Here is a 72,089-nt window from a genome sequence, read left to right on the forward strand (position 1 = left end):
AAATTCTCCTCTTTGGCTAGTGCAAATGAGCAATTTTCACTCTCTTTGTCTCATTTATAGATCTCTGTCAGTACATAGATGGACGTGCACTCTTTCCATCCTATGTTGATCATGGTCTTTTGCATCTTCCTTTTCTTGTCATTTGTGCATCCGATCTCCAATTTTCAGTCTGTTTGCTCCTATCATTTTCTATCATTGTCATTGTCTGGAACATTTTCATTATGTTTGTTCTTATCAATCAATTGGCCTCTTTTCTAGACATTTCCGGCCAATTCCTTAAGGGGGCATCCATATGTCATTGTCATTATCTGGGGCATTTTCATTATTTTTCTTTGAAACAACGCTTAGAATCGCATTGTCTCAAAGAGGGGTAAAATGTAGACATCTAAAAATGGTCAACGCTTGCGGAGTCATACTTTAACATTTGCGCATTGCCTTATTTTAGGGTTTTTTGTGTCGCATTAACATTTCTCCTATGATTCGCACTTGGTCTTTATCATTTGTGAGCATTGAGTCCTTCTTCCACATTCTTCATTTGTCTCGCTTTCGAATTTGGTCTTGTCAATAACAATCTTCAGTCATGATTTTGATTGATTTTATCCTATCGCATCAATGTGCATGCTCATTTGTCATATTTTGACATCGTCAATTCGATTTCATTTTGGACATTGTCAATCCTAATTAGGGTTTTGTCCTCTTATCAATCTTATCATCTTGCGATCGATTTGTCATCGATTGTTGTCGTTTTCAATCTTATCATCATGCGATCGATTTGTCATCGATCATTGTAATTTTTAATCTTGTCATCTTGCGATCGATTTGTCATCGATTGTGGTCATTTTCAATCTTGTCATTTTGCAATCTATTTTGTCATCGATCCTTGTCATCTTGTCAATTTTGTCATTTTACGATTCATTTGTCATCGATCATCATCTTTCTCAATCATGTTAATTTGGATCTGATGCTCTGCAAAAAGGATTAGAAAATTTGTTTGACGGCAACACACACAAGAGCACAAGAAACAAATGTTAGTGTTAGCAACAAAAGATTATCCTAAACAGGCATATCAAGAGAGATATTAAGCATGAAATAGAAAGCATATAAACATAGAATAAAATAGCTAATCAAGATGCTCATAGTTGTTCCTCCCTTGTTCCTCTCCTCTCCAAGTCCTAAATGAGTGTAGCTCTCAGCTTTTAGCACTAGCCATGGATGCCATATGGAGATTCAAGATAGTTGAATATGATAAGCAAATGCTATGCAAGTGTAGATAGTGATGCTATGAGAAAGCTCTATGCTAATGCCAATATAACAACAATACTCTAATGCTTCCTCTTTTTCTTGAGGAGAAGGGTTCTATTTATAGAAGAAATGGGGAAATGAAGGGTTAAGATTGAGCAATCTTAACAAGGGTTAGGATTGAAAGATATTCAATCCATGTGAGACTTTCAACCCAATCCCATGTTGACAAGTGTCGCCATGAGGAGGCTTGAGAGGAGAGATAAGGAGCATTAAATGCTTTAGGGGACATGATGGTTACCCTAGTCAAAGAAATAAATGCTTTGAAGAGACACATGGGTTACATGAGGGCTAAGTTAGGGTCAAAGTCCTTAACCATGGGTGCAAGTGGAATTAACCATTAATGGTCATGTAAGAGCCATAAGTGGTTTGGAAGACTTTAGAGGTTAATTTGTTGAACACACAAAGCATTAATTGCTTTTTGAAGACTTTGGAGTCTTTGAGAAGTGACTCCAATTTGCTTAGGAATGTGACAATATTTAGGGGATGGATTAGGTTAATTAGGAAGGGTTTAGAAGAATCTAGAAGGGGTTTAGGCATGCAAGTGGATTTTGTAGGAAAATGCAAGTGGGAGGAATTTTGGTATTTTCAATTAAAATAAAATCATTTATTTCAATTAAATGGTGTAATTTGCATTTGGATAAATATTCAAATTTATTTAAATGAGAAAAAGGAAGATAAAGCATTAAAATGCTTGAAGACTTTGAGGGAAACCATTAAAGGCTTGAAGACTTTAAGGAAAACCATTAAAGTCTTAAGAAGACTTTAAGGGAAGCCATTAAGTTTGAAGACTTTAAAGCCATCAAGTTTGAAGACTTTAAGGGAAACCATTAAAGGCTTAAGAAGACTATAGAAGGAAGCCATCAAGTTTGAAGACTTTAAAGCCATCAAGTTTGAAGACTTTAAGGGAAACCATTAAAGGTTTGAGAAGACTCTAGAAGGAAGCTATTAAGTTTGAAGACTTTAAAGCCATCAAGTTTGAAGACTTTAAGGGAAACCATCAAAGGTTTCAAGTGGGTGAGGATAAATAGGATTTTAAATAAATAATTTATTTAAAATAGTTGTGCAACTTGCTTTTGTAGAAAAATACAAGTGGGTGGAGGATAAAGGTGATTTAAATAAATTATCTATTTAAAATAATTATGCAACTTGCATTTGTAGGAAAATGCAAGTGGGTAGAGGATAAAGGTGATTTAAATAAATTATTTATTTAAAATAATTGTGCAACTTGCATTTGTAGGAAAATGCAAGTGGGTAGAGGATAAAGGTGATTTAAATAAATGTTAATTTATTTAAATGTGAGAGGTGGGATTTTGGGGGATTTAAATAAATATTAATTTATTTAAATGTGAGAGAAGATTTAATTAAATAAATATGATTTATTTATTTAATTAATGGTCTGAATTTGGTTAAGTGAATTAAATCAAATAAATTGAATAATTTATTTAATTAATAGGAGAAGAGGGTTAAGATGAATTAATTAAATATTAATTTAATTAATTATTAATTGATGGTTAAATAATCAAATAAATACTAAGTATTCATTTAATTAAGTGGATAGATTTATGTGACTACAGGATCAATTAGTCATTGTTCCTCATCAATTGGCGCATTTATCAACCAAATCATTTATCAGTGTTGGTCTTTTATCAAGTCAGAATCATGATCAAATCGATCCTTCAATCAAGACCTAATTGTCATCCTTGTATTTCTAATTCATCTTCTAGGGTTTCATGATTTATTCATTTAACCTTGTTTATCATTTCTCCCTCTAGGTTAAATAATTTATTTATTTATCCTAAGTCTTCTTGTCACAATTAAATGTTTATTTAATTGGCTAACTAATTCATCCCTCTTTGTGAATTAATTAGTAAATGAAAAATTGTTAATTAATTCACTTAATTCCTAATTTCCTCATTTTCTAAATTTCTTAATTCCTAATTTCCTCATTTTCTAAATTTCTTAATTCCTAATTTCATCAATTTTATAATTTCCTAATTTCTAATTCATCTAATTTCAATTTTCTCCTATATTTCTCCTAATTTCATGGGAATGACATAGCAAATTTGTCATAATTTGTCATAATTGTCAATCAATCAATTTTGACATAGAAATTTGTCATAATTTTGTCAAAATTATCAATCAATCAATTTTGCATAGAAAGTGCAAATTTGTCATAATTTGTCATGTTTGTCATTTTTGATTTGCAATTTCCATTCAAATCAAATTCATGCTAATCTTGTCTTTTCTCCAATTTGTCTATAAATTGGATGAATTTCTTCAATCAAAGCCCCTGGTCAAATCAATCACGCTTCTAGTATTCTTGCGCTACTGTCTTGACAATCTTGCTTTCACATTATGCTTATGCACTTGAAGGTGAGATCCACAAAACAAAGCTATTTGAAGGAGAAAGAAGGACAATGGAGCCACATGAAGAAGACATCTGCATTTGGTTTGCTTAGTTTTCAATCTTGAATGTCTTGTTTTCATGTTTTCATTGAATGTAATTAGGATTGGTCATTGCAATTGAGTTTTCGTGATTGAGCTAGGCTAATGTTTACATTGCTTTGATGATTTCCACATTTCCTATCTACAGGTATGAGTGTGTTCAAATATTGAAGAGCAAAAATAAGCAGATCCTTGTGTGAATCACACAGACATTATTTGAAGGTTGAAGGAAGGTTATGAAGGTTTTTTGACACTCATGCTTAGAGCTTAACTAGTACTGAATCCAGCATTGGAGATGCTATTTTGAGTAGTAAATTATCATTGGATTTAACCATCCAATTGTGTAGTCAGTGTGACTCCTATTTTTTGATTGAGCAGTGAGCTCTAGGTAGTTGGCGTTTTTGCATGTGTAGACCCCATTTGTATGCACAATAGTATCATTCGATTGTGGGTAAGGTTTCCCACCGTTGTTTTTCCCTTACCGGGTTTCCATGTCAAAATCTGTGTGTCATGTGTTGTGGATGTTGTTTCTCTTTATGTTTTATGCATTAAGTTAAATCGGTACTGCTATAATTGTTAATCTATTTTACTGACACTTAAGTTTGGTTTACCGGCATTAAGTTTATGTTGGAATAACTTGCATTTGGATTACAATTTATTGAAAACTGGTTCACAACTGATTCACCCCCCCCCCTCTCAGTTGTCCTTCCTGAGACCTAACAGGCACTCTAATTTCAACCCTTCCACTGAAACATTTAATAAGATTCTAACTTGGGTTAGGTTACCTAATCCCCCCCTTTAGTTATGGATTGATTCTAGTTTAGAGGAAGTGGGTAATTCCCTTGGAGATTTTTTGATGTTGGATGATGAATCCTTTGATTTTTTCCACTCCACCTTTGCTTGCATATTGGTTAATATGAATGTTTCAAAAGGGTTACCTGTTGATATTTTTCTTAAATCTTCTAAGGGTTCTTGGGTCCAATCTGTGGACTATGAAGGGATTCTCTTTCATTGCAAAAGGTGATTCAAAATTGGTCATGTGGTTGCACAATGTGGCTTTGAGAAAAAGGCTATGACGCCACTTGGTGGAAAGCCACTTCTCATTAGCATTACACGATTGAGAAGAAATATGATCAACCTAGGAGTTTTTCTGAGGTGGTTGCTAGGGAACCACCGATTCATGGGGCCTCCTCTCTGGTTTTCAATATGCTTGAGTCTCCTGCTAAAACCCCTAATATGGGAATGATTGGGCCTCAGGAGGTTAATTATGGAGTTATCCATCCGACTCTTAATTTTGGTGGCCTTTCTGATAGGGCCATGTCTGCAAGGAAGAATATAGTTGATTATTCTAGGACTGAGGTTGTTGGCTTTCAGTCACAAAATAATGGTGGGTTGGATTGGCATGACTTGGCATCGCAAGTTGAAGAGGGCTGGAATTTTGTTAAGGGAAAGAAATAAAATTTATCTAAGCCTCCTTTTGACATGACTCTCTACTCCTACAAGAGTAGCATGAAAATTAAATCTTGATGACTCTTCTTTGGGGGCTGGTTGTAGGCTGGCTACAAGCTATCCTTTTTATAGCTATGTGGCTGATTGCATGTTGTTCTTTTTGTTGGATTTTGTCCTAGGTTGTATGTGCCTTCATGTTCATTTTGTTTAGAAAAATTTCTTGTAGAGGGTTCCAGATCCTTTTTAAATTTGGCTATAAAGGGTTTCGAGTCCCTTCAAAACTTGTTTTTCCTTTAATAAAAAATGACATGTATGGAAAGTTCATTTCTAACACTAAAATCATAATAGATGGAAAGTGTAGGGAAACTCCTGGTAGAGTTTAGCCACTACAAGATTTCAAATGGTCTACCCACTTCCAAGTTCAACAATGGCATCACTAATATTGTACATTAGAGGAAGACTGAGGAGAAAACATGCCACGATAGGAGGGATAGATTATGTTTCCATATGCATTTCAGCTATGTATATGGGGACCTTACCAAACCTAGACAATGACCACATGTGCCTTGCATTGATTCAATAAGGTTGAATGTAGTTTGGAACACAAATTCATCAGTCAGTAACATTTAGTCTCATATGACACTTTTTTTTTTTTTTTCATATTTAGATGTCATTTGTCCAATCAGCCTACCCAGTTAGCGATACCTAACCCATTAACAGTGTCAACAATTTTGTGAGAAGGAGATACAACATCAATAGAGGCAGTTCATATAAGAACCTTTCAACAAAAAGTGTTATATTTGCTTTTTCCCTACTATTTGCAAATATATTCTTGTAGCTTTCAAATTTAAAGATGCCTCGATATATTTAGTTGTAATAAAAATAGAATTTTGACAAATTTACCATAATCTAAAGCTTATTCTACTCTTTTATATCATATAAAAGGGAAATTAGGATTATGGATACAGATTCAAAAAACTTCCTCTTGGGCAGGTAGAATGTAGTAAGTTTAGTTTTCTGAAAGTAATAGAAGATAATTGCAAAGTTTTATTATTTACAGTATTGTATACATAATTAAATGAAATGAATACAAATAAAAATTCAATTTGTCTCCTATTTTTTGTGTTTATCTTATATGAATTGATATGCTTAGGATATGTGAATTTGTCTTTGCAATTAATTGTGAATGTGTGATATGAATTACAAGCTTGTTCCAAGGGAAGAATTGAATTCTATAGCTATATTACAATAAGATAGATAGATTAAATTGTGATTATTAAGTAGAATTTGGAATTGTTGGAAGGACATTTGTGTAAGGCATAGGTGTTAGATAGTTGAATTTTGGGAGATCTATACAATTTGTAGGCACTAAATTCTTAGTGGTTTGACTCCATTATCGTGAGGAATTAACACTAGCCTTTCCATTTTCCAAAATTAGTTTTAGGATCAGAATATTTGCACAAACCTTTAGATTTTATGTTACGGGAGTACTATTAGCTTATATCTCAGTCCCAATTAGCAAATAAATGATATTGAACCAAGAGATGCAACCACATTTTAAGATGACTAATATTTCCTTGGTATATTTTCATTGGGATTAATCTACTTAGTTTTCAATATTGAAAATAAATTTCTTAGAGACCAATAATATTGTAGGTATACCCATTTAGGTCTATCAGAGCCTAAAAGTAGGAAATCATCCATTCCTTTGATTGAGATTTTGTTCATTGGTCATTGACCTGAGGATATGATGATTGAAATTAGCTATTTCATAGGAAATCCTTTGAGAATTAGTTGGAAACACCAACAGAATGGTGACTCTATTGGGGATCAATGCAAATATTTGTTATATTTGGTATCTAGTAGCTTGTTAAGGCATATAGAGTCAACATTTTTAAGTACTTTTGTTGTATTTTAAAGTGATAAATTATAAGAGAGAAAATTATGTTTGTTGTATTTTGATTCCCTTTTGAAAGGGTATTAACTCTATTCTTAAATATTCAAGCCAATGAATTTCAAGATTGAATGTTCTTATATGCATAATGATGAGGTGATTCATTGCATAAAACAAGTGAGTTTCTAACACATTAAATTTTTAGACTTACTACAAATTTTCACATGCACAGGAGGAGGTCTTGAAAGGAGAAACAACTAGTCAAGCCTTTGAACCAAGAAGGAATGCATAAGAGATGGGAGGCTAAAGAAAAAGGTACACATTTTGTGACTTACTCTACTATTGAAAATTATTCAAAGGCTTATTCATAATTTTTCTTATGTACCCCTATTGTAGAAGATTTTAAACATTCTCCTATTTGTGACAAAGGAAAATAGAAAGTAGACTCAAGTTATATTGAACCATGTCAATCCTCTATTTCATACTGAGTCTAATATTAGTGAGGAGCCTTCCCCTTTTAATCATTATTCTAGATCCTATATGTTTCCTTTGGCTTCTACCAGTGAGTTAGTAGGAATCATGTTTCCTCTTGGGGTGGATCCCAAAAGAGCTAAGAGGTTTCTGTCTAGAAGAAGGATTAGAGGAAGTGTAGGGCTCAATAGGATTATGAGGATTAAATGTTACAATAGAGAGAATATGCTCTTAGGAAACAATCAGTAATTTCTACAAGTGTTGGCCTATCAAATCTTTCACATTCTGTTTCACCGAATATATATCATCGAATATCTGCCCATTTTACTGAGGCCAATATGTGCACCATGTCTAGGAATATTGCTAGAGGTCCTATAGATCAATAATTGTAGGTAGAGATTGAGAAAATGAGAGCTCAAATTGATAGGTTGCAACTAATTAGATAGAGAGAAGTCATGGCTCAAGAACTACAAAGGTTAAAATCATAATCTATGCCACCTCCTATCTCTTATTGTAATATTTATAATGTAAGAAACTTGGGGTATCCTATTACATCATTTAAACCTTTTATTCCAATTGATTTAACTATAAGTGTATCTAATATACCTAGTTTTAGTCCAAGCGCAAGACAAATATAAGAGATGTTAAGTTCAGCCACTATATAATAGGTAACAACTTTTTCTCAGCTAGTTCAAGTTCCCACACCTAATGTTGGGTTGTAAAAAAATTTAGTGAGTTTAGCACCACAATTAACTATGTCATTAGGGATACCTAACACTTCTAGAAATACTCTAATAGTTCCTACAATTATTGCACATGTTGTTCCTAGCTAGGGAGGGATAGGATATTGGTAATTCATTTATAACCCGTTTGTGAGACAAATTTAGCCTCAATAATAAAACTACCAAAAAAATAATATGCCAATGGTAACCCACCTATTGAAGTCAATGTTCAACAACATACTTCACAACTCCATCAGTATGTCCAAGCTAATATGCCTCATAATGTTTTTGCACATCAAAATATGCCTCCACTACATGTGAAACAACAATACCAACAACATAATTGGATTCACAATAACCTTGTTAGAGGACCCATGCAAGTTGAGAGATATACAAAAAATTATTTCAATGGCATACAAGGTTATCCAAACCCAATTAATAATAAAATAAGAAATTTTTTGCCTAATTTTTTTAGAAATAATGCATTATCTAGTGAATATCATACAAGGGCTTTTGAAAATGTCATGGACAACTTTTAGATTAAGCATGAAGATATGTTCATGAAAATGTCAGGGATTGGTGTAAGAGCCTCCCTAATATGTCTATTAGTTCTTGGAATGAATTTAAAAGGTTTTAAAAAGAATAGTATGGTGACCATTCTAACTCACAATTCACTCTCCATGAGTTGACCAACATCTAAAAGGGACAAACGAAGTTAGTGGTAGAGTTCAATTCAAATTTCATGAAGCTTTACAATAAAACTCCTCTACATCTCAGACCTACTGAAGAAATATGTTTGTTCTTTTATAAAAAGGTTGTTGATCCTAAAAATAGATATAAGATGAGGTATAAAAACCCTCAAACATTGGTTGATGCATTTAAAATTTTGTTGGATATTGAAAACAATAGAAAGGGATCAAGGAATATGGGCAAGAGAGATGAGGTTATAATTCTTCAAAACCTTAATGGGCATCATGGTAAGTAGAAAATGGAGGATGATAAGATGGAAAAAGTATTGAGTGTTATCAAGGACCTGAACTATAAAGTGGCTAAGAATAAAAAGGGGTTGTTTCATTATAGACCAAATTTTCAAAAATATTATATACTGAGATTGCATGATATGTCGTATCATACTAATTGGAATGATGGAAAACCTGTGAACTTAACAAAAATTAGAAAGGATCATCTAGTAAATAGATATCCGATCCATTGAAAAGGCTCAGTGCTAACATGGTGGATGATAATCATTGGTGTGTGATTGTGAATTGCCCCAGTATTAATCATGATGCAAGGTAGCTCAAGATATTCAAGAAGAGGATGATTCTTGTCAAGGTCATGATTACACTCAGTATGAGGATAGACATACCATTGACACACTCTCTATGCAGCCTTATATGGTAAATGAATAATATGTGTCCTTTAAGGATGATACTATGTGTCACAATGTATATGACAAAAAGGCATTGGGGGAGTGTGCATCAACAACAAATATTCTCCAATGATAAGGATAGTCATGGGATGAGATTTGATATACATGTGATTAGTAATGAGGAAGGTGACATTAGCTTGAGAAGATCATGTGTGGACAAAATTAAGGCTTTTATGACTGTTGTTGTTGCTCAGGGAAGAAGCAATTATCACTTGAGGAATATAACTATAAATGCTAAGCAAGGTTAGCTAGATAATGTCTTTGTAAAAGAAAAAAAATTGTAAAATAGACCCCAACGAGAACTCAGAAAATTGGTGACAAAGTAAAAGGTTTCAAATACTATAAAGGATCATAATATGTTCCTAATAACTCTTAGAAGAGTGTCCAAGTGGGTGAAAAGTATTCTTCCCCCAAGCTTCTAGCTCCTCAACCAAACACTGACAAATAAATAATCTCCAAAGCAGAGGTGAGTGAAACAAACTTTCAACTTATCCCTAGCATGCCATATTTTGAATTGGTTCATACTCTATCTAATATTAAGGTATCAACTCCCTTGCTTGAAATGATGAAGATAGATGAATATAGAAATAGTGTTGTCTCATTGATTTGTAGTGTGTCAAATAAATCCTTGGCTGGTCATAAGGTAATAGTCTCTCATGAGGGACTTAATAAGCAAGTCAATGATATTGATTTAGAGGTTTATTTAGGAACTCTTGTGAATAATTATTCCCCCCAAGTAGATCCTTTTTATGTCACTTTGTTGATCAACAATAGATTGGTGATAAATTGTATGATTTATTGTAGGGAAGCAATTAATGCCAGTAGGTATAATAAGACAACTTGGTTGGTGGGTTGATACCCATTATGGGAAATGTTACACCATCGATAACAAGCTTGTCCCAGTTGTAGACATTATGAAAAACCTTGAGTTGAAAAGTTCCTCTCATCCTGAATCTACTTATAGAACTAATGTAACAATGGTAGATGTTGCACCTCAATATGGGATGTTACTCTCCAGGAAGTGGATTGTTGTTGTGAGTGGCAATATATAGTTAGATTTAACATATGTAACCATCCCAATAAATGGAAAAGAGGTCATGATATATGGGGCACCAAATTCTAAAGTAGTTTAATATGTGGATCATAATCAAGTGTTTAACTTCTATGATATTGATATAAAAACAATTAGAATTGAACCATCAAAACCAAGATTGTTGAATATTTATCCAATTATTGATGAAGTTTAGAAGGATTAGCAAGGCTTTTGGCAGATGTATTTTGATGGTGCTTGTAGAAAAGAAGGATTTGGAGCACATGTGATTTTTATTGCACCCAATGGTAAAACTTTCAAGTATTCCTTCTTATTGATATTTCAATGTACCAAAAATGTTGTAGAATATGAAGCATTGTTATTTCTTAACTTGGCTTTGAAACACGGTATAAAGATGATAACTATGTTTGGTGATTCTCAATTGGTTGTCACAAGTCAAAAACTTAGTATTCTTCCAAGAATAGAAGACCAAAACAATATAAGTATACTATGTGGGATATTTTAGAAATTTTTTGTGCATTTTCAATTGATTGGGTGGACCGATCAAAGAATATCATGGAAGATTTTTTGGCTAATATTGCTTTGAAAGAAATGGCATTACTTTGGTGAGGATTTCAAGAGTTGAGGTGAACACAAGGCCTATAGTTCCTGATATTATTTATAATTGGTAGGTCTTCAATGACAATGATGATTTATTGAAATTTCTCAAATTATGTATAGATTAATATGAAATTGAAGAGATTGAATTCAATACATTTGTATAGGTCATTGATGTAAAAGACAGAATTTTTGGGAATGAAGTTGTTCAATTGAAAACAAATAGGATCCTAAAAGGGCTTGTTTCTTTAGAAAGAGTTTCTGACAAAGATGATAGTCATGCCATGAAATTGGCCCCCGTTAACAAAGAGGATCTTGAAGAGGTGAATTTGAGGACTAAATCAGCTTCAAAGAAGGTGTATATTGATAATTTAAGGACAAGTTCTAAAATCATAACAATGTTGATTGCATTATTGAGAAAGTATAAACATGTTTTTGTATGGTCTTATGACTATCTAAAGGAACATAGGGAAGACTTTTTCTAAAATTAGATCCATTTGAAAGTGGGTGCTAATCCTTTTAGACATAAGCAAAGGCTAATTAATCCAACTTTGGCACCTAAGATGCAAGAAGGATTGATGAAGTTCAAGGATTGGGGAATAATAAATCCTATTATTAATTCTTCTTGGGTCTCAAATTTGGTGCTAGTAAGAAATAAGAATGGAGATACTAGGTTATGTGATGATTTTTAGGAATCTGAATGTTTCTTCTTTGAAGGATAATTATCCATCCCCAATATAGAAACAATGTTGCAAAGAGTCACTAGATGTGAGTTACTATGATCCATAATGGATGGTTTCTCAAAATATAATCAAGTAAAGGTCAAGGAGTTAGAACAATAAAACACAACATTCACTACCCCTTGGGAGACATTTTCTTATGTGAGAATGGCAATTGGGTTAACCAATGTCGGGGAAATGTTCCAAAGAGCCATGGATGTTACATTTTTAAATCTAATCAACATAATTATGGTGGTTTATGAAGATGACCTCACTACATTTTCCAAGAAGGATGAAGAGCATTGCATGCATCTAGAGAAGATATTTTCTAAGGCAATAGAGTACACAATTTCTTTCAACCCTAAAAAATGCAATTTCATTGTTATTGAAGGTAAATTGTTAGGACATATTTCTTCAAAATTGATGGTCTGAATTGACCTAGAAAGGATTACAATAATTGACAACATCTCGATTCCCAAAATAGTTGGTCATCAATGATTCTTTGGACAAATAACTTTTTTAGAAGGTTAATTTATAATTTAATTGAGATTATTAAACATATTTATAAGATTCTCAAGAAAGGAGCAAAGATTGACTGGATAGCTAAAACATTCATTGCTATCAAAAGAGCTATCGAAGAAACACCATTCTTAAATCCCCTAATTTTAGTAAGCCTTTGTAGATTTAATCCTTTGCATCTTTTCATGTAGTAGTGATTCTTCATAAGAATGATGAAGGTTTTGAATAGTCCATTGTTTTCTTTAGCAAATTCCATCAAGGTCTTGAGCTGAAATATGACATAATTAAGAAGAAGGCTTATGCACTTATGAAAGTTGTTAAGAATTTTAGGACTTATTTGGTTGGTGCTAAAGTCATTACCTATGTCCCCAATATAATTGTGAAAGACATTTTTGTTCAGAAAGAGACAACTAGAAAAATATATAGGTGGATCAATAAAATTCAAGAGTGTAACTTGGAGATTCAAATCACCAAGCTAGTTAGAGGACAAGGGCTAGCAAAACTGATGGGTGAAGCTAACTTGGATGTTGCTCAGGTGAATAATACCAAAGTCAATGAGGGAAAAGTATGCAGTATTGAAACTCCATGGTACATTAACATTGTATACTTCTTGAGAAATATGAAATACCCCAACCATATGATTGATCATTAAAAAAGAACTACAAAATTGTAGGCTTCAAGTTATGTAGTGATACAAGGAGATATTTATTGGAAATTTAAAGATGGCATATTACTTTTGTGCTTGGATGAGTATCAGATTGACAAGAGTTTAAGAGAAATGCATGAGGGAGTATGTGGAGGCCACTTTATTACTAAGACAACTACTCAAAAATCTTAAGAGGGAGGTATTTTTGGCCTAGAATGCTTAAAGATGCACATAAATTTGTTAAGAAATGTGATTCTTGTCAGAAAATCTCAAGAAAATTAAAATATGTAGGTGCGTTTCCATTGAGACCACTACAAATGGAGGCACCATTCTAGAAGTGAGATATAGACTTTATTGGAGAAATAACTAATAAATCAAGTGGTGGTCATAGAGGGATTCTAGTTGCCACCAATTATTTCATGAAATGGATAGAAGATATCCCAAACAAGTAGGCTAATAGCAAGGTGGTAATAGATTTCTTGATGAATAATATCATTACCAAGTTTGGAGTCCCAATCCAGTTGATTATGGAAAATGCAATTGTTTTAGATCAAAAGAATTTACTAATTTTTGCAGCCTATATGGCATTTGCATTTTCTATTCATCAACTTATAATCCACAAGTTAATGGCCAAGAAAAGTCAATTAAAAAAAATATTACAAATTATCAATAGAATGGTTGACAAGAATAAGAGTTCCTAAGATTCAAATCTTGAGTTAGCCTTGTGGACTGATAACCTAATTAATGGTAAGAAGGTGATAGGGAAATTTTGTTTTGAACTTGTGTATGAGGATATGTGCAAGACTACCAATCAACAATATGCTACCTATATATAAGTTTATCAAAGAAGAAGACTAGGATATACCTGGATGAATGAAAGAGAGAATGGAATACTGAGCCAAAATTGGATGAGATTATAATTCAAGCACCTCAAAGGAATGCAAAATTGTAGCAACAAAGCAAATATTTGTTTAATAAGAGAACCATGGATAGAAAATTCAATGTGGGAGACTTGGTATTAATGTGGAAATAAAAGGTCCAAGAGAAAGGAAAATATGGGAAGTTTGAGGCTCTCTGGTTTGGCCCATTTGTCATTATTGATAATAATGGAGAAAATTATTATGTCTTATATAACATAGATGATGAATTTCTTGAGATTCTTGTGCATGGGCTAGTTCTTCAAACACTTCTTTACTTGATTGTTCTTCCATGCATAGTAAGATCTTAATGTAATTTTTGTACATAGTGTGTGTGTGTGTTTGTTAGTTTATATCTGGTTTGCACCATGAAGTATTCTAAATTCTTAGCTTGATCTAAGTGATCAAGCATCCCCAACCAAAACCACTATTAGAACTATCAGATTTTGGTTTGACTTTGTCAGAAATTTTTACCCTAAGTGTGCATTCAATATGTTATATTCAAATTCTTTAGAACCTGATGATAAGAGGTTTTTCTTTTTCTCACAAGTATTCTATTTGTTCATTGACCACTCAATTAGGTTACCAATGTTTTAAGTTCATTTTATGACCCTTGTATGTTTTTGTCTTACTGACCCCTTCTAACTAGGTTGTTGTTCTTTATCGAAAAAATCCACCATGCACATATCGTAATTCTCCTAATTCTACTAGTGCATGACCCCTTGACCCTTCTTTTAACATCCACATGGTTGCAGAAGTCCAACCCCACTCCCCCATGATGATTATTGTGTTGGTCAATTTGAAACTATGGGCACATGGGGGGTGTTGTAATCTCACTCTATTTAGGCCCCATGACCCTAGACAGAGATCGATTGGTAAATCAGTTTATCTACGGGCACACAATGTTGGCAAAAGTATAGCAATCAATTTACCTCCTATCCTCATAGGGGTGAAGGTGATTACAAGTAATTGCTTGCAAGCTAGTGGGGTCTACAATATGTATATATCTCAACTATCATGTGTCCCCATGTGGATGGAAATTAAAGAGAACATTGCACACGAGTTGCCAAGGTGATAAAAGGTAGTTTAAGAGATTAAAAGTTTTTATTTGAAGCACAACAAGTGGGTTTGTTTAATATAGCTTGAAGTTGCGGGCATGTGGGGTACCTAAAAATGTTTAATGGGGTTTTATCAAGATTTCATGGAAATGACATCTAGGAAAATGAGGGCCACATAAGGAAAGTCAACCATGAAAATATTATATTTTGAGTTGTCTACTATGCCATCTTGTTATCAATCAATTGTTGAAATTCAAATCAATTTGTGACTACCCAATTCAAATTGCTCCTATGAATTCCATTATTGCAGACAAGATAGGAGCTGGCCTATAGTTCTTGATAAATAAATTTACAAAGATAGGCTTTTTGTAATCACTTTGCATTTGAAGATTTGATAAGATAGAGCTCTGCAATTATAAGGAAAAATTTGTGCAACCAGTGTGCTAGATTTTTCAGTGAACAAGTGTGATCTTTCCTATGAATTAGTGTGTTACAGCATTTAAATATTTATGGTCTTTTGTGCTTACAATTATTGAATCTAGAGAGAGATTGGTTAGAAGTCCTAGTTTATATTTTTCCAAAATTTTAAAGAAAGTAGGATCATCCAAAGGGAAAGTGGAGTCTAGGCCCGAGGAGCCCATGCTTAGTATGACTATGGCCATACAGGCACCACTAGTAGCTAGTCTAGAAGCATTTCAAATAAACCTAGGGCCCCTAGGAAAAATAAAAAACCTTTCCCTTGAAATAATTGACCTCAAAAGAGAATTAATTGCTAGCCATGCTCAAGTTTCTCCTACCAAACCATAGTCTGTATGAAAGAGAATGGTCCAACTATGTCTAGCTCTGTAGAAGTTATGCTACCAAAGCCTAAGGCTCCACAAAATAAAAAAGAATCAATTCCTAAGGAGGATAAAACTGCACCTAATGTAGTGGTTGATACTGGTGAGAAGGAAGCTAAAAGGATGCTTAACTAGGATATTTTAGATGTTCTTCTCCAATCAAGTTCAAACTAGAGGGAAGTGAGACATTTAGAGATGACTATGAGAATTCTGGGGAGTCCAACATTCCTATTTCAAGATGAAGTTTATTTTCTTATTTCTATCATAGAAAGGATGAACCAATTCCTATCTTCAACTCAGAGCTTTGATTTGGCCAAGTTGATTGTGCCAAATGTATTCATGGAGGCCGACTTGTGTTAGGACCCGGAAGGCAACTGAGAGGGGGGGGGGGTGAATTAGTTGTCAATGAATTTCAACACAAATAAAACTTAATCAAACTTGATACTTAATACCGGTAAACCAAACTTAATGCTTCCCAAAATAGAATGCCAAAATCCAAAAACCAACAATCTCCAGAATAGATCAATACTAGAAATCAAAATTAAAAGTGTAGAGAGTAAATATCTCTCCCTCAATGAATAATCACTCTCCCTAGGATAATGTTTCCTAAATACAATTTTTTTCCATAGATATCTCTCCCCCTTTGACATCAAATGCCAAAGCAAATAAAAATACCAGAACACACAACCAACTAATACAATCAATTAATATAACCAACTACTCCCCCTGAGAAGTAGCTCTCCTCCATTAAAGTCGGAAAAAGGTTTCTTTGTTAGTTTCTGTCAGTTTAATGCCAATCTTCAACTGTCTAAGTCTCTACCGGTGAGGGTATTACCCTAAGTTGCTCTATGAGATATTCAAAAGTTTCCTTAGGCAAAGGCTTAGTAAAGATATCTGCAATCTGCACTTTAGTATTCACATAAACCAATATTACTTCTTTTTCTTCAACATTCTCTTTCAGAAAGCTATATTCGATAGAAACATGTTTAGTCTTAGAGTGAAATACCAGATTCTTTCATATATCAATTGTTGCTGAATTATTACAATAAATGATATTAGGTTCCTTGCATTTTACCTTTACGTCCTTCAACATTTTCTTAATCCATAATACCTAAGTAAAATTAGTTGTTGTTGCAACATATTCTGATTCTGTTGTTGATAATGATGTACAACTCTGCTTCTCTCTCAACCATGAAATCAACCTACTACCAAGAAAGAATGCTCTGCCAGTGGTACTCTTTCTGTCATCTACATATCCTACCCAATTTGTGTTGGTGTATGCACATAAATCAAAAAAATTATCTTTAGGGTACCATAAGCCAAGATTTGTTGTGCCTTGTAGATATCGAAAAATCCATTTTACTGTTGATTCATGATTTTCTTTAAGATTACTTTAAAATATTGAGACAATACATACTGCACTTATTATATTAGGTCTCGTTTGTGTCAAATATAATAAACCTCCAATCATATATTTGTATCTTGTCGGATTAACAAGAGCTGAACCATCCTTCAATGTCAATTTATCAATTGTAGTCATAGGAGTACTTACCGCTTTGGAGTTTTCCATACCAAATTTCTTCAATAGTTCCTTCAAGTAATTTGTTTGACATATGAATATACCTTTATTAGTTTGTGAAATCTACAATCCAAAAAAGTATTTTATCTCCTGAATCATAGACATTTTAAATTCTTCCTGAATCTTATTAGCAAAGTCTTTACACAATCCATCTTCTCCTCCAAAAATGATATCATCAACAAAAACCTCAATAACCAAGATCTCATCATTAGTCACTTTGAAATATAAGTTGTTGTCTGCATTACCTTTAGTCTAACCAAGATACAAAATATATTTGTCCAATCTAGTATACCAAGCTCTAGGAGCTTCCTTCAATCCATACAAAGCTTTCCTTAACCTACAAACCAGATCTTTAACATTTGTCAATGAAAATCCATCAGGCTGTTCAATGTAAACTTCCTCTTAAGGATCACCATTCAGAAATGCACATTTTACATCCCTCTAATATACTTTATAGTTCTTATGAGTTGCAAATGCAAGAAATAATCTAACTGCCTCAATTCTAGCTACCGGTGCAAAGGTTTCATTATAATCAATTCCCTCTTTCTGTGAATATCCTTTACACACTAATCTTGCTTTGTTCCTGATTACCTTACCATCTTCATTAAGTTTATTTCTAAATACCCATTTAGTTCCAATTACATTTTTGTCTTTAGGCCAGGGAACTAATATCCATGTATTGTTCTTTTCAATTTGTTCTAGTTCATCTTCCATTACTTTAATCCAATGTTCATCTTGAAAAGCTTCAATAATAGATGCCAAATCAATTTGAGAAATTAATCATATCTCTTCATTTGCCAGTCTTCGTCTTGTCATAACACCTTGATAATTATTCCCAATTATCTGATTTGCTGAGTGGTTCAGTCTTACATACCTAGGTTTATTCACATATCGTTGTTCTTCAGTCATTGTGGAATGCTTTGATGATGTCGGTGTGACTAGACCCACACTCTGTACTGGTGCACTCTATATAGGTTCATTTAAGATCATCTCAACTGTCGGTTCAGAATCTACAGACCTTGAATTTCCTCTAAATTGTTCATCTATCTTCACATTAGCATTCTCAATGATTTTCAGTAATCTTTTATTAAAACATCTATATGCCTTTCTCTTAGATGAATAACCAAGAAATATTCCTTCATCACTTCTAGGATCAAATTTACCAATATACTCATCACTCCTAACATAACATTTTCTTCCAAATATTTTGAAGTATTTAAGAGTAGGAGTATTACCAAACCATAGTTCATAAGGGGTCTTACTGGTTTCACCTTTGATGTGAACTCTATTGAAAGTATAAACCGATGTATTCACTGCTTCTCTCCAATACACATGAGGTAGATTTGCTTCCAATGTCATGCTTCTAGCTGCTTCAAGAATAGTTTTGTTCTTTCTTTCCACAATTCCATTTTTCTGAGGTGTCCAGGGTGCTGATAGTTGTCTTCTGATTCCATTTACTCCACAAAATGTATTAAATTCCTTAGATGTAAATTCACCACCTTGATCAGATCTCAAACATTTGATTTTCTTATCGGTTTCATTCTCTACCATTGCCTTAAATAGTTTGAATTTTCCAAAATCTTTTGATTTCTCCCTAAGAAAAGTAACCCAACACATTCTAGAATAATCATCAATAATTAGCATAAAGTATCTATCTCCCTATAGACTTCTTGTTCTTGTCAGACCACATAAGTCAATATGAATTAATTCAAGAAAATTATTGGATTTCTCATAAATGCTCTTAAAAGTTGTTCTAACTTTCTTTCCCATTTGACATTCCTTACATATCGGATTATGAGGATTCACAATCTTAGGTAGATCCCTTACTTCCTTAGTTGAACTGATCATTCCAATGCAATCAAAATTTACATGACAAAGTCTCTTATGCCATAACCAACTTTCATCAATATGTGCAATCAAGCATGTCTTATCATTGTTGTTCAAATGAAAGATATTACCTTTAGTCTAATTACCGGTTGCAATCTTCAATCTGGTTTTATTCATGATTTTCCATTTACCATTCTTGAACTGTAACTGAAATCCCTTTTCAACTAATTGACCAACACTCAAAAGATTATGCTTCAAACCTTCAACATAATAAACATTGTCAGTATTGTTCTTACCATCCAAAGATATAGTACCTTTTCCTTTGATCAAACAAGCTTTATCATCGCCAAATATTACTAGACCTCCACTATATTCCTGAAAAGATAAGAATTTACTTTTATCACCAGTCATATGATGTGAGCATTCAGAATCTATGATCCATTCATCATTTTCTTCAATTTTAGTTGTCAGGGCTTGCTCTACAATGGAACAATAGGTGTCAATTGATCTTCTTTTATTGCAACAAAATCCCATCCATTGTCTATCGATTCTTCATCATTATCATCAGTAAGTCCTTCATCAACATAGTAACAAGATTTGTCTATGTTCTTCTTAAATTTGTATCTCTGATATTCAGGGTTAGGTTTATATGTTCTTTTAGCTTCCTCTCTCAATCTTGCATGTCTGTCAGGACATCTAGATGCCATGTGACCAACTTTATTGCAATTAAAACATTTAAATGGTGCTTTACCTTCATACTTACTTCCAACTGGACCTTTAGGCATTTTCCTTGCGAATAGTTCTTCATTTTCCTTTCTGATATCTTCAAGTTCTCTTGCATAAAGTGTTTTCCAATCAGATTTGTCAGATGATGATGATGATGCTATAGATTAGGATTCTTTGAAAGCTAAATCTAACTTAATTGTAGCAACAAGACTAGATTCCTCAAGCTCAAATGCTGAAAGTTTTCCAACCAAGGTGTCCCTAGATACTGATGTATTAGGCATTGTTCTTAACTCATTAATAGTAGTTACTTTCATTTTGTATGCCAGTGGAAATGCTCTTACAACTTTAGAAACAATTTCATCTTCACTTAAGGATCCTCCATAATATTGTATTCCTAAAACAATTTCATTTACTCTTTCCATAAAAGCAAAAATTCTTTCATCTTCTTCCATTTTCAAATTTTCATACCTAACCCAGAAACATTCCAGTTTTGCAATTTTGACAGTGGTATCTCCTTCATTCGATGTCTCCAATTTATCCCAAATAGCTTTAGTAGAAGATCGGTCTGATAATCCCATGATTTGCTGATCTGATAATGCGCTCAAAAGTGCTTCTCTTGCTTTGCAATCATTTTCTTGATCTTTACCCAATGTTGGTGGATTAGGTTGATTCGGTGTAGGAACAACATAGCCATTTTTTATAACTTCCCATATGTCTCTTCCAATGCAATTTAGATGTGTCTCCATTCTGATCTTCCATATACCATAGTTAGTTCCATCAAGTTTCGAATTGTCCTTCCTGAAAATGTTTGTTGCCATAGGATCTCCTCAAGCTATTAGGCTTCTGCAAAAAGAGGACTTTGCTCTGATACCAATTGTTAGGACCCCGAAGGCAACTGAGAGGGGGGGTGTGAATCAATTGTTAATGAATTTCAACCCAAATATAAATTAGTCAAACTTGATACTTAATACTGGTAAACCAAACTTAATGTTGGTTAACAGATTAATAGATAATATCAATACCAGTGAAACTTAATGCATGAAATAGAAAGAGAAACAACAACCATAACACATAACACGGAGATTTTAATGTGGAAACCCTATAAGGGGAAAATCCATGGTGGGAAACCTTACCCACAGTCAGATGATACTACTGCAAATAGTACATGTATACAAATGGGGTCTGCACATGCAGAAAGGCCAACCGCCTAGAGCACACTGCTCTACAATAGGATGGTTAAATATTAGAATAATGTACTGCTTAAAATAGCATCTCCAATGCTGGATTCAATATCAGTTAAGCTCTAATAATAAGCTTTAAACCTTTCTGGAACCTTCTCTATGGTTTTCTCATATGATCTTCAATATTCGCACATACCATGTTGCAATACCATAACCTTACATACCATATCCCATATCTCATCAATTGAGATTTTACATATATACAAAACCTAAGACCAAATGTGTAGGTCGGCTCACTAAGAATATTACAATAAAATAAATTACAGACAAGTTAAGATGCAATGCATCATGTCGGCTCAATACATTAACAACATATCCAATGAATAAATCATCTCCATAATGTGTCATGCTAATCTAGAATAGATAATGCATACCGGTCCATAACCTAGACCAATCTGTCGGTAACAACAAATATGTCAACCTAATTAGACCATTAACCAAAATACCAAAACCAATTATCCAAACCATGTCTTCGACATAATCAAGTGATCTCTAGATGATAACAAGTCATGCTCAGTGTTGGTGAACAATATAACCTATCGGTAGACAATATACCAGTGATTGTGCATAAGTCACTGAACTTGCTGGTGAACACAATGTGTCGGTTCAACATAACCAAAGATCTCCAAAAGGATAAGTGTTGACATAAATGACAAAAACTAATGCAACACATCCATAATACCAACAACTTGATTAGATTTTTAGTGAGAAATTATAATTATGCCTCATAGAATATGAGATGTGTTGATGGTACATTTTTGTCAACATAGAAAAAATGTCAATGATTGAGTGTTTTGTGTTAAGTAGGCCTACTTTGATAGAGATCAACCTTGATAGGTTTAAAGATGATCATGATAATTGAAAAAAAACTCTAAGAAGAGATAAAGTCCCTCTATTTAGGAAAAAGGATTGGAATAACATGAAGGTAGATCATATTTTTTTATTTTGAGAGAGTTCCCTTCATCTTGGGAAAATTTGAAAAGTATTTTGTTAACACATACTATGCCCTATGTTGGGTATTAGGGAAGGATGCAAAAAGTTTAATTCTCACTGATATGATGTTTATAGCCATGCAGATTAAACATAAATATGTCAAATTGGAATATGATTTTGCTTGATATATGCATGAAATGATTGACCAAGGGTTAGAGAGTGTATTGTGTGAAAATGGAATCAGGTAGAATTAGGACCTAAAACCACTTTCATACAAATAATGGAATACAAAATCACTTAAAGGAGTAATCATCTTTGACTTACTCTTGTGAAAGAGAGTCAAGGGACACTTTTAGGGTTTCTACTCATTCACTTCTATGAAAGGGAATATGCAAAATATGAGAGAATATGTAACTATGTAGAGAAGATGAATACAAATGACTAAAATAGAAAAATAATAGACTAATTAACAACAAAATTAATGCAAATAGAATAGATCTAAGAATGGAATTATGATGTGCACCTATAATTAAAAATTGAGATTGAACTGATAAAACTAGGGCATTAAATGCCCTAGTTTGAGAATCTATGAAAAGCAACAAACTAGAAATATGAATTCTGAGAATACTTTGTTCTGAGAATCTAGAGAAAAATGAGGAGGACTAGCACATGGAGCACCCTAATGCTAGAGGACAAGGGTACAAGGTGCCCTAGTCCCTACAAACTAGGTCTAATTTTTCATAATGGGTCTACACCTATTTATTGAGATCTTCCAGAAATTGTATGCTCTGACAAAAACTTTAATTGTACTTACAATCTAAAAAATGGTGGTGTTGTGGCTATATAAGGTTTTTCCTTAGTCAAATTTCTTGTTTTGGTGATTTCAACCTCCATAAATAGCGAATATTAAAATTGAAAATGTGTGTGTGCTCTTGAATCTTATGTATTTGTAAGATTTCTATGAGCTAAATGCAAACTAGAGTTCTAACCTATGTTTTTTTAGCAAATCCTAAATGCTTGTGATGAAATTAGTTAAAATCACAATGTAATGCAAATCTTAACCAATATTATAAATATGAAAACTAATATGATTTTTAAATCTGAAACACAATATAGATACATGAAAACAACATGAAATCATACCAAATCCTAAGGAAGAGGTACAAGCCAATCAATAGTCAGTGATTCCCTAATTACTCTTCAATATCTCTTAATTTTCCAAAATTGATGAAAATGTTGATAGACTTGATTGATGGATGAATTTATAGGTCTGAGACTTCATACAAAGTTGCAATTTCACCTCAAAAGGATCTCCTTTCAATTTTCTAGATTAGGATCCTCAAATGAGGGAAAGAAATGCCATATATATGAAACCCTAAATTTAAATTTGATAAAAAGCGGACTTAGAATTTGGTGAATTTTGACACCAATCAGGGTTTGAATAGGCTAAGACTACTAAATTAAGCTCCCAAAATTTGGGGAAAAAAGTTCAGCACCAAGTAATATACTACCTAGTCTGACCAACTTTTTTTATTTTCTAGGGATGTGAGATAACATGATTCTAATACTAAATCCAACTCGATGGCTCAAACCAAGATGTGTAGATGTGTGAAATATATCTTGAAGATTGAAATTAGGGTAAGATTAGGATTGAATTAGAATTAAGTAAAAGAGGCAGACTTACGATCAAGGGCCCAATTTTATGACATCTAAATTGATGGGAGAGGAATTAGGTTTTATTAAATTAATAATTAAATACCTAAAGAAGGCCTATAGTGAAAAATTCAGTGGGACACACTAAGATGGGTTCTAATCTATGCATGAAATTTGATAAGCTAATTAAGGATTACTATTTACAATGCTACACATAAGATAATAGAACATAACCAGTCAACCAATTTCAAGTATTACTCTCTATCATGTAACCTAATATTGTACCAACAAAAGTATGAATGGAGCGAGTTTCTAAAATTGAAATTATTTGATGATCAAGGGAAGGCATGGCCAATAGAAAGGTGGTGTTACATTTGGCACAAATAGTGTAACACATCTAATTATGTATCATTTCATAATTGTTTTGTTAAGAAGGTAGTTTTTTGGTGTGGAACTCTGCTACCAACATTACCAATATTAATTATATCATTATTTAGGCCCAAAGCGAAGAGGATTGATGAAGAAGGATAACAGAACTTTGCAGATTAGTTTTTCTTCTTTGAGTATATACTCATTAGAGTATACAGTTGTCCACAACCACCACATTTATTAACAATTAGTGTATCTCCTAGATTAACATAAATTCATGTGGTAGTTCATTTGCATGGACAAGACATATATGTGGGGTCGATAAAAAGGAACATATTTACCTGTGCATGCAAGGTATTATAATTTTTCTATTGGTGCTAAGGCTCATGAGCCTGTTCAAAATCATTTAATTAATAACAACCACTTGCAATATGCAAGGAGAAGAAACTATGATCCAGAGGGTTTAATGTATTGCTTGAAGAACAATATTATGGATAGAGGTTCTTACTTTCATGATCTATATAATATTGAGGACATAATAAGAAATTTATCTAGTACAAAGGAAGCAATACAACAAAGAAAGCAGGTAATTTTTTAAAAAATTGAAGAAGAAAAGAGAAAATTCGACCCAAGCTTCTTGGGACTTTATTCAGAGGAGAATAATGAGGTAAAAAGAATTGAGCTCATGATATTGAATTTTCAACATATATATATTGACAAGGTTTCCATTGAGAAGGTTGTTCAACACAAGTTTGTTGAAACATTGCCTCCTATTGAAGAAGCTAGAGAAATTGAAGAATCTAGTGGAGGTGATATATTAGATATTGGGAAAGGATCACAACATGAGCCTATCAAATAGAAAGAAATCACATAACATGTGCCTCCAAGGTTAGAAGACTTAATGGTTTCACATTCGAAGGTCATGTTAGGACAATAGCCATTGATAAAGCAACCTCCAAAAGAAAAATAAAAAATTACTCCTATTGTTTCTTATGAAATATCAAAGCAAGCAGGTGAAAAAAAAGAAGCTACTGATATACTATATGGGATGGAAGTTGATGAGGGGGTGGAATAGCCACTAAGGAATCCTCCCATGAAAGTGCAAAATAAATGACATAGATGACATGGTATATTTGGATGTAGCCATTCCCCATCACCAAGTTGATGATGAAAGCGTTAGTGTTGCCTCAAAATTTTTGTTTGATAATGTATACATAAAACTCCATAATTTAAATATCTATGGTTGAAAATGAAAGGGTTTCTTGAAGGAGTAGAGAAAAAGTAGTCAAAAACCCTTGATGAATTAAACTTAGACATGTTACACTAGAAGAAGGAAGGAAGCTTGTCAAAGAAAGTGGTATGCTATTGATTCCATCATGAAATCTACAAGACATATTTTTGCTTGATCAAATTTGATAGAAACAAGACCCACTCTTTGTAGAAAAATTCAATAATGAAAGGGGTGTAAGTGGTACTAGTTAACACCCCACTCTCAAAGAATTATCACAATGAGCCAAGGCCCTGAGAACAAATAAGCCACAATTTTTAATTGGTGTAGAAGAGACCACTAGAGATGATATAATTAGAAGGACATAAAAGGATACTAATTTGTATTGGAAGTTTCTATAGTCACAATGTACTCTACCATAATTACAAGGGATGTAGCTAAATAATAGCAAAAAACATTGGAGTGAATGATTGTAGAAAGAATAGAAATAAATGAGGCATACAATAGAATGTTTCAAGAGAATGTCAAGTTGACACATTCCCTTGGAGAGAAAACACTTTCTCCTCTTCTTCATGATGTGAGTCAACCTTCATCTTCAAAAGGGATTGTTTCTCCTCAGGAAATTACATAATTGAAAAAACAAATTGAAGATTTACATAAGAGATTAAGAGGAAAACAATGCTAGTTATAAGAGGCTAAGTTGATGGCCAAAGATAGGTCCCTTGATGTTATGAAGAGTACAATGTTACATTTGCTAAAAGATATTTTGAATAAGTTGGATGAGGTACATGGTTCATATTGTACCTATTTGCATGGTTTAAATCAGTGTAGAACTCCTTTGTTATTTATGAAGCCACCATTTGATGCATGGAAAACACAGTTTGCAACTCTCAAGGATTTAGCACTAGTCGTACAAAATTCTCCAACAACTCATCCCATTATGGTGAAAGAACATAAAATGTTTGTTATTATAACTAATGAAATCAAGTATGCAGAGGGAAAGGAGAAATAAATAAAATATATGATTGACACATTTCTATGGGCAACATTGGACTATCCCAGATCTGCTCAAGAGGAATGGTGAGATTAAAACTATTGATGAATGGAGAAAGAAAATTGGCAAATTGATTCCAACAGTGTTTCAAAAGATTGATAGTGTTGACCAATTATAAATCTCCACTTGTTATATTGTTATTGATAAGATGACAACAACTAACACCATGTATGGAAAGTTCATTTCTAACACTAAAAATACAATAGATGACAAGTGTAGGGAAACTCCTACTAGAGTTCAGCCTCTAGAAGATTTCAAATGGCCTACATACTTCTAAATTGCACAGTGGCATCAATAATACTATACTTTAGAGGAAGACTAAGGAGAAAAAACATCATGATAGGAGAGATAGATTATGTTTTCAAATGCATTTCAGCTATGTATACAAGGACCTTTCCAAATTTGAATAATGGTGATAGGTGCCTTGCAATGATGCAATAAGGTTGAATGTTGTTTGGAACACAAATTAATCAATCAGTAACATTTAGTCTCCTATATGACACTTTGTTTCTTTTAAATTTAGTTATCATGTTTGCAGTGAGCCTACCCAATCAACGAAATCCAATTCATTAGCTATGTGTCAAAAAAATTGTGATAAGGAGGTGCCACATCTGTATAGGTAGTCCATATAATCTTGAACCTTTCAATAAAAACATAGTTAGATTTTTTTCCTTCCTATTTTCAAATATATTCTTGTAGCTTTACAATGGGATAAGTGCACCAAGATGGTGTGCAAAAAAGTGAACACCCTCTCAAAAAAAATTCTAAAAACTACTAAGGCGAATAGGTTATTTTTAAATTTAAACAACTCATTCATGTTAAGGTTCGTATTACCGAACCTAAATCCAAACCAAAACACATTCGTGTTTTTGAAAATAAGAATGTGTACGGGTTTAAAAAAATAAAAAATGTGTACGTGTTATGTTTAGTAGGAAAAACATGTGCATGTTTTGCTTACATAAAGTTAGATTAGTAACATGGACTGATATGCAATTCATTTAGCATTCCCTTAGGATTTTTCAGTAGGATATATACATAAAATATAACATTTAAGTATAAGTTATATTTTCTCTTTGTCTTTTATCTTTATAACTTATACTTTGTTATATTTTATGTATATATTATCAAGATGTTTGAGAGTGGTTTCAGATCTCTAGGAGTCATAATGCAGATTCTAGATTTTAGGAGATCTTATAATTTTTCAAACAATCAAATTTCAGTAATCAATGGACATATCATCATTCACTTGCTATCTCTCTATCTCATGCTCTTTGTTTCCCCTAATCTCTAGAACTATGTTTTTTCCTATCTCTCTCCTTGTCTCTTCACTTCTCTCTATCTCACTATCTCCTCTCTCCCTAAGCTATAGATCTTATAAACTCTCAAACATAATAAAATTTTAGAAATCAATATGCTCTTATTATCATTCTCTCTCTCTCTCTCTCTCTCTCTCTCTCTCTCTCTCTCTCTGTCTCTCTCTCTCTCTCTCTCTCCTTCACTCTAAATATCACCTCCACTTCTATCTATCTAACCTCTCTATATCTCTTTCCTTCTCATTGCACCAATCTCTCTATCTATCTAGGTATTTAGATGAATAGTTTATGGGGGGAGTACAAAAAGGTAGGCAGATATAGATAACTAGAGAGAAATGAAAATAGAGAGAGGTAGAGATATAGGTAGGGAGGGAGAAAGATATAGGTTGAGAAAAAGGTAATAGAGAGAGAGTGGAGAGAGAGTGAGATTGATAGAAGTGGTAAGGGAAGGTTTGGGAGATAGAAGAAAAGACAAAAATAGAGGTCTTTTAGGGAGGGAGATATATATAGAGAGAAAGAGAGTGAGGAAGAGGGGAGATAGTGATAAGTTGAGAGGGGGAAAATAGATAGAGAGAGGTAGAGAGGGAAGGAGAGAGATAGAGATAGGTGACATATACAAAAGTGGAGGGGAGACTTGGAGTGAGGGAGAGAAGGAAAGGTATTTAAAGAGAGGTCAGGTAGATAGAGATAAGTAGCTAGAGAGAGAGTATAAAGATGGAAGGAGGTAGGGAGAGAGATAAAGGGAGAGCTCGAGAGAGAGTGAGGTGAGATAATAGTATAATGGAGGGAAGGAGGTAGAAAATTAGGGGAGATAAAAGTAGATATGGATGGAAAGAGAGGTAGGTAGAGAGAGGGAGAGGGGAGATAAAGAGAGCAGGAGGGAAGATACATACCCATAGAGAGAGAAGATATAAATACATAAAGGGAGAGGGGAGATAGAGAGTATAGATAGATGGGTACTTGATAGAAAGGTGGAGTAAATAATACCTCTCCTTCTCTCCCTTAATCCAACTCTCCCCTCCACTTTTATACATCTCACCTGTCTCTGTCTCCTTCTCTCTACACCTCTCTTTATCTAATTCCCCCTCTCAACTTATCACTATCTCCCCTCTTACTCTCTCTCTTCCTCTCTCTCTATTCATACATCTCTCCCTACTTCACTCCACCTATCTACTTACCCATCAGGACACCATATGACCTCTTTTAACATCCTAGTACACGATATGACCCTTCAGACACCATATGACCCTTTAGGACAATATGATGTCCTAAGGGGTCATATGGTGTGCTAAGGGATCATATGGTGTTCTAACACATGTGTGGCCCCTTAGGACCTCTTATGACCCTTTTTAACATCCTTGTATGTACCACATGATCCTTTAGGATAATATGATGTACTAAGGGGTCATATGGTGTCCTAAAGGGTCATATGGTGTTCTAACACGCGTGGCCCCTTAGGATCCCATATGACCCCTCAAGACACCATATTACTCTTTTTAACATACTGTTATATATGACATGACCCTTTAGGACATCATATTAGCCCTAAGGACATCATATGACATCCTAAGGGGTCATATGGTGTTATAACACATATGTGGCCCCTTAGGACCTCATATGATCCCTCAGGACACCATATGACTCTTTTTAACATCCTTGTATGTACCACATGACCATTTACAAAAATATGATGTCCTAAGGGGTCATATGGTGTTCTAACACGTGTGGCCCCTTAGGACACTATATTATCCCTAAGAACATCATATGACATCCTAAGGGGTCATATGGTGTTCTAACACATGTTTGGCCCCTTAGGACCCCATATGAACCCTAATGACATGATATGACCCCTTAGGACCATATGATGTCCTAATGGGTCATATGGTGTCCTAAGGGGTCATATGGTTTTCCAACATATAGTCCCCCCTTATGACCCCATATGACCCATAAAAACACCATATGACCCCTTAGGACACCATATGACCCCTAACAATACCATATGACCCCTTAGGACACTATATGACCCCTCAGGACACCATATGACACCTTAGAATATTATATGATCCCTTAGGACATCATATGACCCATTTTAACATCCTAGTACATGAAATGACCCCTTAACACACCTTATGACCACTTAGGACACCACATGACCCTTTAAAACAATATGATATCCTCAGGGGTCATATGGTGTTCTAACAAATGTGTGGCCCCTTAGGAGCCCATATGACCCCTAATGACACCATATGACCCCTAACGACACCATATGACCCATTAGGACCTCATATGACCCCATATGACCCATAAAAACACCATATGCCCCCTTTTAACATCATAGTACATGACATGACCCCTCAGGAAACCATATGACCCCTTAAAACATTATATCAACCCTTAGGATAATATGATGTCCTATATAAGGTTCTAACACATGTGTGGCCCCTCTATACACCATATGACACCTCAGAATACTATATGACCCCTCAAGAAACTATATGACGTCTTAGGACACCATATGACCCCTTAGGGTGACATATGACCCCTTATGATAATATGATGTCCTAAGGGGTCATATGGTGTATAGAGGGGTCATATGGTGTTATAACACACATGTGGACCCTTATGACCCCATATGACCCCTAAGGAAATCATATGACCCCTCAGGACACCATATGATCCCTAGCAACATAGTATGATCCCTTACGACACTATATGACCCCTCAAGACACCATATGACCCCTAATGACACCATATGACCCATAACAACATCATATCACCACTTTGCACATCCTAGTACACAAAATGACCCCTTAGGATAGCATATGGTCCCTTAGGATACCATATGACATCCTAAGGGGTCATATGGTGTCCTAAGGGATCATATGGTGTTCTAACACATGTGTGGCCACTTAGGACCCCATATGATCCCTAATGAAACCATATGACTCCTTGGGACACCATATGATCTCTAATGACACTAAATGACCCCTTAGGACACCATATGACCCCTAACAACATTATATGACTCCTCATGACACCATATCAACTCTTTTAAAATCCTAGTACACGACATGATCCCTTAGGATAGAATATGACCCCTTAGGATACCATATGACATCCTAAGGGGTATATGGTGTCCTAAGGGGTCATATGGTGTTATCACACACATGTGGCACCTTAGGACATCATATGACCCCTATCGACACCATATGACCCCTTAGGACTAGATGATGTCCTAATTGGTCATATGATGTCCTAAGGGGTCATATGGTGTCCTAAGGGGTCATATGATGTCTTAAGGGGTCATATGGTGTTCTAACACATGTGTGGCACCTTAGGACCACATATGACCCCTAATAACATAATACGACCCCTTAGGATACTATATAACCCCTTAGGACACCATATTAACCCTTAGGACAATATGATATCCTAAGGGGTCTTATGGTGTCCAAAGGGGTCATATGGTGTAATATCACATGTGTAGCCCCTTAGGACTCCATATAACCCCTAACAACACCATATGACCCCTTAGGACCCCATATGACCCCTAACGATACCATAGGACCCCTTAGGAGACCATATGATCCCTAATGACACCATATGACCCCTTAGGACACCATATGGCCCCTTTTAACATCCTAGTACATGGAAAACCCCCTAAGGACAACGTATGAGCCCTAAGGACACCACATGACATCCTAAGGAGTCATATGGTGTCCTTGAGGGTCATATGATGTTCTAACACATTTATGGCCCCTTCGGACCCCATGTGACCTCTAATGACACCATATGACCCCTCAAAACACCACATGACCCATTAGGACACCATATGACCCTTGATGACACCACATAACCACCAAAAAAACTATCTCCCCATATAACATCCTAGTACATGACATGACCCCTTAGGATACCATTTGATGTCTTAAGGGGTATATGGTGTCCTAAGGGGTCATATGGTGTTCTAACACACGTGTGGCCACTTAAGACCCCATATGACCTGTTAGAACACCATATGATGTCCTAATGGGCCATATGGATTCCTAAGGGGTCATATTATGTCCTAAGGGGTCATATGGTGCTCTAACACATGTGTGGCCCCTTAGGACTCCATATGACCCTTAACGACACAATATGACCCCTTAGGACACCATATGACCCCTTAGGAGGTCTTATGGTGTGCAAAGGAGTCATATGGAGTTCTAACACATGTGTGGCCCCTTAGGACTCCATATGACCAATAACAATACCATATGACCCCTTAGGACCCCATATGACCCCTAATGGCACCATATGACCCCTTATGACACCATATGGCCCTCAATGACACCATATGACCCCTTAAGACACCATACGACTCCTTTTAACATCCTAGTACATGACATGACCCCTTATGACACCATATGAGCCCTAAGGATACCATATGATGTCCTAAGGGGTCATATGGTGTTCTAAAGTATGTGTGGCCCCTTATGACCCCATATGACCCCTAATGACACCATATGAACCCTTAGGATACCATATGAACCCTTAGGACACCATATGACCCCTTAGGACACCATGTGATGTCCTAATGGATGATATGGTGTCCAAAGGGGTCATATATTTTCTGAAGGGGTAATATGGTGTTGTTAAGGGTCATATGGTGTCTTGAGGGGTCATATGGTGTTGTTAGGGGTTCAATGGGGTCCTAAGGGGCCACACATGTGTTAGAACACCATATGACCCCTTAGGGCATTATGATGTCCTAAGGGGTCATGTGGTGTCCTAAGGGGTCATATGGTGTCTAGAGGGGTTACATCATGTTGTTAGGGGTCATATGGGGTCTTAAGGGACCACACATGTGTTACAGCACCATATGACCCATTCAGACACCATATGACTCGTTAGGACATCATATTGTCCTAAGGGGTCATATGGTGTCATTAGGGATCATAAGGGGCCACACATATATTTGAAAACTATATGACCACTTAGGACACCACATGATCCATTAAGACATCGTATGGTGTCTTAAGGGGTCATATGGTGTCATTAGGGGTCATATGGGTGTCGGATATTATTGGAGATTACTTCTTATAGGATATTTTATTGTCATTGATGTCAACATATTCTTGTGATTTGGTCCAGTGATTACATATTGGGAAGATCTTATGATCCGATTTACAATTTAATTTTTGTTGTATTGGTGCTTCGTAGAGTTCAGTATTTTCTTTGGTATATTCTGGTGTGATCAGATCTTAAGCTAATTTTTTGGGATATTGCTTGGGATGGTGCTTGGGATGGTCTTGTGTATCTTTATTTTAGATGGATTGTGATTTAGTGCTCTACAAATCATCTTTCTTCGTGATAGTTCTTGATTGGTTGTGTTTTTGAGTTTTAGATGTTGATCAATGAAGATTTGATAAGTGGTGTTGGTGCAACTGTTTCTGATGAATCTAATGTGCTTGTTGTTTTTTCCTAGTTGTTTCCTATTTGTTATGGTGATCCCTATTGATCGTTGTGTGACTTATTGGTGGTTTTCATGAACCAATGATGATTTTCATGCTATGCAGTATTTCTGGTGGTGTAGCGTGTTGCAGTTGATCTTGGCGTGATTTCTAGTGGAATTGTGCATTTGGGAATTTGAATTAGGTCCATTTTATGCTATGCAAATCATTATATTGGTCTAGTGGTCAATCTTTGTATTGTGTGATGTAATTTTGTAATTGTGAGTTGAGGGTTTAGCTGACCTTGTTGTCAAGGTTGATGAACTGTATATATAGGTGATAAACTCATGTAATTTAGTGTAGGTGTTGTGTCTGCATTATCAGAGAGTGGTGTATGTGCAATCAAGTGATTCATCTTTTAGTATTGTAATTAATGAGAGATTGGTGTTAATGAGAAAACAAATGTGCTTAACCAAAACTGTAATTAGGCATTTAGAGATGATATTCTTTTAGTTCATTTCTTCTAGATTGTAGTCTAAATCTTGTTGTAAGTCGGCGAGACTTCCCTGAGGGTTGTAGCCTTCTGGGTCATTACATTTGAGCAGTGAGCTCTAGGCAATATTCTTGAATGCATGTGCATTCCCCATTTTATTATTCACATACTACTGCAGAGTATCATCTTATAGTGGGTAGGTTCCCACCGTGGTTTTCCCTTAACCAGGTTTTCCACATCAAAATATTGGTATTGTGTGTTGTTCTATTAACTTGCCTATCTTTATTATTATTGCAGTTTATCAGATCTATTTTTGTAGTTAAGTTTGTAGATCCGGTGAAAACTAATTCACCCCCCCTCTCAGTTTTCCTCATCTCTGTTGCTAACAATGGGGTTGTAAGGGGCCACACATGTGTTAGAACACCATATGATCCCTTAGGACACCATATGACCCCTTAGGATGTCATATGGTGTCTTTAGGGATCATATGGTGTCCTAAGGGGTCATGTCATGTACTAGGATTTTAAAAGGGGTCATATGATGTCCTGAGGGATCATATGGTGTTTTTAGGGATCATATGGCATCCTAAGGGGTCATATGGTGTCATTAGGGTTCATATGGGGTCCTAAGGGGTCATATGGGGTCCTTAGGGGTCATATGGTGTCAGGGGTCATATGGGGTCCTAAGGGGCCACACATATGTTAGAACATAATATGACTCCACTAGACACCATATGACCCCTTAGGACATCATATTATCCTAAGGGGTCATATGGTGTCTTAAGGGATCATTTGTTGTCCTAAGGGGTCATATGGTGTTGTTAGGGGTCATATGGGGTCCTAAGGGGCTACACATGTGTTTGAACACCATATGACCCCTTAGGATGCCATATGACCCATTAGGACATCATATGGTCCTAAGGGGTCATATGGTGTCCTAAAGGGTCATATTATGTCATTAGAGGTCATATGGGGTCCTAAATGGCCACACATGTGTTAGGACACCATATGACCCATTAGGACACCATATGAGCCTTTAATATGTCATATTGTGTCCTAAGGGGTCATATGCTATACTAAGGGGGTCATGTCATGTACTAGGATGTTAAAAGGGGTGATATAGTGTCTTGAGGGGTCATATAATGTCCTAAGGGGTCATATGGTGTCATTAGGGATCATAAGGTATCCTAAGGGGTCATATGGAGTTGTTAGGTGCCATATGGGGTCCTAATGGGCTAGACATACATGTTAGAGCACAACCATATGACCCCTTTATACACCATATGACCTTTTAGGACATTTTATTGTCGGAAGGGGTCATATGGTGTCCTAAGGGGTCATGTCATGTACTCAGATGTTAAAAGGAGTCATATTGTGTTGTAAGGGGTCATATAGTGTCCTAAGGGGTCATACGATGTCCTGATGCATGATATAGCGTCCTAAACCTGGTCATACAGTGTCTTAAGGGGCCACATATGTGTTAGAACATTATATGACCCCTTAGGACATCATATTGTCCTAAGGATTCATATTGTGTTTTAAGGGGTCATATGGTGTCCTAAGGGGTCATGTTGTGTACTAGTAGATGTTAAAAGGGGTCATATGGCATCTTGAGGGGTCATATGGTGTCTTAAGGGGTCATATGGTGTTGTTAGGGGTCATGGGTATCCTAAGGGGCTACACATGTGTTAGAACACCACATGACCCCTTAAGATACCATATGACCCTTTAGGACGTCATATTTTCTTATGGGGCCATATGGTGTCCTGAGGGGTAATATTTTATCGTAAGAGGTCATGTTGTGTACTAGGATACTAAAAGGGGTCATATAATATCCAAAAGGATCATATAGCATTGTTAGGGGTCATATGGGGTCATATGGGGTCCTAAGGGGTCATATGGTGTCATTAGGAGTCATATGGGGTCCTAAGGGACCACACAGAATACCATATGACCCCTTTGAACACCATGTGACCCCTTAGGGAATCATATTATCCTAAGGGGTCATATGGTGTCCTAAAGGGTCATATGGTGTCCTAAGGGGTTATGTTGTTTACTATAATGTTAAAAGGGATCATCTCATGTACTAGGATGTTAAAAGGGGTCATATGGTGTCATAAGAGGTGATATAGTGTCATAAGGGATCATATGGTGTCCAGAGGGGTCATATAGTGTCCTAAGAGGCCACATGGTCTTTTGAGGGGTCATATAGTGTTGCAAGGGGTCATATGGTGTTTTTAGGGGTCATATGGGGTTGTAAGGGGACATGCATGTGTTAGAACACCATATGACCCATTAGGACATCATATTGTCCTAAGGGCTCATATGTTGTCCTAAGGGGTCATGTCATGTACTAGGATGTTAAAAGGTGTCATATGGTGTTCTGAGGGGTCATATGGTTTCCTTAAGGGTCATATAGTGTTGTTAGGGGTCATAAGGGTAACTAAAGGGCCACACATGTGTTACAACACCATATGACCCCTTAAAACACCATATGATGCCTTAGAACATCATACTGTCCTACGGGGTCATATGGTATCCTAAGGGGTCATGTCATGTATTAGGATGTTTAAAGGGGTCATATGGGGTCCTGAGGGGTCATATGGTATCATTAGGGGTCATATGGGGTTCTAAAGGGTCATATGGCATCATTAGGGGTCATATGGGGTCCTAAAGGGTCATTCATGTGTTAGAACGCCATATGATCCCTTAGGACATTATATTTTCCTAAGGGGTCATACAATGTCATAAAGGGTCATATGGTGTTCTAAAGGGTCATGTCATGCACCGGGATGTTAAAAGGGGGAATATGGTGTCCTAAGGGGTAATGTCATGTTCTAGAATATTAAAAGGGGTCATATGGCATCCTAAGGGGTCATATAGTGTCCTAAGGGGTCATATGGTGTCCTGAGGGGTCATATAGTTTCCTAAGGGGTCATATGGTGTTTTGAGGGATCATATAGTGTCCTAAGGGGTCATATGGTGTAGTCGGGGGTCATATGAAGTCTTAAGGGGCCAAACATGTGTTAGAACACCATATGACCCCTTAGGACACATTATGACTCATTAGGACATTATATTGTCCTTAGGGGTCATATGGTGTCCTAAGGGGTCATGTTGTGTACTAGGATGTTAAAAGGGGTCATATTGTGTTCTAAGGGTTTATATGGTGTCCTAAGGGGTCATATGATATCGTTAGGGGTCCTATGGGGTCCTAAGAGGCCACACATGTGTTTGGACACCATATGACCCCTTAAGACACCATAAGAACCATTAGGATCCATCACATTGTCCTAAGGGGTGATATGGTATCATAAGGGGTCATGTCATGTACTAGGATGTTAAAAGGGGTCATATGATAACCTTAGGGGTCATATGGTGTCCTAAGGGGTCATATGGTGTCGTTAGGGGTCATATGTGGTCCTAAAGGGTGACACATGTGTTAGAACACCATATGACCCTTTAGGACACCATATGACCCATTAGGACACCATATTAAACTAAGGGTTCATATGGTGTCCTAAGGGGTCATGTCTTGTACTAGGATGTTAAAAGGCTTCATATGGTGTCTTAAGGGGTCATGTCATGTAATAGGATGTTAAAAGGGGTTATATGGTGTCCTAAGGGGTCATTTGGTATTCTAAGGGGTCATATGGTGTCATTAGGGGTCATATGGGCTCCTAAGGAACCACATATGTGTTATAACACCATATGACCTCTTAGGACACCATAAGAGAGAGAGAGAGTATTAAAAAGGCTAAAATGGGAAAATGTTAGAGATGTCCTAAAAGGAATTTAGGGGAGAGAGAGAGAGATAGGGGGGATAAAAGGGGACAAGGGAGAGAGGTCATGAAAAGAGGGGAGGGACACTATATGACCCCTTAAGACACCATATGACCCGTTAGGACAATATGATGCCCTAAGGGGTCATATGGTGTCATATAGTGTTCTAACAAATGTGTGGCCCCTTAGAACCCCATATGACCCCTAACGACACCATATGACCCCTTAGGATCCCATACGATCCATTGGGAAAACATATAAAAAAGATAAAGGGGGGGGAGAGAGAGGGAGAGGTATATAGAGAAGTAGAGATAGAGGTAGAGAGAGAGAGAGAGATAGAGAGAAAGAGAGATTAGGGGGATAGAGAGGTGTCAAGATAGATAGGAGGGAATTTGTGTCATGTATTTAGAGAATAGAGGGGAAATATAAATAAGTGTGAGAGAGACAGGTTTAAATCTTGGAGGAGAGGAGAGAGTGAGATAGAGAGATGGGGGAGAGAAGGGGATAAGGGGAGTGATAGGAAGAGAGATAGTTCTAGAGATGGAGGAAGAGAGAGAGAGAGAGAGAGAGAGAGAGAGAGAGAGAGAGAGAAGAGAGAGAGAGAGAGAGAGAGAGAGAGAGAGAGAGAGAGAGAGAGAGAGAGAGCTTAGTGATTACTAAAATTTGATTATGTCTAAGAAATTACAAGATCTAAAGCTTGGGGAGAGAGGAGAGATTGAGATAGAGAGAGGTGATGAGGTGAGGAGAGAGATAGGAAATAGAGCTTAGTGGAGACAAAGACCATGATATAGAGAGATAGCAAGTGAATGATGATATAAACCCACTGTTTACTGAAATTTGACTGTTTGAAAAATTATAATATCTCTTAAATTCTAGAATTTTCATTATGACTCCTAGAGATCTGAAACCACTCTCAAACATCCTGACAATATATACATAAAATATAACTTAAAGTATAAGTTAAATGTTATATTTTATGTATATATTCTAATGAAAAAACTAAGTGAATGCTAAAGGAAGTTCCATCTATGTTCATGTTCCTTATCTAACTTAATTTAAGCATAACACATACATGTTTATCTTGCTAAACATAACTTGTACACATTTTTATTTTTAAAAACATGATCGTGTTTTATTTTTAAAAAAACATGATTACGTTTTTATTTTAAAAAACCTATGTTTTTAATTTAAAGAGCCCATATGTGTTTTTCTTTTTACTTAGGCTTGGATAACAAGGCTTGGGAGCCTTTTTTCCCTCCTTTTTACGTGTTTTCTTCTTCCAATTTGGTTTCTCAACTTTATCGTTACAGGTTTACAGTTATCAAGTGGGTATTTCTAAAATTTCCACCATAATTTTTCCCATCTTTCGAGATTTTTAAGCATATTATTTTTTAAAAATTTGAACAATATTAACATATTAATCTTGAATTTCTTTTACGAGTGCCTCTATAGTTCTCAGACATATATGTGTACCATTTTTTTAATAACTTTTGATCTACTTATCCAAAATTTTAAAAATCATATATTATTGTAGTGTACTTAATTATTTACACTTTAAAAAAAAAAAATTGCATTTTCGATTATTTTGGTGCAAGTTATGCTTTGCGGATGAACATGTACCTGATTTGTTTAGGATGTGCCCATTTCAAAAAATCATAAAAAAAATAATAATTAACAAAAAATTACAAAAAAATACACTACTTCTAGTTCTCACTCTTAACTATCTTTCTACCAAAGTATTTGTCAAAATACTAAATCTAACTATGACTTTTTTTATGCACATGTGAGACACTATTTTATGTTTTTCACAAAAAGTTAGGAATTGTTTTTCGTGTGAAAAGGATTTGACCACCTTAATCTTATTCAATTTTTTTAAAAAATAGTATTTTGGAAACTAGATTCATATTACTACAATCTTTGTTATTTGACTATCTTCATATTTTGAGTTGACGAGTCTCAAATTGCTCCTCCAAGTTCAGGTTTAGCTGATTTCAAAAAAAAGGTGTCCACTTATACCCCCTTTTTGCACACCATCTTGGTGAACTTACCCAATCTAAAGATGTTTCAGTATATTCCATTGTAATCAAATTTATCTTTGACAAATGTACGGTAATCTAAATATTGTTCTACTCCTTTACTTCATATAAAAGGTAAATCAGGATTATGGATAGGATTTTGAAATTTCCTCTTGGGTGGGTAGAATGTAATAGGTTTTGTTTTCTACAAGTAATAGAAGATAGTTGCAGATTTTTATTGTCTATAGTATTGTATACATAATTATGAAATGAATAAAAATACAACTTCATATTTTCTCATATTTTTTGTGTTTATATTATATGAATTGATATGTTCAGGATGTGTCGATTTGTCTTTGCAGCCAATTGTGAATGTGTGATATGAATTATAGGCTTCTTCCAAGGGAAGAACTAAACTCTATATTTATATTGCAATAAGATAGAAAAATTAAATGGTGATCATTAATTAGAGATTGGAATTGTTGTAGGGACATTTGTGTAAGGAATAAGTATTAGACAGTTGAATTGTGGGAGATCTATACAATTTGTAGGCACTAAATTCTCTATGGTTTGACTCCATTACTGTAAGGAATTGGCATTGGTATTTCAATTTTCCCAAATTAGTTTTAGGATAAGAACATTTGCGCAATCCTTTGAATTTCATGTTGGAGTAGAATTAGCTTAGATCTCAGTCCTAATTGGTGAATAAATGATATTAAACAAAGAGATACATAGCCACATTTTAAGATCATTAAACTTTACTGGGTATATTTTCATTGGGATTCATCTACTTACTTTGTAGTACTAAGAATAAATGTCTTACAAACCAATAATATTGTAGGTATACCCACCTAGGTCTAGAAAAGCCTACAGAGTAGGAAATCGTTCAATCCTTCGATTGAGATTTTGTTTTTTGGCTACCGATCCGAGGATATAAAGATTGGAATTGGATATTTTATAGGAAATCCTCTAAGAATCAGTTGGAAGTATCAAAACATTGGATTTTACATTCATGTCTAAATTAAACATTACAATTAAGGGTTCTTAACAAATCATTAAATAAATTTAGTTTGTTCTTGGGTGATAAGACAAAAGGTTGAATCAAGTTAATTCTTTTCCTTTTGTTATATTTCTTTCTTTATATTGTGAATCTACTAGGTTTTTCTTATACACAAGGAAAAATTATTTTGGAAGCTTATAATTTTAATGGATCCTCCATTCTCTCAAGCGCAATTTTTTTTAAAGGAGATTTGTTAAAAAAAATTGTCACACAATAGTAGCATCATAGAAGAAGTAATTACTCTTTTAATCTAGTGTTAGGAAGAAATTAAAAAAAAAAAAGTGTGGAGATTCATTGAGGGAAGGAAAAGATAGTAGCTTATTTGATCATTTTGTTGGACTTCTTATTTTGTGACGAGTAGAATGTCATGCAATCCCCTTTAGCTTCTATTGTAGCAATCAAATGGCATGATCTTGGGAGATAATATTTTGAACTTTTCTATTGGCTAAGTATCTTTTTCTTGTTTTCTATTATGGTCTCTATATTCTATGGATGGGAAGAGATATTCCTTATAGTAGCATATGCCAAAACAAGTATCCACTTGGAGTCCTTAATAGCCACTATAGACATGCATCCTCAATCCAAGAGTGAGTTAAACTACATGGGTAGTCTCCAATGTTAAGACTCAATCTTAAGATTTTTTATTTCCCAACTAGAACTCATTTTTAGTCATTTTCTATGATTAGTCCACTTTTTTTAAGGACTAGGACTATATAAGTATTATTTATCTCTTTGAGGATACTTGTTGAAGATATGAATTCTTTGGTAGCTAATATGATATCCTATCCCACAATATCCCAATATTTTTGAAATAATAAAGGAGGAAATTCATGTGAGCCTAGAGATTTGTAAGGTCCTAGGGCTAAAACTACCTCCTTGACTTCTTGATCTAAGAATGTGCATTCCAAGAATCCTAAGTCAACTAGGCCTATAGAGTTTTGGATAACACTAAGAAGCTTCTTTGAGATCTCTGATACAAAAGTATCTAAAGAAGGATGAGGGTTAAGAAGAGAACAAAATTAATTAAAATCCTAATAGCCTCCTCATGAAGGTCATCATTTTGAGACAAGGGAGCTCCACCAAACTGATAACTCAATGATGAATAGTGAGTACCAAACTGGTACTGAGAGGGGGGGGGTGAATCAATATAGACACAAAATTTTTTTCCAGAATCGGTTTGACTGCAAATAGTGCACTTGACAGACAAACACTAATACTGGTCTAAACCAAATTACTACCGGTTAAACATAATGAGACCGTGAAAGACATAACCCAACAACACTTGGATTTCATACAATCTTCTCCCTCATTTCCACTTCATCCTTACGCATAAATAGATAATCTATCATCAGATATACAATAATTTACTAGAACAACATGATTCACCACTAAATAGGAAATAACAAATCATCACATGAAAGAGGCATCACACATGACACACATATTTTTCACATGGAAACCCAACTGGGAAAAACCACGGTGGGGATGAATACCCACAAGCTATTTTTGAACTCTTTAGAAGTCTACTTTGTTAGGAGCCTAGTCTGGTTAAAGACTGTTACAATAGGTTCTATTAGGAACCGATCCTGTTAGAGATCACTTGGTTAAGGGATGACTAGAATACCCGGTTAAGGGTTAAACCCTGTTAAAGGTTACCTTGTTAGAGGATTTTATGAACTCAATGGCTTTGAGTCACCCTATTAAAGGATTTACAGTAAGCTGGTTAAAGCTACCCTACTAATGGATTTTCCAACTATTGAAGTGATTAGAGATCAACAGGTATTACAATGATCTGGTAACAACACTCAATGCCAATGCAGATCCGCTTAGTTCCTTCCTTCTACACACTCACTTTGCAAGTATCAATTCTCTTATTTTGGTCTGGCAAGAATCACATATCTCTGCACTTAGATACACACACAACATTTTCCAACAACTTCAACATGAAACATAACATCAACCTTATAGGAAATAGATAGGTCAGTAGCATAAACCCTAAACCCTAAACATTTAGGTTGATCAATTCAGTCGGTTCAATCTTGACCATTGAACACTTTGCATTTGAATACAAAGCTCTTGAATAGATCTCAAGACATTCTCCATCATTCATTATTCATCACTTCTTGGAGGTGATAACCCATTAGGCATTTTCCACTGTTTACAGAGACTATGTACATTCTTGAGGTAGATATGATCAATCCCCTTCATGCAATATCCTTCACGCACATGAGGCTGACATGGCAACATGATATGATCTCCATTACAATGCTACCTTATCACACAATGCCATCGGTTGAATCACACAGGCTTGAAACACTTCAACCAGAAACCCCGAGGATGGGACTACCAACCGATAGTCATACCATATTAAACCTTGATAGAAAACATTCCATATATCGGTTCACTTGGACAAACATACTACTTCACCTTTTGCACATATACCGGTTCTCAACATTATACCAATTCATTCTTGTTCACTCTTTCAGTATATTACCAGTTCACTCTTTCAGCATATTATCGGTTCTCTCTTCAACATATTGACATCAATGACAACACAATATCCTCATGTCAACATATTCTCCACATATGCCAACAATCTCCCCCTTTGGAATTGATGGCAATATACAAAGATATCTCTCTTTCTGCATCACATCTTCTCCTTAATACTGCAGATATCTTCTCTGCTTCACATCTTCTCCCCCTTTGACAATAATGCCAAAGTGGAGGCACAAGCTTCCCTGTTCCACTATGTTGCTCCCCCTAAGGAGTAGCATCCTTCAACACATCAATCCTGAAAAGATATAGCAATGTAAGATCTGACTAATGTGGAGCACAAACCTTTAGATTGCCTCTTGAATGGGCAGCACCCCTAATTCACCTCTCAGATAGGTAAAAGTAGCCTTCGGTAGAGGCTTGGTGAATATGTCTACTAACTGCTCCTTAATGGAAACATGTTCCAATACCACCTCTTTGTTCTAAACCTTTTCCCTCAAGAAATGATACTTGAGTTCAAAGTGCTTGGTTCTAGCATGTAAAACTAGATTCTTGGATATGTTAATTGCACTTGTATTATCACAAAATATACTTATCGATTCAGATATAGGAACTTTGAAGCCATTCAATACATGCTTCATCCAAATAGTCTAGGTGCAGTTCATAAAAGCTGCAACATACTCTGCTTCTACTATAGACTGAGAGATAAAACTCTTCTTTTTACTCATCCATGAGACCAGTCTTCCACCGAGAAAGAATGCACCACTGGTTGTGCACTTCCGATCATCTTGTAAGAATTCTCTGACCTTTCTTCTTGTAAGAATTCCTGCATTTTTGTCTCCTATGATCTACTTTGGATCATGATTGAGTTTTACATACCTAGGTATATTCTTAATAGATTCCTCTTGCTTTTCTTCTTCATCCTTATCTTCATCAGCATCAGCACCCACTAGTGTAGGAGCACAATTACTGGTACTGGGCTGATTTGCAACCGGTTACCAGAAGGTTACTACTGGTTCATCTCCTACATGCTCTCTACCAATTTCCTTAGGTTTCTCAGAGTTTTCATCAACCCTAACATTGATGCTTTCAACAATTCTCTGAGTCCTATTGTTGAAACATTTGAGAGCTTTACTCTTGGTGGAATATCCTAAGAATATTCCCTCATCACATTTTGCATCGAATTTTCTCTGATGTTCACTCCTCTTGATCTCGCATTTTCTACCAAACACTCTGAAGTAGCTTACTACTGGTGTCTTACCAGTCTATTACTCATAAGGAGTCTTATCCTTTCCTTTCTTGATGAGTACCCGGTTCATTGTGTAGACTACAGTGTTCACCGCTTCTCTCCAAAAGGTGTGAGCAACCTTTCCTTAGATCAACATAGTTCTAGCCACTTCAACCATAGTCCTGTTATTTCTTTCTGCTAGGCCATTCTACTATGGAGTCTGGGGGGTAGACAATTGCCTCTTGATACCATTCTCTTCACAATATTTGTTGAATTCACTAGAAGTGAATTCCCCTCCTTGATCAGTTCTAAGGCATTTGATTCTTCTACCGCTTTCCTTTTCTACCAATGCTTTGAAAGCTTTGAACTTTCCAAAGGCTTCAGACTTGTCCTTCAAGAATGTGACCCACATCATTCTTAAGAAATCATCTGTAAGAATCATAAAATACCTATCTCCCTGCACACTCCTAGTTTTCATAGGACCACACAAATCAGTATGCACACGATCAAGTAAATTGTCTGCAGTGGAAGATTTACCTTTGAAAGTTGAGGAAGACATTTTCCGCAGTTGACACTCTTTGCACAAAGGATTTTCTGGTTTGCTCAGCACCGACAATCCTCTAACTGACTTGATCTTACTGGCCTTCACAATGTTATCAAAGTTGACATGGTATAGTCTCCTCTGCCATATCCAGCTATCATCAAACTTGGCCATAAGGCATGTACTAACATTTGCATTCAACTGAAATAGGTTACCTTTGGTCTACATACTGGTGGCCATCAGTTCACCATTCTTTCCTTTGATTTTGCACACTCCATTTTTGAATTCTAGAGTGAGTCCACTATCATTCTGCTGGGCAACACTTAATAGGTTGTGTCTGAGACCTTCCACCCAATACACATTGTTAGCACTGCTCTTTCCATTCAAAGAGATGGACCCTCTGCCTTTTACCATACATGGTGCATCATTACCAAAATGAACCACACCACCATCATACTCTTCCATAAATAGAAACTTGCTCCGGTCACCAGTCATATGGTGAGAACAATCACTGTCAATAATCCACTCATTGGAATTATCAAAGTAGGAGACAAGAGCCTTTTTGTCTGACACATCTTCCTTGACTGCTACAAACACAATATCTTCATTTTCTTCATCTTTTGATTCCTCATCAGTGACACCTTCATCAAATGCTAAAAAATAGTTTCTCCAGTTTCCTCCTTTGAACTTCTTGAACTTTTCTGGTTTGTCCTTGCTATCACCATTAGGACAGTTTACAGCAATGTGTCCTATCCAGTTACAAGAAAATCATTTCAAAGGGGCTTACCTCTATATTTACCAGTTCCCTTAGGAAGTCTCTTGGCAAGAAGAGCTTCAAATTCCATCAGGATCTCCTCATCATCCATTTCTTTTCTCTATCTTGGTTCACCACTAGTACTAGCTTCTTTTCCTTTTCTAGACGGAGCAGTAGATGCTCTAAAGGTTGATTCAATCTTCTGAACACTGCCATCAAAACTATTTAGCTCATAGGCTGTCAAATTTGCAATGATGGAGTCTACAGATACCTTAGTTTTGTCTATTGACCTCAACTCCTGAATAGTTGCAACCCTTATTGCATAGACCAGTAATAAGGATCTCAAAACTTTGCTAACAATAGTGGAATCTTCCATTTTACCACCTGCACTCTTGATATCTCCAACAACAATTTTGATTCTTATTCCATATTGTTGAATGGTCTCTCCTTCAAACATCCATATGTCTTCAAACTTTCCTCTAAGGCTTTATTCCTTAGCTTGTTTCACATGCTCATCACCTCCATAGATGTTCTCAAGAGTATCCCATACTTATTTGGGATTTTCTTTATCCTGGACATCAATAAACTCAATGTTAGATAGGCAGCTTATTAGGGCTTTCATGACTTGCCCATTCTCCTGGATCTCTCTCTTTTGATCATCGGTGAGAGTACCGTAAGGAATAACATAAGAATTATCAACATAGCTCCAGTGTTGAGCACCCATGCTTCTGATGTATACCTTCATTCCGTCCTTCCATATTTTGAAATTATCTCTGTTGAACTTTGGACCTTCCCTCTTCATCATTAGAATGGGATCTTTCCCTCAAGTGGTTAAGCTTACAACATAGAGGACCTGGAGGATGCTCTGATACCAATTGATAACTCAATGATGAACAATGAGTACCAAACTAGTACTGAGAGGGGGGGATGAATCAATACAGACACAAAAAACTTTTCTAGAACCGGTTTGACTACAAACAGTGCACTTGACAGACAAACACTAATACCCATCTAAACCGGATTACTACCGATTAAACATAATGAGACTGTGAAAGACATAACCCAGCAACACTTGGCTTTCATACAATCTACTCCCTCATTTCCACTCCATCCTTATGCATAAACAGATAATCTATCATCAGTGATACAATAATTTACTCGAACAACATGATTCACCACTAAACAGGAAATAACAAAACATCACATGAAAGAGGCATCACACATGACACACATATTTTTCACATGGAAACCCAACTGGGAAAAGCCACGGTGGGGATGAATACCCACAAGCTATTTTTGAACTCTTTAGAATTCTACTCTGTTAGGAGCCTAGTTTGGTTAAAGACTGTTACAATAGGTTTTGTTAGGAACCGATCCTGTTAGGGATCACCTGGTTAAGGGATGACTAGAATACCCGGTTAAGGGTTAAACCCTGTTAAAGGTTACCTTATTAGAGGATTTTATGAACTCAATATCTTTGAGTCAACCTGTTAAAGGATTTACATCAAGCTTGTTAAAGCTACCCTATTAAGGGATTTTCCAACTATTGAAGTGATTAGAGATCAATAGGTATTACAATGATCTAGTAACGACACTCAATGCCAATGCTGATCCACTTAGTTCCTTCCTTCTGCACACTCACTTTGCAGGTATCAATTCTCTTATTCTGGTCTAGCAAGAATCACATATCTCTGCACTTAGATACACACACAACATTTTCCAACAACTTCAACATGAAACATAACATCGAGCTTATAGGAAACAGATAGGTGGGTAGCATAAACCCTAAACCCTAAACATTTAGGTTGATCAAGTCAGTCTGTTCAATCCTGACCATTAAACACTTTGCATTTGAATACAACAGTCTTGAATAGATCTCAACACATTCTCCATCGTTCATTCTTCACCGCTTCTTGGAGGCGATAACCCATCATGCATTTTCCACTGTTTACAGAGACTATGCACATTCCCAAGGTAGATAGGATCAATCCCCTTAATGCAAGATCCTTCATGCGCATGAGGCTAACATGGCAACATGATCTGATCTCCATTGCAATGCTACCTCATCACACAATTCCATCAGTTGAATCACACAGGCTCAAAACACTTCAACTGGAAACCTCGGGGATGGGACTACCAATCGGTAGTCATAGCATATTAAACCTTGATAGAAAACATTCCATATATCAGTTCACTTGGACAAACGTACCGCTTCACCTTTTGTACATATACCAATTCTCAACATTATACCGGTTCACTCTTCAACATATTACCGCTTCACTCTTCAGCATATTACCAGTTCACCCTTTCAGCATATTTCCGGTTCACTCTTTCAACATATTACCGGTTCTCTCTTCAACATATTGACATCAATGACAACACAATATCATCATGTCAACATATTCTACACATATGCCAACACAAACCCTATCAATTCCTTTATTATGTTACTTTTATTTTGTTTGAGCATAGATTGGTGGAAAAATTTAATATTCCTATTGCCTTCTTTAACTTATTGAATTCTTGATATTTTTTTCTAGAAGAGTTCTTCCTTTAAGACCACATTATGAAGATCAACCAAAAAATTCCTCTCAAGATTGACTTTATTAGGATTAACACCAAAATTATCCATTTCCTTTTTTAGATCTCGATATTTTATTTTTTCAAAGCCTTCTTTTGGGTGAGGATATTACCAAAAGAAGGTTTTCAAAAGAGAAAAACATTATTTTTCAATAGTTTCAGCTTATGGATGACTCTAAACATTGTTGTGCCCTAAATATTGATGCTCTACTACCATGCCACCAAGTCTTTGAAGTTAGGGTGATGAGCCCACATGAGATCAAATCTAAATGGGAAAATATATTATAGGTCTATTAAAGAGGCAACAAAATAAGAAGGTGAAATAATCAAAGTCAAAATGGATATGGGAGGAATGTTGGCCATAACCAAAAATATCTTTGGAGGAAGAAATAACACACTAGTCAAGGTATAATTAAATGAGACCGTTGGATCTTATATTAGACCAAGTAAATTATTTTCCCTCCAAATATAGGCTAGCTTGTTTGCCTTTTGCCAAAAACTCATGAAGGTCTTGCATAATGTTAGAGATGTTAGGGACTCTTCCCATCTTTTTAGAGGAATAAAGAGGAGTATTAAAATCCCCGATTAACATTAAATTTGAGTCTCAAAAAAGACACCTTGAAATAATAAGCAAAGCTCATAGGCATCTTCTTAAAACCAACTTATTTGGAGCATAAATAATAGAGGGGACCCACTCCACTTTAGAAATTTCATCCATAAAAGAAACACTTAGAGAGTACACATGTCTTGGTACCTTAGAGAACATTTAAATACAATACTATCCCACACAACACATAGACAATTTACCAGTGACCAAAATAAATCATCAATCACATAACATATCCACATTATGGAGTAACTAGTATCATGCGCATTGAAGGGAGTAACCATGACACAAAACCCAAGGAAACATTATCCTATATGTGTCAGAGAACATACCCAAACAAAGAATACAATAGAGTAATTTTCCTTTTCATTGATAAGTAACTTATATACTACAATATATGTAATAATGATTTATGTTGTAGTAATTTTACAATCCCAATGTAATACAATTCCTTCTTTAAGGAAGATGGCTTATGCAATAATTTCCTTATGTAGGAAGGCATATGCAAGAGAAGATATAATGCCACATCAATAGAAAAATATATTAATGCAAGGTTTTTCTTCATTGACAAAGTCACATTCACGAGGTAATTATGATCACAGGGTTTGATACATGAGATCCACCTTTCTATCACAACACTAGGGTATCACCAACTTATAGCCTTGTAAATGATTACACAAGAATTTTCAATTTTGAGCCTAAATATTGATCAATCTGGTTTTATTGTATCCTCTGTCAAAGTTCAAGGTCTAGGGTCTAGGATTTGTGAATGTCCGACTATGTCTTGTGAAGAAAAAACCCTAACCTTGTTATCTTTTGTCATTACCTTTTCCACTTAGGATGAGGGTTGGTTACTATTGGTGGGGCCATTTTATTTTCTAAGAGATAAGTTATGTTCTACCATTCCATCTAATGGTTTTCCTAAGTCTAGAAAATTCTAAGTATTTTAGACGGTGGATGAAGGCAAGTTAGATCTAATGGCTTACACTTCCCCGTGATCTAAAGTGAGAGGAAGATAAAGACCGTAGCATCATGAAATGATGCCATGTGCCTTTAGCGAAGAGAGACAAGTTGGCGGTGTAACTTTTCCAAATTTCATGTTATCGGTTTTCATGAGGAAAATATTGATTTACTCATGACCCTATCAATTAGCACATGCTGCAAATGGACAGTAATGTTATGTTCTGAGTGACAAGGTGCCTAACTTTTAAATGTGAAAAGGTTAGCGGGCACTATGTTGGAACAATAAAGTGTGAACATATATGATGGGCCTCATATCCTTGGGATAAAGTGGTTATGGACCGTGGAATCACGAGATGATGCCACATGTCTAGGCTGACCGGAAAGACCTACCATGGGCCCACTGACAACATTGGGTTAAGAGATAATATGGCACTAATTTCTCACAGTTTTAATGGATCTACAAGCATCAATGGAAGGTCAATTGCCATAGTCATCATTAATGATCATTTAATTTTCTAGGCTAGTCAAGATGTATTGCTGAGTTTTAAATTTGATTTAAAAAAAGGGTCATTCGAGGTATTGGTTGTCGCCCGCATGGGAAAGATAGAATGAGTAGAATACAGGCTTGTCGACTTAGGATAGATAGTGACAAGTTTGAAATTTTTTAATGTCGACTCATCCCTGAGGGAGATTGTGGATGGTTTTTGTTGGGTAAAGGACTAATTAGACAAGGATGATGTCCTAGAGGTGTGAAAGGATTGGAAAAACATGAAATTGGTATGGAGGATCGCGGGTTCCCCGATGAAGTCAGAGATTTCTTGTTGACATTGATTCAGAAGCAGAAGACTGTACACTCAAGGAGGAATAAGACCAGAACAAAATCATTCATGCAAGGTGAACATATGCAGGTGGCCAGGATTCATGGCCTAGAGATGATGGTGACTTGGGTTGTAGGCATGATTGCTAGAATCCATAGTTGGCAGGATGAGTAGAAAATATCAGGATGATGATTCTTCACATTGATAAGCACCACCATTTTGAGTTGAATTTCGATTATAAATTTACTAGGGTGGTGATAAATGGATAGAAAATGATACAAACTTCTTCATTTTGTGAGAGTGGTTTTTCATCAGTAAAGAAGATGGTGTTTGAACAGGATTATGCATGGAGTTGTTGCATATTATTTGACACTGAATGGATGTTTTTCTCTGGTATGAGGTTTCTCATTGTTAGAGGGGGCATGAAATCCTTTTCTTATCAAACAAATCCACCCATGACATATCCTGTGTTCTTACTCTGCCAATTGTTGACAGAGTGTTTGAGGAAGGAGCTCATAGTGAACTGAAAGAGGGATTTGTTCGAGCAAGGAGTGAAATCCAATCATCTCTACAATGACATGGAAGCTGCAATGCCTTCTCAACATATTATGTTTACCCACAAGCTCCTCTTTCCACTTCTTCTAATCCAGGGCATAAAGGTTGGAGATCTTCCTCTAGTTTGGGGGTGATTTTACTTCTTGCTAGGATCTAGTTTCCTTTCCAAGAAGGGAAATGTTGTGTAGAATAGATTGAACATCTGAGGGTCCATCTGAAGGTGTTAGGGTGATATCATCATCGCTTAAGTGTTTTTGTTTCTACCGATAATTAGTTGAAGATTTTGGTTCCACCTTATCACGGGTAGCATCATATGGATAAGGAATATTTTGTAATAGAATTGCGTACAACCTCCTTGGCTTGGTCTTTTGGTGACTTGTGTCTTTAGGCCTAAAGTTTGTTGTTCCCTTGTTTTCTATAAAAGGGAAATCAAGGCCATAAGTTAGGGTTCCAAAATTTCTGAAGAGGGTTTCTTTAGGTAGGTTTAGTCTATAGGTTTAGGTTCCAATAGTTTTGGGAAGTCATGGGAAAATAGGAGGAACTATAATGTCATTTTGCAGAGAAAAAACAATGAAATAGTTACCAGTTTCATATTTTAAGTGGGTTATTCTGTAAATGAAATTTTGTCTGTTGTCTGATAGAAGATATCTTATGAGATTAATATAGATATATTCTCAAATCTTTACTTTCCTATGGGTGATTTTATTTTCTTTTGAGTTAATGGGATCAAGGGTTTCATTTACTTATTGCATTGTTATGATGTATGTAGTTTTCCATTCTATGCTTTAATCCAAGAGGTTAATTAAAATACTTGAATGAAATTATAGAGAGATAATGCTTGTACTAGGATTTGATAAGTAGTTCGGGTAAGAGATTGCAGATGGAACAATATTGTAAGGCATTACCATTTATGATTAAATCAGCTGTTAGATAAGTTTATATCAAATTTCAGTAATATTTCAGAGACTTTGTAGCCCAATGAATAAGGCATTGGTATTTTCTACCAGATGTCATTAAGTTTTCAATTTCTTGTCTATTTTATTTGTGACTTGGCAAAATTCTTTTAAGTATTTGAACATCATTGCTAAGTTTTTCATGTATATTCGAGTTGTCCCACCCATCTCATGCTCCAACTTAAGGTCAAGGATCACTGGAGGATTTGCCATCTTTTAGCATTCTCCCTTTCTGTCGAGCCCTTTTATGAGATAATCTACTTTGTTTCAGTAAATTCCTGAGTGGAGTGCAGAAATCAGGAAGTTCATTGAAGGGATTACCCTCTCGAGTCTTGCAAAGCCCAAAGCATAGAAGGATCTTGTATCCTTGTTGAAGTTGGTCCAAGCCTGAATAATATTAACAATTGGAATTAGCTTTCCATAGATATTTGGAGGAATCAGCTTGGTCTCTGCCTTATGGTGGTATAAACCCATTTTTGGGAAGCAACAAAAATGGCGACTCTATTGAGGAAATGAACTCTAGAAAATATTTGGTTAGAAAAAGGATGGCTTAATATATATTTAATATTATCCCATCTGAGTCACCAATTAAAAAGGTGACTCTATTGGGGAGATATTTGCCTACAATCTTTGGAAAAAAAATTAAGTCATCTTTTGTATAGAGTTTTTCATGTCTTCCTATGATTTGATGGTTGAGATTTTCTCCCACGTCATAGGACCCAAATCTTTTCCTCGTAGAGTGAAGAGTTTCTTATTCTGTCCCTTGCCGGTTTGAGTCAATTCTCATAAATGTTGCTGGAGAATCTACTGTAATTCATCTTTTGATATAAGTTCTATCTAGATCTTTCTATGTTTCAAGATTATTTCGTAATACCTCACAAGTTGTGAGTGGCGACTCTGAGATCTTTGCACTAGTGTGCATTGTTTGAAGAAGAACTGGGAAGAACCAAAGAATTTGTAAAAGAGATGAAGTGGGTTTGAGCTCTTATGGTGAAGTACCCTGACAAGTTGAGGATGGAATCCATATGTGATAGTTCTGATACTTAATGTTAAGTACAGATGCCAAGCTAATAAGATGATAGGGGTGGGTGAATCATACAAACTTAATCTTCAATAAAAATAACAGATTCAACCTCGGTAACATATACTTCAGCAATATAACCAAAATTACTAAACATGCAAACTCATAAGCATATAAACATCATAACACCGGATTTAGCGTGGAAACCCAAATAGGGAAAAACCACTATGGGATTTCGGACCCACTAAGAAATATACTCTTCTAGAGTATGCTCAGTTAAAAGCAAATCTTGATAAAGATTACAAACACATTTCTACATGTGACCCGGTTAAGGGATTTCCCTCAGATCTATTAGGATCTTCACCTTGTTAGAAGTGACCTTGTTAAAGGATTTCAAACACTCAATCAAAATGTCACCTTGCTAGAGGGTTTTACAAATAAGACTGTTAAGTCCACTCGGTTAAGAGATTTTCTATCACTTTACAAAATATCAGTAATAAAAATCTATCTGCAACTTCACATCTAAAAGTGCTAAAGCAGATTCTTATATGCTCAATACAATCTAGACATAGAACTAATCTTGTCCATCTGTTGGGCTCTATACTCTGTTATTCAAATAGGTCTTCAAGCTTTTGTGCTAGGTAATCACTATGTAGCATCCCTGTGCATACACTTGCCCACATACATTGTTTATCAACAATTCCATATTTATAAACAATTTGCCAACCGCTTAGTCTCCTTGATCACATATCCCATGATCAATCATAGCCATCAAATCTTCAAACTTGACCAGGTTCAATGTATCCTTTGATCTGAAAATGTTTTATCCCACCTTGGAACTTGCATACATTTCTTGGAACTTGTGCTAGGGTATTGTGTTTCAATCTGAGCTGTAGATCTTCCTATCAATTTTCCTTTGCCATAGATTCTTTAACAAACTTCATGCATGGCATAGCAATCATTTAATCATAACCAGCTCATCAGCTCCCTTCATTAAATAATGATTTTATTCATTCAATGCATTTTGTTATTACTCTGTTGCAACTTGGTAAAAACTAAACTTCACTCGGTAGACATACCACCTTCATTAACTGATAGTGATAACCTTAGGGTTTACCAACTAGGTTCCTTAGGGTTTATCAACTAGGTTCTTTGCTCGGTAACATAGTGTAGCATTAACCTTACAATCAATAACATATGTAGGATATCAAAACAATCTAAACATCATGATCTCATCATTATCCAACTCAGTAATAGTTTCCCATTTGAATAACTTATTCCTCCCCTTATTCATCACATTCTTTCTGTGTCTTTTACTGACATCTTTATACTCACCAATTCATACTTCTCAAGATATGGCAACATCATACTGAATTAGAAAATCAACTTCTTGACATCAATGACAAAATAATAATATTAAGATAGTAAACATCCTTAATCAGTTATATCCATAACAACCTTCTCAATATCCTTATTGAAATGCCAACAATCTCTCTTGTCTGTTATAATGCCAACAATCTCCCCCTTTAGCATTGATGGAAAAACCAATTGATATGACCTAATTGATTCAAATTGTTGTGAGATTCTAAAATTCTGAAATGCTCTCCTCCTATCATCAGTCTTCTCCCCCATACATTAGTCTTCTCCCCTTTTCTTCAGTCTTCTCTCCCTTTGACAACAATGCCAAAAAGTAAAGAACTAAAACATAATTTCTTCCTGTATGAAGTGATTTCCTACTGTTATGTGTCAACTTAGTCTTGGTCAGAGCATTTTGTCTTCAATTCTTGTTCCCTATATTTGTTTCCTGCACACCTTTAGAAAACATCCTAAAGTGTGTAAATCAACATCAACTCTTAAAAGATATTCTGTAGAGTCATCGAATTGATGCTTTCACCAAACTTGGTCAGTGAATGGAAGATAGGGGTAGGACCCCTAACTTACTTCTGAGATACTCAAAAGTGTCCCTTGGCAGTGGCTTGGTGAAGATATCTATTATTTGTTCCTTTGTGCTAACATACTCCAACACCACTTTCTTCTCTTGAGCTTCTTCTCTAAGATAATGATATTTGATAGAGATGTGCTTTGTGTTAGAGTGCATAATAGGATTCTTTGAAATGTTAATGGCACTAGTATTGTCACAGAATATAGTTACTGGCTTGGTAACTTGCTCATTTATACCTTCCAACAGTTGTTTGATCCATGCTATGTTGGTACAATTCAATGCTGCAGCAATGTATTCAGCTTCTGTTGTTGACTGTGAAACACATCCTTGTTTCTTGCTAAGCCAACTCACTAGTCTTTCTCCTAAAAAGAAAGCTCCTCCACTTGTGCTTTTTCTGTCATCAATGTTGCCTTCCCAATCAGCATTAGTATAAAATTTTAAATCAAAAATATTTCCTTTCTGATATACTAAGCCATAATCCTCAGTGCCTTTCAAGTATTTGAAAATTCTCTTGATTGTTGTCATGTGTGTTTCCTTAGGATCTGTAGAAAATCTTGCAACTATACCTACTGCATGTGCTATGTCTGGCCTGCTGTGAACAACATATTGTAGCTTTCCAATCATGGCTCTGTAGAGTGTCTCATCAATAGATGTAGATTCATCATTCTTTGATAATTTACAGTTGGTAGTCATAGGAGTACTTACTGGTTTTGAATCATCCATTCCAAATTTCTTCAAGATTTCCTTTATGTACTTGGATTGAGTAATGAAAATCTCATCTTTCATTTGCAGTATTTGTAAACCTATGAAATACTTTATCTCACTGATTAATGACATCTCAAATTCTTTTCTCATTTCATTTCCAAAGTTCTTGCATAGAGAGTCATTTCCACAAAAGATAATATCATCAACAAATATGGCTGAGATCAGTATTCCATTTTCATCATTTTTCATGTACATGTTACTATTTTCACTTGTTCTTATAAAACCAATCTTGATTAAATAAGAGTGCAATCTATCATACCATGCTCTGAGTGCTTGTTTCAGACCATATAAAGCTTTGTTCAATTTACATACCTGATCTTTATTCTTGTCTTCAACAAATCCTTTAGGTTGTTCAATAAAAACTTCTTCTTCTAATATACCATTCAGAAATGCAGATTTGACATCCATTTGATATACCTTGAAATTCTTGTAAGCAACATATGCTAACAATGTTCTTACTCCTTCAATTCTTGCCACAGGTGTAAAATTCTCACCATAATCAATTCCTTCTTCTTGGGCATAACCTTTGCACACTAGTCTTTCTTTATTTCGAATGACCTCACCATTTTCGTTCAGCTTGTTTTTGAAAATCCACTTTGTACCGATTACATTTTTGTCCTTTGATCCTGGGACCAGTGTCCATGTGTCATTCTTCTTGATTTGATCAATCTCTTCTGTCATAGAATTTATCCAATCTTCACTGTTAAATGCCTCTTTCACTATCCTTGGTTCAAATTTAGATATCAGACATGTGTTCTATCTCAATTTGTTCCTTGTCATCATTAGATCATCCTTATCTCCTATAATCTAACTTGATGCATGATGTCTTCTCACATACTTGGCTAATACAGGCTCGGTAGATTCTGTATGATCTTCTTCATCACTTAGTAATTGGATATTCTCTTCATTTTCTTCTGCAGTTTTCTCAATAGAACCTGTCGGTTGAACATAGACAAATTCATCATAATCTTCTAGTTCTTTGGAGTTTCCTTCATCATTTCTTTCTGCAAATTCATCAATTTTCACATTTGCACTTTCTACTATTTTGTTAGATGATTTGATCAGACATTTAAATGCTTTACTTCTAGAAGAATAACCAAGAAATGTTCCTTCTTCACTTTTCTGATCAAACCTGCCATTTCTATCATCTTTGTGTACATAGCATCTACTTCCAAAGATTTTGAAGTAACTTACATTAGATTTCTTGTCATACCAGATCTCATATGGTGTCTTCAAAGTTCCTTTCTTCAGTTGTACTCGGTTCAGGGTGTAAACTGCTATGCTTATTGCTTCTCTCCAAAATGTTTGTGGCACTTTCTTTTCAATCATGAGGGTTCTAGCACAATCCACAATAGATCTGTTTATTCTCTCATCTATCCCATTTTACCATGGAGTTCTCAGTGTAGAGACTTGTCTTTTTATACCATGATCATTGCAGAATAGGTTGAACTCGTCAGATGTGAACTCTCCTCCTCTGTCTGATCTAAGACATTTCAGTTGTCTTCCTGTTTCATTTTCAACTCTTGCCTTGTACCATTTAAACATTTGAAAAGCTTCTGATTTTTCTTTTAAAAACATTACTGACATCATCCTTGAGTAATCATCCACAAATAATATGAAATATTTGTCACCATAATAACTTTGAACTTTCATAGGACCACAAAGATCAGTGTGCACAAGATCTAAAATTCCCTTAGAAGTGTAGGACTTACTTGTAAGGCTTGATCTTGTCATTTTACCCATCTGGCATCCTCGACACATAGCATTCTCAGGTTTTTCAAGGCTCAGTAGACCTCTTACTCGATTCTTCTTGCTTATTTTGATCAGATTATCAAAATTTACATGACAAAACCTTTTATGCCATAACCAGGTATCATCTATCTTTGCATATAGACACTTGTTCTGAGTTGAGTCAAGATGAAATGTGTTACCTTTTGTTTGTGTCTTGGTAGCAGCTAACTTTCCATGCTTGTCATGAACTTTGACAATACCTTTCTGAAATTCTATTCGATAACCTGTATTGTTTAGCTATGCTACACTCAACTAATTGTTATTCAAACCTTCAACCCAATAAACATCATTGCATCTTGCATTGTCAAGAAGTGTTATAGATCCTTTACCTTTTACCAAACATGGTGCATCATTACCAAATCTTACATAGCCTCCATCATAATCTTCTAATGTAACAAATTTGTGTTTATCACCTGTCATGTGATGTGAGCATCCATTATCTATGATCCAAGAATCAATAGTATTTATGTGAGATATTAGAGCTTTTTCTTCATACCTTTCTTCATCTGATCCATCTTTGATAGCCACATAAACTACTTCCTCTATATCAGTTTCATCTAATTTATCATCATTGGATTCCTCATCAACTATTAGGCATGACTTTCTATCTCTTCTTCTAAAGTCTCGGTGTCCTCTGTAATGATGATCTTTCTATTTGTCATCCCGATAATCTCTCTTTTTAGTAGAATCTTTGTCAGGATTAGAAGCCATATGTCCTATCTTATCACAATTGAAACATTTCAAAGGTATTTTTCCTTTATACATACCTTTTCCTCTTGGTAACCTTCTAGCTAATAGTACTTCAAACTCTTCTTGCTTTCTAATTTCCTCATACAGTTTGTGTACTTCTTCCATGTTCTTGCGAAATCTTTGACTTGCTCCACTGTGATCCCCTTTCGTGTACTTACTCATTCTATCATTGTAATCATTAGATTCACCAATATGAAAAGAACTAAATGTAGACTCAACTTTATTTACCGATGACCCACTGTTATAAAAATTACTTAACTCAAATGCATGTAGCTTACCAATAGTAGCATCTAAAGAAACTGGCATATTGGGTATAGACCTCAATTCATTGATTGTAGAGACTTAGATTGCATAAGCTGGTAGAAGGGTTCTTAACAACTTACTTGTTATATCCTTTTCTTCAATAGTTCCACCTGCTCCTTTCATTTGATTGACAATCTCCTTTAGTCTTGTACCATACTGGGTTATGTTCTCACCTTCATTCATCCTCATAGATTCAAGTTGTCCTCTTAGACTATCCACTTTTGCTCTTTAAACATGTTCATATCCACCATACATAGATATGAGCTTGTCCCACATTGCCTTTGCATCATTGCAGCCTTCTAGATCATTAAACTCTAAGTCGGTCAATGCAGATGTTATTTCAATCATTGCTTGAATATGTTCTTGCTTTGCCTTTATCTCTTCCATTGTCAATGGATAGGTGCTCGGTGTAATGAAATCATTCTCTAGATAATATACAACATATTCTCCAACTCCTGATAGGTGCAGCTTCATCCTTTTCAGCCATGTAGAGAAACTTGACTTGTTCAGCTTCGGTGCATCTCTCTTATACATCTTTGGATCTTTGCCTCAAGTACCTTTAAACTTTTCTTCCGGAGTCCAGAAGCTCTAATACCAATTGATAGTTCTGATACATAATGTTAAGTACAGATGCCAATCTAATAAGATGAGAGGGGGGGGGGTGAATCATACAAGCTTAATCTTCCATAAAAACAACACATTCAACCTCAGTAACATATACTTCAGCAATATAACCAAAACTACTAAACATGCAAACTCATAAGCATATAAACATCATAACACTCATAAAACCAGATTTAACGTGGAAAACCAAATAGGGAAAAACCACTGTGGGATTTTGGACCCACTAAGAAATATACTCTTCTAGAGTATGCTCGGTTAAAAGAAAATCCTGTTAAAAATTACAAACACATTGCTAGATGTGACCCGGTAAAGGGATTTCCCTCAATTGCTAGATGTGACCCAGTTAAGGGATTTCCCTCAAATCTGTTAGGATCTTCACCTTGTTATAAGTGACATTGTTAAAGGATTTCAAACACTCAATTAGAATGTCACCTTGCTATAGGGTTTTACAAATAAGACTGTTAAGTCCACTCGGTTAAGAGATTTTCTATCACTTTACAAAATAACAGTAATATAAATCTATCTGCAACTTCACATCTAAAAATGCTAAAGCAGATTCTTATATGCTCAATACAATCTAGACATAGAACTAATCTTGTCCATCTGCTGGGCTCTATACTCTGTTATTCAAACAGGTCTTCAAGCTTCTATGCTCGGTAATCACTATGTAGCATCCCTGTGCATACACTTGCTCACATAGATTGTTTATCAATAGTTCCTTATTTATAAACAATTTGCCGACCACTTAATCTCCTTGATTACATCCCATGATCAATCATAGCCATCAGATCTTCAAACTTGACCAGGTTCAATGTATCCTTCGATTTGAAAACATTTTACCCCGCCTTGGAACTTGCATACATTTCTTGGAACTTGTGCTAGGGTATTGCGGTTCAATCAGAGCTGTAGATCTTCTTGCCAATTTTCCTTTGCCATAGATTCTTTAACAAAATTCATGCATGACATACCAATCATTTAATCATAACCAGCTCATTAGCTCCCTTCATTTAATAATGCTTTTATTCATTCAATGCATTTTATTATTACTCGGTTGCAACTCGGTAAAAACTAAACTTCACTTGGTAGACATACCGCCTTCATTAACTGATAGCAATAACCTTAGGGTTTACCAACTAGGCTCTTTGCTCGGTAACATAGTATAGTATTAACCTTACAATCAATAACATATGTAGAATATCAAAACAATCTAAACATCATGATCTCATCATTGTCCAACTCGGTAATAGTTGCCCATTTGAATAACTTATTCTTCCCCTTATTCATCACATTCTTTCTATGTCTTTTACCAACATCTTTATAATCACCAATTCATACTTCTCAAGATATGGCAACATCATACTGGATTAGAAAATAAATTTCTTGACATCAACGACAAAATAATAATATTAAGACAGTAAACATCCTTAATCAGATATATCCATAACAACCTTCTCAATATCCTTATTGAAATGCCAACAATCTCCCTTGTCTGTTATAATGCCAACAATATGATGCCAAATGATGATAAGGAAGTGTTGAAGTGCTGATTTGAAACAAATCTAACCTATGAAGAAATTCCAGGTGTTTGAATATTTGTCCTCTACAAGGAGGTGATGACTATCAGAGACTAGTGTTAAAGATTTGAAGAATTGAGCGTGATTTTTTGAATCCCCAGTTAAAGAAGGTAGCACCAACTTCAACATTTCCAGGTATTTTGATTTTCATGAGTCAAGTATACTTTCATGAAAATTATGTGTAAAAATGTTCCCTAGAAAGTGAGTAAAGCACTAAAGAAGGGAAAACTAGTGATTATTTTACATACTTCTGTGACATAATTTTAACATTTTGTAATAAGTTAGATGATGTATGTTTTGAGCTATACATTGTAATAGTTTAAGATTGTGGCAAAGGAAATAAGTAGGGAAATGAATGAAAATATGTATTATGTGCCTGTACTTCACTATGAAATATCAAGTGTAAATGTGCAACCTTTGCCAAATCATAATAGAATTTTCTTTATGGAAATATATAAGCCATTGAGTTTTGATGGTATCCAAGGTTAGGGGAAATCTACTAGAATTCAGTGGGAAAAGATCAGAATCAACACGTCAGCATCTGTAGGAGTTTTCTGAATTAATGGGAGATTTTGAGATAAATCAGGAAGATGTCTTCATGAAGCTTTTTGATCAAAATTTGAAGGATAATGTCAAGGATTGGTTTTCTTATCTACCAGCATGTTCTGTCTCTTCATAGGATGAACTAAAGGTAGCATCCATGGAATAATTTGGCGAAATAATTAGTCTAAGTTCTGTTATAAAAAGATTGATGGGTATTCAGAAGGAAGAGGATCAGCTGGTTCATGTTTTCAACCTGTAGCGTCCTAAAATTGCGACACTTGCAATTTTGACTGCATTTGGGTCTTCACAATGGCGGTGCAACACGAAACCTGAATGGAGACCCCGAAACTTGTTCATGACATCAAAAACTGCATTTTTCAGCACCCTGGCCTGAATCTCCTTGCACCTTGCTGTCCCGGGAGGTGGGACCATGGCGCCCAGTGCCCTGGTCCCTGGCCCTATTTTGGGCCTGGTCTCTTATGGGGCTTTGAGTCTTTAAGTTTGCAAATTGGAAACTAATGTTTCTTGGTTGGCCTAAGGTCGGGAAAATCAGTCTATCAGCCCTAATTGACAAGTATATAAACTACATTTCCTCTCCCATTTGAGGAGGTCGAAAAAAGGAAATAAGCAAGAGCAAAAGGCGGAAGCGATATTCAAACATTCAAACATTCAAGCATTCAAGCATTCCTTCAAGCAATTGAGCATTCTAAGTCTCCATTCAAGGCTAAGTGTTGCATTCAAGACAAGGATTCAACCATTGAAGAGGAGATCACATACAACATACAAAATACAACATTCATTACACCTTCGCATGTAAGAATACAAACATTCTTACAACAAGGTATCAGTACTTGTTTACATTACAAACATTTACATTTACAGCATTCTCATTTCTTGGTTAATTCCAAAACCGGGGTTTGACCTAAAGGTAAACCCCTCATCCCTAACCCCCCAATCGTCCTCTCTTTTCTGTGTGTAGGTTGCAAGTACGCAGCTGTAATTGAAGATCTGGAATCCTTGTGCAGAGACGAACAGAGCCCCCTTCGTTTCGCGGATTTTTCGGAGGACCATGTGCACGCCGGGCACCATCGTCCTGTCAACTTTCGCTCAAATTTGCAGAACAGCACTGTCTCGACATTTTACTGCTAATTCCAGGTCCGCAGCTTCATCCCATATCCCTATCTTTGTTTATAAGTGAATCTTTCGTACTTTACATGCATTCCTAGTTCAATCTTTCTATCTACATTCTTTACAAAAGAGGGTATCCTTGATGTCTTAACCCTTGAAACTCATTTAGAATCCAATCTTGCATTGCATGGGATTGGATCTTGTGGGTTTCAACCCCTCTTTTGAATGTAAAGTCTCTCCTAAGTGAAAACCATCAACCCTAGTGACTCTCCCTTCTCTCTCCTTGGAGTTGGGGAGGGGAGAACGACTAGGGTTCGATTTTTCCACTTCAACATCCTCATTCTGATTATTCATGGTTAGATCTGAAAATTTTGTTTCCTTAATTACATTTCCATGTTTGATCTTTTTCAAATTTTAGAGGTTGATTGCATAAAAACCCTAAAATTTTCTTTTTAAGTAATTAAACTTGTGAAATGTTTAATTATTAATGCTTGTTTCAGATCTACCCTTCTATTGCAAATTGTCAATCATTTTGTGCTTTAATTCTGAAAATTAAGTGGTTAAATGTCAAAACCCTAATTTTTAAGACCTTCTTGATTCAACCTTTGACTGATAATTTCACTAATCAAAACACCTCCAAATCGGCTGTAACTTTGGATTCCGCAATAAAATCACAATATCTTTCATCCCTGAAAATTTGGAAAAAAGTTACGAGGACCGTGTGCACCCCGAGCGCCATCGTCCCCGACATTTTTTCCGAAATTTCAGGGGCTAGATCTTACTGTATTTTTCTACTAAAATCCAGAATTTTGGCTGATTTTATCAATTTTAACACCTTCAAAATTAAAGTCAAAGTTGGTCTAGCGATTGCTTGGATTGAGGCTTCTAATCATTCAAAAAATTGTTGAAATTAAAATTCATATCAAAATTGTGTTCCTTACTGTACTAAATCTGAAAAGTGTGTTGGTATTCATTCAAAATTTCAATGTTTTATTCAAATTTTTGCAATTTGTGACTTTCGAAATTAAGTGCTTAATTGCAACAACCTTGATTTCCACTTTCAAATTTGAATTTTACATGAAATCGAGTCAACTTTTAAATTTCAAAGCCTGCATTGCTTTCAGCATTCCCTCTAAAATCATAAAATTCAAAATTTCAGTTTCCCTCTCTTTTTCAAAATTCAAAATTTGCATTTTTCAACAATCTTGGTAGGGTTCAATTTTGAGATTGCAACTTTAATTTGGCCTATCTACAGATCATAAAATCACTCAATTTTTTCAGATTAGCTTTAAAATCATCATAACTTTCATCCCTGAAAATTTTGAAAAAAGTTGCGAGCATCGTGTGCACTCCGTTCGCCACGGTCCCGGACATTTTTTCTAAAATTTCGGGAGATTGTCCTGATTGTATTTAATAGCTTAAATCTAGGAGATTGGCTGGTTTTATTGAAATTTTCTACCTCTAAAATTCAAAATCTTCTCTCTTTCTTTAGTGCATGAGTTTTACAACAATAAGTCCTACTTACGCTATTCCCGTTAGACGAAGCCTTAGAATTAAGTCTTTCCAAGGTGTAATTACCGAGGAGATGGAACCTAATTTGAATGGCCTTTTTAACGAGGACATGGGTAATTCCTCTAATCCTCTTAATGATGAAGAAGCTCTCCATGAGGTTTCTGTAGAACAACTTTCAAAATTGGATAACCAATTTGATGATTTTCGACAATGGATGTCTCAGGAATACCCCGATAGTCAAGCTCTTTCATTAATTGAGGGTCTAAAACGTATGGTTCAAAGTGATAACAATGGAATTGATATTTTGCGTGGTATTGCACACATTGTGGATTCGAATGTGATGCCTATGAAAAGTTGTGCCGAAACCTTAAGTTACACACAACCTCCTACTCAAGTTAATCATTCTATTCCTTTGACAACTCCTATTGCTAGTATACCTACTTTTACATCAAACATAATGACTACTTCAATACAAGACATTCCTCCTATGATCACTAGTCATGGGGGCAATCCCTCTTCTTCAATCAACCCTCTTCCTTCATTCAATCCGACTTCTTCATTCATTCCTTCAATGAGGGTTCCTATTATATCTCCACAAATAAACATGATGCAAGGGGGCAATTCATTTAACCCTTCCATTCCTCCTTGTAGTGTTCCTCCTTTCCAATCATCTCCTATGACTAACTATCATAGTGTCCCACCACCTTACTCTCTACCTTCTTTCAATAACATAACACCTCCATCACAATCTAACACGTCTAATATGAACTCTTCGACTGAAGCGACCATTAACAATCTTGCACAAACTGTCTCTTCTTTATAGCAACAAATTGCCTCTATGAATCAATCTAAGTTTAGTGTGCCCACATTTGATGTCGCGAGCCCACTTTCTCTTGACATTGTTTGAGCTATCCCCCCTAAACATGTTGAAATTCCGCATTTGGAGCTTTATAATGGTAAGGGTGATCCTCTAACACATGTTAAGACCTTTCAAACAATATGTACTGATTTTGCTTATGACCAAAGGTTGCTTGCAAAATTGTTTACTAGAACATTAAGAGATAAAGCCCTACAATGGTATTGCTTGTTGACTTCTTATTCTATTACTTCTTTCGAACAACTTGCAAATGCTTTCATTCAACAATTTCAAAACAATATAAGTCCTAAAGTTACTTTGATTGATTTAATGCATTGTAAACAAGGTGTTAAAGAAAAACTGACTAATTTCATTGGTAGATATAAGCATTTGTATGCTCAAATTTCTTTTCCAGTACCTGACAATGATATTCAAAGAATCTTTATTTCTAATTTACAAAAAGATATTAGAGAAAAACTCCTATTTTCTGAGTTTACTTCTTTCCACCAGTTGTGCGCAACTCTTCACAATTATCAACTGATTGTGAGTCAAATGGAACAAGAAAATCCTATGGCTTCGAGTGATAAGGGTGATAGTAGTCAACAACCATTTGGGAAGTTTAAACCAAACAAAGAGTCCATTAAATTCAATGAAAACATCATCAACAACAATGTGAATGCGGCATCAGGTGTGCCTCCTATTTCTAGGTTTTTCAAGAAAGAAAGAAAGTTCACTCCTTTGAATGAATCATTGCGTAGTATTATGAATAAGTTATTGGAACAAAATGTGCTTACTCTTCCTCCTATAAGGCAAATAGATCCTGCAAAGATCAATTCACCCTATTTTGATAACAAATCTTTTTGTCAATTTCATCGTCAACCTGGGCATGATACTGAAAAATGTTTTTCTTTAAAGGGTAAAATTCAAGATTTGTTTGATAATAATACTATCTCTGTTTCTGGTGTGAATGATAAAGGCAACACATCTGTAGCTCCTCCTAACCAAAATATTCAGATATTTACTGATCCATTACCTTCTCACACCTCTAATGCGATTGATACTACTGATTCCTCTGTCTCACCTGATGATCTTGTGTCCATGACTCCGAATGTGATTAACTTTGTAGAGCAGCAGAAAATCCCTAAAGAACCTTCCATCACATTTGATTCCAGTGAAATTATCAGGGCACCTGATGGTCCTTTATATATAGTTGCAAAAGTCAAGAATACACCTTGCCGTGGAGTGCTTATTGATCCTTCTTGCATGGTTAATATCATTAGTGAAGAATTTCTTTTTACTTTGCAATTGAATCAAGTGATCTATGACGAAACAAATGTGGTTGTGAAACTATTTGATGCGTTTTCTTCTCCTGCAATTGGTTCTATTACATTACCTATTGAGGTCCATAACAAATCCCTTGATGTGGACTTTGCTATTATTCCATCTTCTGAACAATTTCGTGTGAAGCTAGGCTATCCTTGGCTATCTTCCATGAAAGCTATTGCTTCTCCTATTCATAAGTGTGTAAAATTTCCCCATAATGGTGAAGTTGTTACTGTCAATCATAGTCTCTTTACACCAGCTGAAAGAACTTCTAGCGTTCCTATTGATTATTTTTGGCCTAAACAATTCCAATCTCTTCCTCCGCGAAGTGATCATCTTTTTAAATCTTATCAAAAGTGGAAGAAAGATATGATCCTATCTCTAAGTGAACCTAGAACACCCAAACTTGATATTCCTATCGTTCTTGAGAAGGAAGTTCTTCCTTTGAAAGATAAAACTAATGTCTTTCCTCAAGAAGATTCCCAACCCATCCCTATGGATGTGACTATGCCTATATCTAATAAACTTCCTAAAAGTAGACCTATCCCTCCTCATCATGATGGACTTGGTCTCCTTCCTAAACCAAATATTCCTCCCTTATATGGAGCAGTTCCTCCTCCTTCCTCTTATGGATAGAAGAGACCTTCCTCTTCTCCTATTGTTCAACCTAAGAGACCACAACCTAAACACCCAAGTGAAAAGGATGAGAACATTCCTACTCCTCAATCTTCTCAACTCCCTACTGATACTAGACGGAATCATTCTGCACGTGAACACCGATGAAAGTGTCATCTTAGAGCTCAAACTTTGCAATCCGCAAAAACACCTTCAGCCAGTATTATTCCATTTTCTCCTCAGCCGACGATTGAGCCGAAATCTCCTAAACATAAGATGCATGATGGTCTTGATCCTGTGCAAGTTAAAGATCCTATTTTTATAAATCTTGATGATGATATAGATGAAAATGTTATTCATGATGAAAATGTTACTCCTGTTCATTCTGATAGTGAATATGAATATGTTGATGTTGATAACCATTTATCTAACGAATTTTCTAAAGCACTTATCCTAGCTCCTAGACAAGAACACCGTGGCTTGGGGTATGAACATAGCCCTTGTTTGGATCTTGTGATAGCTCCATTTGCTATGTTGGATGTTCCTCCTCTAGCGTGTTTCCTACCTTCCCTAAATATTGATCAGCAAGATCGGGGGGTAGATGACGTGCTAGACTAGTTCATTAGCATAACAGACTCTCTCCTCCTCTCTTTTGTTACTTCTTCTATGTGTTATTCTCATTCTTCTATTTGTTGTCCTTAGTGTTGTCTACTTGAGGACGATGCAAAACATTGAGATCTCTTTTGGTCTCTCTCATGTTGACTCAAAAGACACATGTGTTCCCTTCTTCTAGGTGACCTTCCTTGATTGGGGAATGAAGATCAATTATGCATACATACATGTGATATACATGAATTATCATATAGCATACCGACCCCGAGGAAAGCGAAGTCACCTTGTGCTTTGTGTTTTGTGTCTATTATCCTTGGGCTTATCTCACACTTGGGGGCTAAATCCTTGTGATAACGTGCTCCTTTCCTTTCTCATTTCTTATATGTATCACTACCTTAAAGCAATCACCCTCGGTGAGGCATGTGCGATTGCTTTAACATAGGGGGGCATACATCCCGTCCATATCTTTTAAAGATACTTGAAAATTTCTTGACAAATTTAGCTTTGCCTTGAAAATTTTTGATATCTTTCTTGCATGACTCATAGCGAGGGAACCTTACTACTGATAGTCATGGTTCTCCCTCGTGATCTTCCCTTTTACTTTGTCAATCGAAGTCGTAATATCCTTAGTCCACTGGGGGCTTGGTGTATCTTGCCTCCTTGACGTGGTGAAAGTTTTTCAATGTTGTTTCCTTGTACTTTACCAGAAGTATGAGCGAACGCTTATACTCCTGCTAAAGTGGGGGCTAAATGTAGCATCCTAAAATTGTGACACTTACAATTTTGACTGCATTTGGGTCTTCACGATGGCGGCGCAACACGGAACCTAAATGGAGACCCCAAAACTTGTTCATGACATCAAAAACTGCATTTTTTAGCACCCTGGCCTGATCCTCCTTCCACCCTACTGTCCCGGGAGGTGGGACCATGGCGCCCAGTGCCCTGGTCCCCCAGAACCATGGTGCTCAGTGCCCTGGTCCCTGGCCCTATTTTGGGCCCGGTCTCTTATGGGGCTTTGAGTCTTTAAGTTTGCAAATTGGAAAATAATGTTTCCTGGTCGGCCTAAGGTCGGGAAAATCAGTCTATCAGCCCTAATTGACAAGTATATAAACTACATTTCCTCTCCCATTTGAGGAGGTCGAAAAAAGGAAATAAGCAAGAGCAAAAGGCGGAAGCGATATTCAAACATTCAAACATTCAAGCATTCCTTCAAGCAATTGAGCATTCTACGTCTCCATTCAAGGCTAAGTGTTGCATTCAAGACAAGGATTCAACCATTGAAGAGGAGATCACATACAACATACAAAATACAACATTCATTACACCTTTGCATGTAAGAATACAAACATTCTTACAACAAGGTATCAGTACTTGTTTACATTACAAACATTTACATTTACAGCATTCTCATTTCTTGGTTAATTCCAAAACCGGGGTTTGACCTAAAGGAAAACCCCTCATCCCTAACCCCCCAATCATCCTCTCTTTTCTATGTGTAGGTTGCAGGTACGTGGCTGTAATTGAAGATCTAGAATCCTTGTGCAGAGACGAACAGATCCCCCTTCGTTTCGCGGATTTTTTGAAGGATCGTGTGCACGCCGGGCGCCATTGTCCTGTCAACTTTCACTCAAATTTGCAGAACAGCACCGTCTCGACATTTTACTGCTAATTCCAGGTCCGCAGCTTCATCCCATATCCCTATCTTTGTTTATAAGTGAATCTTTCATACTTTACATGCATTCCTAGTTCAATCTTTCTATCTACATTCTTTACAAAAGAGGGTATCCTTGATGTCTTAACCCTTGAAACTCATTTAGAATCCAATCTTGCATTGCATGGGATTGGATCTTGTGGGTTTCAACCCCTCTTTTGAATGTAAAGTCTCTCCTAAGTGAAAACCATCAACCCTAGTGACTCTCCCTTCTCTCTCCTTGGAGTTGGGGAGGGGAGAACGACTAGGGTTCGATTTTTCTGCTTTACACAACCTTAGATTTGCTAGAACATTGGATGACTTTCCTAGCCATTATAGGCTAAATGATGTAGTATGTTTGTTTATTTGGCTGCATTTGATGAAGAAGAGAGTTATTTGATAAGAGACAAGGTTCCCAAAACCTTGCATCAGGCCTACAGGATAACAATTGATATTGAGAACAATTTGAAGTATGGGATCCCTAGGGGTTATCTATCTGCAAGGGTTTGTTGTACTAAGACACTATGTGTTGAAGAAAGGTGTGAGTTAAGAAGTGAAGATCAATGTCAAAGCAACTGCATCCATGTTGATCACAATAACCATGTTATGACTTATCTATCAAAAAAAAATGTGAGTGAAGAGAACTTGTCCTAGATAGTGGTTATTCCTCATGTTAATGAAGAAAAGGTTAGTCAGAAATTATGTGACATAATTGATATAGATATGGATATGATGTCAGTCACTTCACCAAATGAAAACAATAATAGTTTTTCCAGGAAGGAGATCCCACAAGAGATTCATCTGTAGTCCTATGTTTCAGATAGATCAAAAAGTGAGTATGAAGAATTTGAAAGTTGTATGTCTGAATCAAATGCAAGTATGTAGGATTTTAATGATATGAATTTAATCTCTCAGGAATCAGTTATATATGATAACAAAAATTCAGATGATGAGATGTCACTATTTTTGGTTGATAATGTTTGTGAGATAGAAAATTGTGTGGTGTGTTCAAATGATGAAAGTAGGTTGCAACTTGTGTGTATGCCATAGGGATCCATCTAGAGTAATGTACATGAAAAGTTGGTTGAGGTGTGTGTCCTTGAAAATAATGTTTTGAGTAGTTACAAACCAATTGTTCCATTACAAAGTGTTGTGTATGAAAGGACTAAAAAATTAATAAATAGTAAGGAAATTCTATCAAACTAGTTTAGGGATCAACCCTATAGTGAATCTGCTTTATGCGAGGAATTTGCTTCATGTAAAGAATAGGGGATTGAAGAAGATGAAATAGATTGTGCTGAAACCTGTTGTCCTGATGATTTTGAGGATTTCTTTAATAATGATTTAGAAACATTTGTGACTAGTGAATGTCAAGATGATTTTCTTTCTGATGTTACAAATGTTGACATTGAATATGAGTGTGGAGTTCATTAATATTGACCAAGGCTATGAAATCGATGAACAATATTGTTTTTGATTAAGTAAAAATAGGCTTTAAGGGACCCAAAACCTGATTACATTCAAAAGATATTCAAGAAGGAAAAAAAACAAGATAGTTGCAAAAGACCAGCAAAAAAAACCAACAACAGAGAAAAGGACAGCAAGAGGCCAACAAGAAATCGACCCCAAGCCCAGCATAACAAGAAAATTAAAAACTCTTCATAGTTTCCTCAGCATTCTATAACAAGAGCATCATTGCCTTGGCCACTTCCCTCAGGTTATTGTTTTCCTATCCAATCTGACTCTCTTTCATCTTTGTGTCCTTCTCAGCAGTAGTCTGCCTATTTCTGTGCCTAGGGTTCTGGAGGGTAGGGCTAGAGGTTGGAGCATCTTCTATAATTACCAGGTTCTTCTCCTAGTTTTTCTTTTCTAGATGATCCACCAGCGCATTCATATTCTGGGAAAAACTTTAAGGACCTGGAGGTTATGGTTCATAAGGCTTTTCAATGCCTTCTCATTATGGGCAATCCGGGTGTTGACGTTGTCTTTGTCCTCCTCCACCTTTTCTTTCATAGTTCTAATAACATCCTCCAAATGTTTCAGGTCACCTTTTATTAGATCTTTCTCTAGCCAGTCCTCCATCTCCATTTCCTCCTCCGCTTCACTATTTTCTGTATCCTCATTCTATTTCCCAGAGTCAAACATCTTAATCAGTTTATTGATCTTATCTTCTAGCTCCCTTTGCTTACCTGACATACTAGTGATATTTTCAACAACCCATTTTTGGAAATTGAAGAATTCAAGAGTGCAGTTGTGGGCAGTGTCCAAGATGGTATCCATAGAGTCCTTTCTCTATTCAGTCTCCTCAGCATTAGGGTTGTCATACTCCTTAGGGTTCAGAGCCTCATTCTCTCTTTCCAAACCCTTAGGGTTAGAGTGAGGGTTCTCAGAATTACCCCCTTCCTCCCCTTCACCATAGTTCTCATCCTTGTTTGGCTCCATTTCAGTATCAGTGTCCTTTTCCTTTCCCTCTTCTTCATCACAATGAACCTCCTTTTCTTCATACTTTGTTTCAACTTTCCTTTTTTTATGGGTGGGGGTGTTGGGCTGATCCCCATTTGAGTTAGAGTCTTTGCATTTCTCAGATATATGAGCATTAATGATCAAGTGATCATCCTTAGTTGCCCTAGACTTATCCTTAATATGTTCATATATAAGTAGAATGAGTCCCTGGTGAGCTAAAGGATAGGAATTAGGCTTTTTAGCATAGTCAGCAAGGCTCTCGTTTAGAGAGGATGCTAAATAGAAGGGTAAGGATATTTTATCCCCATGACAGAAATGGTTC

This window comes from Cryptomeria japonica, chromosome 10 (assembly GCF_030272615.1).
Source record: "Cryptomeria japonica chromosome 10, Sugi_1.0, whole genome shotgun sequence".
Taxonomy (NCBI): Eukaryota; Viridiplantae; Streptophyta; class Pinopsida; order Cupressales; family Cupressaceae; genus Cryptomeria; species Cryptomeria japonica.